The sequence below is a fragment of the Vanellus vanellus genome, assembly GCF_965231255.1.
Source record: "Vanellus vanellus genome assembly, chromosome: 2".
Lineage (NCBI taxonomy): Eukaryota > Metazoa > Chordata > Aves > Charadriiformes > Charadriidae > Vanellus > Vanellus vanellus.
Window position 1 is genome coordinate 157,373,611 of NC_138906.1, and position 63,683 is coordinate 157,437,293.

At 44.7% G+C, this 63,683-nt stretch overlaps 2 protein-coding genes across 3 annotated transcripts; both read right to left on the reverse strand.

Moving 5' to 3' along the window:
• Window positions 1–16,534: 16,534 nt before the first annotated feature.
• Window positions 16,535–24,026, reverse strand: KLHL38 (kelch like family member 38). Of its 2 annotated transcripts, XM_082499451.1 has the most exons (4): window positions 23,856–24,026; window positions 21,828–23,303; window positions 20,305–20,410; window positions 16,535–18,308 (listed from the first exon to the last, which is right to left on the reverse strand). In XM_082499451.1, the coding sequence occupies exons 2-4, from the start codon at window positions 23,175–23,177 to the stop codon at window positions 18,022–18,024; spliced, it is 1,743 nt and encodes a 580-aa protein (XP_082355577.1). In that variant the 5' UTR covers window positions 23,178–23,303; window positions 23,856–24,026; the 3' UTR covers window positions 16,535–18,021. The 2 variants fall into 2 exon arrangements, with proteins under 2 accessions (XP_082355577.1, XP_082355578.1); XM_082499452.1 differs by lacking the exon at window positions 23,856–24,026 and having other exon boundaries at window positions 21,828–23,457.
• Window positions 24,027–31,102: 7,076 nt separating this feature from the next.
• ANXA13 (annexin A13) lies at window positions 31,103–56,917 on the reverse strand (the record flags this gene model as incomplete). The annotated part of the gene is made up of 12 exons (XM_082479947.1): window positions 31,103–31,337; window positions 32,547–32,659; window positions 33,498–33,573; window positions 35,504–35,605; window positions 35,825–35,893; window positions 37,623–37,702; window positions 37,784–37,817; window positions 38,801–38,971; window positions 40,860–40,954; window positions 43,236–43,314; window positions 55,122–55,196; window positions 56,903–56,917. The coding sequence occupies 12 exons, from the start codon at window positions 56,915–56,917 to the stop codon at window positions 31,218–31,220; spliced, it is 1,029 nt and encodes a 342-aa protein (XP_082336073.1). The 3' UTR covers window positions 31,103–31,217.
• Between the last annotated feature and the right edge of the window lie 6,766 nt (window positions 56,918–63,683).

The window sequence follows — 63,683 nt, forward strand, 5'->3', positions numbered from 1 at the left end:
TGATCCTCCTTCACTGGGGTGCAAGGGGTCTGGATGGATCTTCTCGAGGGGGCCTTGGGTAAAGATTTGAGGATTTAGATTATTTCAACTATGCCATGAATTCATGCACCGTTGCACACTGTCAAAAACCCCACAGTTCCCTCTAGAAAGAGGAACCTATTTTCTCTCCCTCCAGGGGCTGAAGTACGGAGAGCAGAGCATTACTGCACTGATCTGACTAAGCTGACATAATAGGCTTCAAATAAATAAGTCCAAGGCAGACAGTAATTGCAGTAACATGGGCTTAGTGGGGAAAATGCAGTCACCACAGGTATGCCCCTCCTGTGAAGGAGGGCATTGTCTCTTCCTTTGCTCCTCGCCACGTAGGACTCCATTTTATAATTTACAATTACAGCTTCATTGGCACTCCAGACCAGAACCAACAGATGAAACGAAACCTGATAGCCCCTCCCTGCTATTTAAAATAATATTCCAAAAATATCCCCCTGCTCCCCAGGCATGGCTAGCACAAAGGGCAGAAGAGGACATCGGCTCCCAAATTCTCCCTCCGTCTCTTTCCCCCAGCTGTAGCCCGGTCGTGTCCTGACTGTCCATACAATGTGCCTAAATATTTCTATCATTAACAAAAGAAAGGAAAAAGGAAAAGGGGCATCCTCTATCAGCCGGCAAAATGTCTGGCTGCAGTATTTCCTGCAGGAAAAGGTTAAATTCAACTTTATGATGTTTTTCATGCAGAGTCTGCTTTCCAGGGAAACTCTGAGTTTAGAAACGTTAAGAGTTCACTGCTGTGGTGATAGTACCTCAGTGTGCCCCAGGAGGCAGGGCTGTCCTTCTCAGCCACAGAAGGTCTTCTGTGGTGCACCGGCATCAATGGCTCTCATGATGTACCATTTTCCTTCTCCAGGATGACAGAGTTCAGTGCCTCCTGGGGGTTTTGGACTTTACCAGTCTTCACATGTAAACTTAATTTTCTGACCAACAACATGCATGGTTTTAATTTATTTATCCTGTACAAGCTATCATCAGCAGTCAGTCTGGTAGCAAGCTGTTGGTTTTTTCGCCTAGAAAAAGCATCACAGAGATGATGTACAGGGTCAGGGATGGGACAAACTAACCTGGTGTAAAGGACATTTAAAACAACACAAAACTGAGCCTGCATATAAAAGTTTTAAGTGGTGCAATGTGATTCCTGCAATTAAAATGTATCAGTCAGGCCATTGATCTGGTTTGCTGAACTAACAGAGGAGGATAAAAACTCAAGTTGGCAGATACTAGAGTTTCGTCCCAGAATTTAGTTCTTGGACTAAATTCCAAGACTAAAGTACAGCTCTGAAGGCAGGCGCTCATCCAGTAACTGGTTGATTCCCTCTGCTGGGAAGTGATAAAAGGCATCGTTTTTACCAATGAACCAGATGGACTGCTCGTCTCAGAAAACACAGTTGTGAATTTCAGAGGCATTGTGTTATGTACAGTGTTCATCTCCTGGGGATGTTGGGTGAAAATACTTTACCCATAATAACGATAAGGTAATTGGCTGTAATTTAGCATATTAAGCAATCCGTCCTCAAAAGTCATGAGAGTGCATGGGAGGATTTAGCCCCCAGTACAGGCAATCACGGCATGTGTTTTAGTGGTGCAGGTAGTACTAGAACTGCCTCCTCTCAAACAAAATACAACATTATCCTGAGCACACAAGCCGCATGGATCCACTGAGACCAGTATTTGGAGCACTGAAGAATCCCTCCAGTTCTCCGTCACCTGTTCCAGCAAGCTTCCTTCTTCCCCACCCAGATAAAATGCCTTGCAGATCTAATGGTAGAATTTGGCTCTCAACGCTAGAAAGCTCCAACTGTAGCCAAAGTAATATCCTAAAATAGAAAGAAAAATGAGAAACCAGAAATGTTTTCCTCTTTCAAAAGTTTCAGCAGGAAGCTAGCAGTGCGAAACCGCTGAAATGGCTCTCTCCCAATTACCTCTCCTGATCTGGTCATTGCCTGAAATGCTCAAAAGATCCCTCATCCTAAGGTCCAAAGGGACCTTGATTTCATGCCTGTGGCTCCGGTATCACTGGAAACCACCTTAAGGTAATTGAGCTCAGGATTTGGTCTTTCTGTATGAATCAGTCTTAGGGAAGCTGACAGCTACAAATCCCTGTGTTTTTGTTCTGATGAAAACAGCCTGAAGATCTAAATTTAACAGTTGATTTCACAATGCTCATTTTTGACTGTAAGTAAAATCACCCTTGAAAAAAAGCTTATAATAGGAAGAGCTATATTCTCCGGATGCTGGGAAAGCAAACCAAAAAAGCAAACAGGATAAATTTATCCTCATTCACAATTTAGACCACTTCTGATGGAAGCTTTCAACTCTCTGCTTGGGATCTTTGGATGAATAGTGTGAATAAAAATAATGTTAGTTACAGAAGAGATTCATAATTCCTGACCCCATTTCAGAGGAAGATACAGCTCATATCTGCAGTGTTCGGGTGAAGGGAAACGATGCCTGCACATCAAATTTGTGATGTGAATGTTTTTTTCACATGTGGAAACCAGACAGGATATTTTTCCTAGATGAAAAATGCTCTTCTTCATGCACACAGTTATTCTGATGAATTTCTCCTTGTAGACGAGTTATCACTATCACTTACCCCGCAGTCACATTACTACACTTTAACAATGTAAAGAGGCCACAGAGTGGATGTAAATATAATTTATAGTTGAAGAATGACATAAATCACCTGCACATTATGAGGCGATTTATTGTAAATGAGAGTGGGGCCTCTACAGTGAAAATCTGCTCCCAAGAGTGACAAATGGCATCTTCCACTCAGCGCTTTGTATTTGAAACAAGGTCTGCTTTCAAATAAGCCAGGATGAATACCAGAGAATGACCTGCGTCCTGCTCCTCGTGCCTTGTCAGCAGTTCACCGGGTTCCAGCCATGCAAATTCATGGAAGAGAGGGAGATGTGCATGTGTCCTTGGAAACATGATTTTTATTTGGGAACATCCTGAACCTCGATGCCAGCGGCATTTGTCAGTCCAGCACTTAGGAAAAAAGTCATTGCGCTTATAAACTGAAGGCAGCAGAGACCAGCTACTGCAAGATGTTACACAGAGGGTTTTAGAATATAGTGTACCAAGTCAAAGCTCCCCCAAAATAGGAGACATTCACCCACTATGGTTCAGGGCCTGCCTTTGGTCATGTCCTACTGATCCAAGGGGTGACAGAGGTGTCCCCTCTGCCTGTGCAGGTGCACATCTGCATGGACACCTCTGAGGAACCAGTTGGGGAAGGGGTGCCAGGGGCACAGGTATGGCCCAGGCTGCCCCCCTGGGCCAAGTCCTGGGCCTCCCCTGTCCTGGGTTCCTCAGGGTGTCTCCCAGGCTGGTAGGACGCTCGAGCATGCAGGGAGACCTGAGGCATCCTCACCTTGCACTTCCATGGAGGTGGTTGTCCCCAAAGCCTTCTGCCCATTCTGGTGTGTGTGGGGGGGTGACACCTGTGGTCCACCACCACTGTGAGCACCTCCTTTCTTGGAAAAGCTTCTCCTGTATAATCCAGGAGAGCTGCCGGCGGGAGGGTTGGCACTGCAACACCTGGTGTCGACATGGCAGGCAGCTGGGTGCGGCTGGACGAGCCACACTCATGGCAGAAGAATGTGACGTGCCTCCCTGGGCTGCAAGGCAGCCTGCGGGCAGGCCCAGTGCTGCGTTGGCTGCATGGCTGGTGCATTGCTCTGTCTGCTGCGTGACAGATGAGCAGGCGGTGTGGCATGCTTCTGCTCTTCAGCTATTGGTGGGGCCCATCCGGAGAGACACCAATATGGTGGGCTGGTGTCAAGCATGGTGTGTGGTCAGATGTCTAGCTGGGTGGACCATGAAGCTCTACCTGGGCTATCAGCTCTGCTCCCTGACTGTAACTAGCTCCTTAGGAGAGGCGGAGCTTGATAAGCTTCACCAAGAGGACCTGAAGTGGGGCTGATGTTTGCCCCATGATTAGTTCTATGTAGCAGTCCCACCATCAGTCCCACTCCCTGTAGCTGTGCTCCATCTTGCTCCTTTACCTGCCACTTCTACTTCAGGTAAAAGTCTCGTCCTCAAGACATAAACAGGAATAAAACCATCTCTTTTTATATTGCTCCTTGACCTCAAACATGCCAGTCCCCTGGACCGTTGATTCAGAGCATACCGCAGCTTCTCTAATCTGCCTGATGGCTGCCTTGACTTCACTGACAACCTCCTAATCCTGCCAGGGCTCAAACCGGGCCCTGCTCTTTTGGCTTCACTCTGCCTTGACCTATTCATGCTTACCTGAGAGGAAAAGGTCTTTCTCTGTGGAGTCCCCTCGCCTTCCTTGGAGGACAAATTCTTCCTGCTCTGATGGACTTGGTGTCTTCCTTGGAGAACCCATGGGCTGAGTTCTGAGCTCCAGACACCAGCAGTCCCAGGCTGCCATTGGCTGCCTCTTTAGGGCCTGGGAGTCTGGAGACACTTGACAGTGAAACTGTTGGTTTGGGTATTTCTCAGCCTGTGTTGTCTACTCCTTGTTGCTAAAGCTACAGTTTAATTTCTCTGAAGAGTCTGAGGTGAGGTTGTTAATGAAAATTTTAAAACATAATACCCCATGAGAGACCCCTCACGGTACAAGGACTGGTTTTGTTGACAAAGGCCAGCTCATCGGCTGGAGTTAATCAGTTCAGCATCAGTTTAGCGTCAGTGAGGCTTTGTTGATTTGCACACACAGAAGATTTGGCCTCAGCATCCAGTCCATATTATTTTACAGCAGATAATGAATGAAGCATGTCATGCTTGCTTTTCCTACCCTTCTCTGAAGCTGCGATGTTGCTGACCTGAAAACATTTTCCCACTATTAAACTTTCAATCAGGACATAAGTCCTTTTTAAGATTCTGAATGCCACACGATGCCTTCTCCTTGTGTGGGAACAGCTCTGCTGTACTAAGAGGAGGTGTGATCTTGACTTTATGGGATAGAGATTCCTTGTGGCACTGACTCATACGCTGTACGTTTGCGCTCATTTTCACATCTTCCTCCTGATCCTGTTTTAGGCTGCGTTTCCATTACTCCTCCACCCTGGGGGAGGAATCCTCAGCCAACACAGCTCTAACCCGGAAACCACAGAGGATGAAAAGACCTTTCATAGCAGTAATGATGCCATGTTCCTCTCCTCTGCAGCTGCATTTTGAAAACAAAAGACCAGGAGGCACAGTCACCACCCACAAGCAGAACTTGCAGCTTGGCAGCCGTCGGGGACTGGTGCAAATGGGCCTAATGCAGATGCCAGAGAACATACTTCCTATTGACACCGGGGAACAACAAGAACTGAAACTATAACCTAATCTAGGGAGAGAACAATGTTTATTTTTGCATATTTAACAAGGATAGGCTCGGGTCATGAGCTGAGAATTAGCTTTGCCCACACCCTAAAATCTTCACGTGTTTGTAATCAGCTGTTTGGGTAAATCTATAAAGACTATGGAAAGTCTTTAAAATAAGGTGGTGGAGGCACTTCCATGCACCACCTCAGTAGATACCCATGCCTATGCACATGTTCCAGCTCCAGTGTCCGTGAAAGATTCTCCATAAAATAGGTAGGAAAACACATGGAAGCACATCCAGTAGTTTGGTGAGTCTGTTGGTTAACACAAAGTGTAAAAGAACAGGTTGAAAGCCGTGCACTGATGACCTCATTTTACTACAGTGTATTGCTAGGCCAGGTTTAGCTGTGCACTTCTGGGCTGAAGTGCTCCTTGACTCTTGCTTTTCCAGCATGGATAGCACTTTTGAACTGGCAAAGGGTAGGTGATTGACATTGGACAGAAGGCCCGATTTCATCAAAGCTTTTTGTGCCACTTGCTGGAAAATCTATTCCGATAAGTGCCATTCATTGTTATTAAATGTGGCACGGAAAGGTAAACTAAGTTCCTGCCAAGGAACTGCCACTCTGGACTTGTTTGCTCTCTGCTCGTACAGGCAGACCTGTTGTTAGTCATCGATGGGAAAAGGTCAGTGGGACTAGGAAGGGTCTGGCCGCATCTGGCTTTAACTTCTGAAAGACCCAGCCACATAGCAGCAGTGTGATCCTGTAAGCTTAGTATGTAAAAATCTAGCTCTTCCTTCTCTTGGACAGGCTCAAGAGCATGAACTGGAGGTAAACGATGACAAAGCTGAATGGTATTTCACGTGCACTTTATGTGCCGGTGCCCACATGAGGGGTAGGATGGTGGAGAATCAAGCTCAGTGTCCCTGTGAGACACTGAAATGTCTATGGGAAGTCTTTCTGAGCTTTCCCAGAGACTGTATTTCAAACCTGGTGCTAATTGTTTTCTTCTTGACCTGCTGTGAGTTCACTCCTGTAGCTGCCTGGGGCTTGATAGTCTTCTCCAGATCGCAGTGCTCTGCTTGTATTTCTGTCACTGCTTCTGTGTGACCTGTCTTCTGCTGGCCAGAAACCTGCAGGGTCACACAAGGTGCCCACGCTGAGCTGGAAACAAGGGAATAGGTTATTTCTTCTGAGTCGAGTGGGCCCCTAAAATAAAGACCTCATTTCAAATAGCATTTGGCACACCAGAACGCATTTCTCTTCTCCAATGTGAGAGGTAGGGAAGAGCTATTTTCTCCCCGGCATGGAAAGGAAACAGGAGAACTGAGACACCAACGCCCACGTCGATGAAGGTATTTAAGCACTCGCTGGGATCTGCACATCATGGCCAAGTAGTTTGTTGATAGTCACACGAAGTCTAGGACAGCAGGTGCCTAAACCCCGTGTTTCCAAAGTCCTAAGGTACAGCCCTGATTGCAGGATCGGGTTTCTCGAAAGCTCCTTGCAGGACCAATCCTAGGAAAGGGCTGATGCTGCGAATGCCAGTTCCTCTGTTTATTTCCATGGTGCCCCATCCCTGCAGACACTTTTCCACCCCATGCCGTGCAGGCGTCTCGGCAGAGGTTGCTCTCAGCGCCCAGCTCTGCTCGTCCCTCGCGGGTGCTGCGGAGGAACCACCTGTTGCTCTAAATCTGGCAGCGTTTCCTCGTCTCCCCTGCATCCCTGTTTCAACTCCTGTAACTACATCTGTGACCTGTTCTCTCCTGCTATGTAGAAACTTGGGCAGTAACATGGGGACATATGGGGTCACTTGCACTCCTCTGACCCTGTAAATGTAGAAGGGTCAGTTTATTTCCAGAAAGTATGGTTTACATATGGTTTTCCTTTCATTATTTTAGATGTCAGCTAGAAGGGCTCTGCTTGCTCCCTTCAGCAACAGCAAGTAAATACCTGACCTGTTTAGAAAAACTTAACACTAGAGACCTGGAGAAATCTTTGGATGCAAGATGCATGCTGAACTGCGTGTGACCTTCTGAAGAGAAACATTAGCTTAAAATATTAGTAAATGTTTTTTAGTGGAGATAAAAGAATATTAGAGAAAATATACAAAGCTTGAGGTCAAAGGTCCCTGTGCAGTCCACTTCCCATTGAAATCAAATGGCCAAAACGAACAGGTCAGCAGAAGTTTGCTTGAATTCGGATTGAGGAAAACAAGGAAAGCTCTTTGCTCGCTCCACGCAGTGCTGTTATCAAGATGGTCTCATCATAACAGACTGAGGCCAGGATTTTCAAAAGCAGTTAATTGGTTGGCTTGCCTCGCTTGAAGCACACCAAGCGGAGCTGCTTTTGGGAGGGTGTGGGAAATGGTGGAGCACCAAGGAGCCTCGTGCCAGTCCTGGGAGACTTAACCAACGCCCTGAGGCTGCTTTAAGGCATTTGACCCATCTACCATCGGATCAAACTCCAGGGGATAAATTAGACGATTTTGACTTTGACAAACGTAGATGAAGCATACGTTGTTGAGTCTCCGGGGTTGCCAGCTTGGGCATCTCTGTGCTGTATCCCCTTTAGCACCGAGGCAGGCATGCAGAGACCAAAGAATGAAGATGCCTCATGTTAGCGTTAAGATTTCAGCTTACCAAGACAGGTGGTGAGTGCAGGGACCTAGGGAGTCATGCTTAGAAGAGAAGGTTGAGGGACTCCTGCAGTTCACAAATACTACTTGGGAACCGGATAGTCAAGTACTGCCAGTTCCTAGGATCAGCTTAAAGTTAATAGAGTGATGGCGGGTGCCCAAACATCCTTGCAATCCTAGATTTGCAGGCAGTTTTCATCAGAAAACAGACAAAATAAAGTAGTTTTTAAAAAACAACACACCCTGCAGGTCTCTGTCCTTGCCACTGGGTATACAAAATTTAAACTACAAAAAAAAACCAACCCCACAAAAAAAACCCTAACAAGAAAAGGGAAAGGATTCATATAAATAACGTAATTGGAGAATCTTGAAAGTAGCTGGAATGTGTGAGACTGATGCATTTTTATCCTTTTAAAATAAAACAGATGCTGAGGGGAGGTTGTAAGAAGGCGTCTCAGAAAGGCTGGCGCAAAAACATTGAAAGAATTGAAAAACATGCTTTTTCCGAGGGAACAAGCAAGGACCTGGTCCTACAGACCTTGGATGTGGAAATGCATGTTACGGAAATGCCATGTGTTGGCATGATCTGAAATTGCAGACTTGGGAATGAAATGGAGTGCTTGGAAATGATGCATGGAGTGCTCCATACATCATTACTCTGAATTTGAAAAAAAGTTTCAGATGAACTCAAGGGGATGATTTTGATATCTTTGAGCTTACTTGTGAGATTGCCTCCAAGCAGAAGAGCCCTTGCTTAAGTAAAAGCATTAGTAGTCCATGGGCACAACACACCTGCAAACCCTGAAAGTGTTTATATCCTTTTCATAAGGTCCATTCTCCCATTGGGTCTATAACTCTATATTCAATCCATCCTTGATTTCTATGGAAAGCAGTGTACAAAAACATATTGTAGGAAAAGGAGGTGTGAGGTAACTGCAGCCCTATTATTTATAAAAGGCTTTTCTTAATGCTGGTAGTCTTTAAATGAGCATTTGGGTTTCTTTTTTTGGGGGGTGTGTGTGTCAAAATCAAAAAGCCTCAGTCAAAATCAGACCCATATTAATTTTATAAGTCCTTGTACTTATCCAGCTGATTACCAGTTCATTTAAGATCATCGCTATATTAATTTAATTACACTATTTCTATAGGTGTGGTTACTTCCTAAAAAGCAAGTAGCTGCAGTGGGATTGTGCAACAGCAGTGTTTGGCAATTCACAAAAGACAGCATTTTTCAGGCTTTAGTAGATTCATTCACAATACCCTTGTGGGGTTGGTATCATCCTTATTCTAATGATGTGGTGATGGAGACTTAAAAGAAATAATGTTTTACCCCAATCCCTCAGCATGTCCCTTCCTTTTTCACTTGACTGAGGATGTTACGTAACTCTGCTGCTGATACACGCTGGCAAACTAACTCTCATGTCCACCATTAATGATAATGAAGAGTAAAGTATGAAGAAGTAAGACAACAAATGATGAACACAAGTCCCCTGTAAAGAAGGGACTTGTTTTCCCATGGGTGCACATCCGATTTGTCCCTCACAGTTTCCCCCATCAAATGCACTTGCGTGGGTGCCAGGGGAGTCCCACGTGTGCGACAGGCAGGGAGATCAAGGTCTGGCTCCACAGGGATGCTTTTTACTGTCCTGAAAGCATAACTTAATCCTGCAAGTAGATACAAAGCAAAGCAGTGAGGATAATGCACTCTTGAGTTTCTGGCGCCTTCGACTCCATCCCTGTCTTAGACAAACTTCCTCTCATCTCCGAGGAGTTAACTGAGTACAGATCTCCGCATTCTCCTCCCTAGAGTTTATTATGAATTTATTAAAAAAAAAATATCTAATCCCTTCAGCTATGAAAATTACCCTCATTTGTCTATAAATAGGCTTAACCTCTTAAACTGTGTCAGATGCTGCTGATTCACCAATCTGATCTAGATCTTCGGATGTTCTCTGCTCCTACAGCTCCAGGGCAAATGACTCACGCTGTTTGCAAGTGCCATATCCCACTGAGCCTGGCAGTTCCACGATTCTGCTAGCAGTGTGTCTGCAGATTTCTACTAAAACCTGGGCAAAGGATTTTCTCCTGGTCAAGCTGAGCTCACCAACATCCTGCAGTCACAAAGCAGTATGTTGTATTTACATGAAAATCCACGTATTTGTGTTAGTCCAGCCACAGATCAGCAGAGCAAAAATGTATTCTACAATCAAAGAAATATGATAAAGGCAAAACCCAAATGATCCATGTAATTATTTCCCCAGCTGCGTTTCCCTTCCCTGGTGACAGTCCTAGGAAGGTCGGTCTGCACTACCCATCACCTTATCTTTGAAATTGTTTTGGAAATATGAAAGGGAAATGCCAAAGTATTTTCAGTCTACCTAAATGGCTTTTATAGTTTGTTCCTTGAAATCAAAGAGCCCTGAGCTGTCTGCATGCTCTCTCCTCACTCTATAAAGCATTTGTTTTTAAAAGCAGAAGGGATCTACTTTCTCAGTTGTGTGCCCATTCCTAGAGTTGTCTGAAACCTTCTGATACATTTCCTCGGGAAGGGGACAATCTAAATGCTGAAAACCAGGGAAAAAACCTCTTCTCCTAGGTGTGTTTTAGGGTGATGGCGCCCTTCTGTCTATGGGGCACCTGGGGACAGAAGAGGTTGGTGTTAGACAGTTAATGCCCATCCTCCACGTTGCCTGAGTTTCCAGCAAGCCCTGGGCCTTGGCCTTGTTTGTGTGCTGATCGGTGGGGTGGGCTGTGGAGCAGAGAGCTACAGGGAAGAGCTGATTTTTTTTTTTTGAGGTGTACTTCTGTTATTTGGGTTATGGCATAAGGTGTTGCTCTTGCCTAATGAATGAGCTGGATGCTTTGAAACTCCAGCTGATGATGCTCTGAGGGTCAACTCTGTCATCTTCTCTGTATCTCTCATAAGCTCTTTGGAGTACGGACTGTGTATTTTATGCTGCCATCACAAATAACAGACTCTCGGCTTGAAATCTGTGATTGACTGTGCATGTCGCGTTTCATGCCATTAAAAACATAAACTCAAGCTTGGAAGGGTGAACATGCTTTTGGCTTCTCTGCCATTTGTATTTCAATCTGCAGGCACCACTTCTTTCACTGCGTGCTGCTGTTTTTCTCTTGAGAAAATTTCCAGAGCCCCCTATGCCTGGAGAAGAAACAGGTTCTATTTACTGACATTTGTTCCAAGTTACAATGAGCAGAAAGACAACTCTTATAGGCTCTAAACAGGATCTCTCATCTAGAAGCCTTCAGGGCTTCAGCTACCACCTCCCAAGCCCAAAGACTGCCTTCTTTTAAAAAGGTCTGAATTATCCATTAAATATCACAGCGTCTTGAAGAATGTCCACAGGACCTCTCTGCTTTCCTTCTTGGTCAAGGCCTGAGCTGGCGCCCAGTTAAGCTGCTGGGAGTCTTCTTAGGGTGCCATGGCTATGTGTGCATGGCTTGCACAAGCATGGGTTGTTTCATGCCGTGGGTAGGGAGAATTTGGCATTAATTGCTACTTCAGATGCAAACTCCGCTGCAAGGGAGACCCAGGACTGAAGCATGGCCTGAAGCATACGGTGGCACCGTTGACAGCCTGGGTGACGAGGAGCTTTTCCATGCTTTTGCACAGGATGAACCCCAGGTCAACACCTTGCCCTTGGCTTCCTATGTGGGAACCTCAGTGCACGGCAGGGGAGCCTCCTCCAGTGGCTCATCCCTTTGCCTGTCTCAAAGGGATGCCAGGTGGCAGCGGGCAATAGCCGTGCACGCCCTGACCCCCTGGGCTGGTTTCCCATGTCACACTTGCTAACGGTCCTCATGCCAGAGGCGAAGATTTCTTGTTGGGGACCATATTCTGCAGTGTTCAGGCTGTCTCTAAGCGTAAGAGCCCTACCCAGGGAACAGATAAACAGAACAATGTTTGAGCCTCTGGTACTCTTTAATGTCATTTTCAGGGAAATATATGTGTCATAACAACATAAAGCAGGCATAGTTCCCTTGCTTTCAATCTGCCTGGTGCCAGGGTCCACGTCATTTCAACATCAAAACAGATCCAGCAATTTCGTGGTAACTTTGGTCTCCCAAGAGCTGCCTCTTTTGCCCCTTTGGTTTGTACTTGTCTGTTGTCTTCCAGCAGCCTTCCTCACCCCTGTCAGGGAATGTCACGTACTGTTATGGTTAACATCTAATTTTCACTGGAAGCCCTTGGGAATTGGGCCCTTATCTCCACATACCATGCACATCAAAACGGTTTAATCAACCCTATTAATTCCAGGGCTTGCTGCTGATCTGGATAAAACACTGCACTTTCCCAGCACTGAAGCTTTGTAGCCAAGTTTCATGTTGCAGCACCCTCCATGCAGTTTGCTCTGTGCTCCTCAGGGCTGGACACATTCCCCTGCAGTCCCCCAGCTCTCACAGAAAGGTGTCAGGGCTCTGCTCTAAGGCTCAGATTGGTTTTGGCTGATTTTCCAGACTGGGAGCATCCCATCAACTTGAAAATTTGGACTTTAGAGTCCTTGGTGTCACTTCCTGGTGCTCTGGGCAGTCGTTGCCACCTCCAAACATGGGTGCAGGGCACCTGCAGAGCACATCTGCCCAGTTGTTTGGCCTGAAAAGGTGTCCAAGAGCAGGAAGAAACCTCAGCAATGGACCAAGACCAATGGAAAACTCAGGGGATGTCATTACAGCTGTGGCACTGGGAGACCCGAGGAAGGGGACGTACCTTTGCCCTTGTCCCAGCATGTCTGCTTTAGGGAGGGGTCGAGGGACGCGGCTTATTCATCAGAATACACAGCCTGATCAAGAAACAAACTTCAGAGGACCAGACATGGGAGGATTAGATATAGGGGGATGGTTTGTAGAGATCTTCCTGGCCAGATGAAGAAGTGGACCAGATTCTGCCACTTTTTTCCACCTCCAGCAGTATTTTACCCCACGGTTGACCCCCCAGCCTAAAGCCAAATGTCTCCAACAGCTGTGGGGATGCCTCGTGTTTAAAGCACCCACAAGGCATCCACCTAACAGCCTGGGGCTGCTCGAGACGTGCTGCTCCTTGCTTTTCTCAGAAAGGGTTCTTGCAACATGAAAGAAGTGCAGGCAAACAAAGAGCCCCGGGGAGAGAAGTGACAAGTGGCAGCTGGAGCCGGCGGGTGACTTGCCGAGTGACAGAGCAGTTGGGCTCCTCGCTACTCTGCTACTATTTTGGAAACTTCAATAAACAGAAGAGGCCAGATCAATCTCTCAGTGCTCCAGCACAAACCCTGAGGAGCCCTGTTGACTTTGGTGGCAACGGCAGCTTGAGACACCGCTTTCTCCCTACGCACTGTGCTTCGTTTGGACTCCAGGCAAATGCATCAGAAATAGCCACTGAAAACATTATTAGGAGTCCGCTAATTAGCAGGTCTCAGCTCCTTTGCTGGTGTAGGCTTGCACCAAGGAATTCATGCTCATTTGTGCCATGGAGAATATGACTGTTTAACTTCTGTGTGGGAGCTTTCAAGCAACTGGAAAAAAAGTATGGATGTTTATATTTTTAAAAAGGGATTGTTTTTGCCGCTGTCAATTATTAATGGCTCTCAGGTCAGGCTAAGGAACAATGCCAGGGATAAATTACCCTGTACGCTATTCATATATGCTCTCCCCAATTGTTTCCTTCTCGACTAGAAGATTCACCTCGCAGTGAACTCCTTGGCGTTTGGAAAAAAAGGACTGACGAAGCGATGAACTCAGAGTGCCCGTTTATTTATCCATTGACATCTTTCCTACTTTTTTCAGGTGTGTTTAATCAAAAAGTAGCAGGAAATGCATTATAATTATAAACATATTACTGCACAAGAAAAAGGCTGCCCTTGGAAAGGATTGTATTGTTTGATAAATGGTTAGAGTGAAGAAACACAGGCTTAACCTACGAAGCTCTTTGCTAAGATCAAAGCAAAGCTGCCTGCCACCACAGGCTGCCTGTGCTGCAGGATTCAGCAAGGGAAGTGGAAGAAAGTTAAAAAGAAAATGCAATCTCCTCCCTCCCTTCCTTTTTTTTTTCCCCCCTGAAACTTTTCCCCTAGTATAAAAAATGACTCAAACATTAAATATTTGCTGTTAAAATTAATAGAATTAGTGATGAACCCAGCTGAGAACACAATAATTAGGGCCCGGTCCAAAGCCCCTTGCTGAAGCCCGTGGAGAGACTTATTGTTTTCAATGGGATCTGGCTTGGGATCCTGGTGAGCCAAAGCGAAGATGGAGTTACGGCATAACCCTGGCAGATCCTGGATCTCCTGCACTCTTTCCATGTGACTTTGCCCAAACTTGTAAGCATTCCTTAATCCTGAGCACAGCCGAACCCGAGTCAGTAATCTGCTGCTGCGGCAAAAAGCAAAAGTCCTTCTGGGCTGGGAGACCGGGAGTGCTGTAGGTAAGACGCAGAAGGAGTTTATTGCCCTTCTCAGCCCTGCGAGGCTGAGCCATGGCCATGCACTTAAATAAATAAAAAAAAAAAATAGACAAATTGGAAATTGTCCAGAGGAGAGCAACAAAAATGATCAGAGGTCTAGAAAACATGACTTATGAGGAAAGATTGAAAGGGCTGGGTTTGTTTAGTCTACAGAATTTGAAACATCCTAATAAACTTTAAAGATCTATAAAAAAAATATCAACAAGGGTAATCGATTATCCTTTATCTCTGTGAGGATAGCAGAAGGTACAGCAAAGAAGATTTAGGATAGATAGTATTGAAAACTGTGAGGTTAATAATGCACTCAAGTGTGTCACTTAGGGAGGGAGCAAAGTGTCTCTCATGGGAGAATTTCAATGCATTGGACAAGAACCTGCCATGAGGGACTGGGTAACTCACTGTACTGTGGAGCAGGCTGCTTTCAGCCACATGGTCCTACGGTTTCCATGATCTAGTGACCACCTCAGGACACACAAGAATGAGACCTTGGAGGTGATGAACCTTCACAGCCCTCTCTGATTTGAAAAAAAGCAGCAGGTGTTCAGCCCTTCCAAAAGTTGACCCCCAAACCAATGACCATTTCTAAACCACCTCTTTCCCTTGGCTTCCATGCTTATTTAATAAAGAGCAACGAATTCCCACCTCTGCATGGGGCCATGATCGTATTTGTGAAGTACTTTGCTGCTCTCCCATGGGGTATTCCCATCTAAATGACCGCTTAAATGCTTGAATACTAGGATGATGAGACCTCTGGAAAAGCATGTGGTGACTCAGAAAGTGTTCTGGGTAGCGGTGGCCAGGAGATCCTGCTCGGGAAAGTCCCCTCCTGACAGTGGAGAAAGTGGTGCCTTGGTTGACCCTTGCTAGAAGTGCTTTTACCCATAGAACCACTGGGTATGACAACTGCAAAGCACTCGGGATGTACCAGGTATTGCTCTAGGTTGGCCAGGTGGTGGCCAGCACCTGATTAGAAAGGCAGCATCCCTTCTCCTCATAGCATCTTCCCCGGGGCTGTGTATCCCCTGCCCTGAAGCTGCATGTGCTGCTGCCTCCCTGTGACTGAGTGACTCTTCTGGCCCTCATCTGCCTTGGGAAGGCTCAACACTGTTCTCTGGTTTCAACCCTTTTTTGCAAAGGGCCCCAAAAGCTTTGGTCAGAGTTTTCATCAAAGTCAATTGACCACAAGACAGAAGTCTATCAGAAACTGGGCTTTGTATTTAGTGCCCAGCAAACCCAAATTCCATGAATTATGGGTGTGAGGTGAGAAGGTTGTGAAGGGAAGGAGCACAGGGCTGCAGCCAGAGCAGAGCTGGCCATAGCCCTTAGCAACTCCAAGGACTTGGGGGTGATGTGAGGGCTCCCAAAGGGCCAGGGGAAGGATGCTGTGCTCAGCGTTGCCGCAACTAAGCCTCTTCTTTGCACTCCCCTTTCCTGCCCAGCTACAGCTGTGCGAGGTACTATTTTGTCCCCGCATGAATGCTGAGGAAATCACTAGTTATATGATACGGGAATTAAGAAAATCGGTTTGCTTCCAAGCGTAAACCAATGACTGTGGCAATGGTTTGCAAACATGGGGTTATGGCCCCAAGTCAGCTTTTTTTCCTCGGTTCTGGGTACAGTCACGAGCCTGGCATGAATCTGTGTCAGCTAAAATGCATGGCAGCAACTCCCAGAGTCTTGGAGCTGAGTGGGGTCGCAACAGGAAGGAGTTTGGGAAGGCGGCACTGCGGGGTTAGGAATAAACATCTCCCCAGGGCAGACTTTCCATAATTGGCCATGACAAGGCTTCTTTCTCCAGAGAGCTGGAGCTGGCCTGTGGGGAAGCAGAATGAATCACTGCTCCGGTCCAATTTGGCAAGTGGTGTGATTTAGCCTTGCTTTGCACAGGGAGGAGAAGATGATATAGACTGAAAGACAGAGGAGAAACGTAGCCAAAGGCTTCTGAGCTGGGAGATGAGTTTGGGTTCCCACTCATTTTTTGCAGGTTTACTCAGATCCTTAGAAGGAAACCCTGGCAAAAACCGCTGGTACAAAAACAATTCCCTTTATCAACAATGCAGAGGGAACAATGGGGACTCCTGAACACAAAGCTCATACAAACAATAATAACCGTTTTATTTCGCATTGTTAAAACAGCAGTTGATGTGCAATTCTTATTTCCAGCCCTCTGCTTTGTTAACTATTTCTGTCTCCTGCTGCTCCCAGATACAGAATTATGGGAGGGGATCTCAGCAGTTGGAATTGGTGTCCTGCAACGTGGTGGTGACCACATGGCTGTGCAGCCTTCTGTGAAGAGCAGGGTTGAGCATGATTTCCTCATGCCACCCATGGAAAAGTTCCACTTTCTTTCAAATATAAGGAAAAGGGGTGTTGTTTCTGCCATCTTTTCTCTGGATGGTGGTCATCAGTGCTATCTTTAAAGCTCCTTGCTATCTCAGCAATCTTACCAAGCCTGGTGACCTGACACCAGTTCACAGCCTGTTCAGTATCTGACGATTAATCCCCTCCCTTTAAAAATATGCACTTAGTGGCAGAACCCCACAAAAATATTGGTGGAGCCAGAGCTGCTTTGCCAAGTGGCAGACTTAGACTTGCTCTTCTTGGAAAACTGGTTTCCTGTCACTGCCTTTCTCTCATTGCTGTTTTCCAGTGGTTTGGAGAGGGGAGAAAGGGAAAAAAAGTTGTTCCTCCCAAATGCCTCTTCTCTTTTACATCCCTTTTCCTCCATATGTCCCCTCTGCTATTCCAGATTTCAGGAATTCCGTCAGCCAAAGAGCTTCCTGCTATCGCTGATGCAAAGGGAGGAGCAAAGTCCCTGTAAAACAAAATCCCTCAAAAAAGAAGACACAGACAAACTTCATTTCCATTCCTCCTTCTCCTGCTCCATTGGAGAGCAGACAGATGGAACAAAAATCTTCCCTGCCCTGTGAAAGAGAGGTAGCTTAGAGAAGTCAAATCTGCACCTTGTTGTAAGAGTTCAGATCGAAGCATCAGCCCTTTGCTAATTTCCAATTTGATGTTAGGAACCTGAACATTTTATTTCTTATGACTACCATAGTTAATGCAGGCATTTGCTGCTGGGCTGGTTACAGGACTAGAGCTTGGGGCTTCCTATTCTGAACGCTCCCGCCACTTGAAATGGAAAGCTTGGTCAGCAGCGAGTAGCAAAGGATCATGGCACACAGCTGAGTTTGCATGCTAACACAAATCCAGGTTGCCCAGATCTTATTTTCCCTGGAGACACCAGCATCCCTATTCACCTTTCACTTTAAAGTCTGTACAGGGCCAAATCCTGCACCAGGTTCTTACCCAGTATTTTTTTCCCTATTTTCTGCTGAGACTCTGGGTCGGGCCTCCGGGCTGGACTTAGCAGCACCACATGCAATACCGGTCAGGTGAATATGGCACGAGCACAAAGCTCATGACCTTTCTGGCAGAGCGTTTGGGTAATGACTAACACTGCTGGTGCCTTCAAGGTCAGGACTTTGTGGGATTCCATGAGGATTCCCCGTGTGCTCTCTGCAGAGCAAGGTGGGTCCTTTCTGTGAAGGGAAGCACAAAACGTCCTGGGAAGTACTAAAGGTTGTTTAGAGAAGGTTAGAACAGGGGACACACTGGAGTGTAAGGCACCCATGGTCAAAGAGTTTGTGTGGCAATTTTCCCTTTGGTGTCCACGTGTTGGTCTCTGGGTCGTAGCAGTCCAAGGAATCCAAGTCCTTGATGACATTGTCCGTGGTGAGACATCGTCCTCCTGTGACATACAGCTTGTTTTTGATGACAGTGGCCCCGTGATGCATTCGTCTGTCCTTCATGTCTGCACATTTAACAAACTTGTTGCCTTTTGTATCATAAGCGATTATTCTCCGGGTATACCCTAAATGTGAAGCCAGAGGTGGAAGAGACAGATGGGAATTAGAGTTTATGGCCAGCAGAAGGAATAATAATAATAATATATTCCGTGTTAGTTTTCAACGAAACCTATTATAAAGGTACATAATTTGGCAGAATTAAGATATCTCAGCTGGGAAGTGATGATGTGTCACAAGAACGCCTATCTGTCTATCTTCCATTCCTGTTTGTCCTCATCCTGTCCCATACCACCTTGGCAGCCAAGGCTCAATGAGCACTATAAACCCCGTCACATCAGGCAAGCAACCTGTCAAACACAGCTGGAGCTTGCAGTTTTCTGTATGCACCTTCAAAAGTCCTGAAGTATTTCTTTTCACCTGACAGACTCCTAGAGCTTCACTCAGAAGTACGGAAGTACAGAAGTACAGAATAGCACGTGGGGAGGGAGCAGCAATGCCTTGTTGGGTTGGAGTCATAGCTGTCTACTGAATGGAGCTGGGTACTCAACAGCCCCATGTCACCAGTGCTCGCTCTACTCCCAAAGCCCTTGGTGCCACGTCTGTGCTGGCCACCATGCCAGTCACCCAATGGACAGCTCTTCCACTGAGGGGTGATGTAACCTCACATGGGCTGGGAGGTAAGGGCTGGTACCAGGGCCATTGCTCTGGAGCAATGGAGGTGTGGGAGCTTGGTAACCAGTGATAGCTTCCCCATGTGTCCCCGTAGATAATGAAGAGTGGCCATGGCAAACAAACTGCTTTGGGACATGTTTTGCAGGCCTTGAACCACTTTCCCTAACAAAAATCAAGGCCTGTCTTGTTTAGGCCAACCCACTCCCCTTTTTTATGATGTGACCAGTCATGCAAAGAGGACCTGAAATGTGATGAAAGCTTTTAAGAAAAAATGTTATTTTTGTGGGTTTTACTGTTGTTGATAAACTAAGAGTGTTTGGCCAATGTTTTGGCATCGAAGCTGGTAAATGAAACCAGACCATGGTGAATCTCTCTGCTTTCAAGCAAAATGAAAGATGTTTAAATTTAACATGAATTTCTGTGGCTTTTGTTAGATAAATAAAAAAATAAATTGAGAACTTAAGCTGATCATCACCAGTCTTGGGTCAATACAGGCCCTTCAGATTAATGCATTTGAAAATAAAAGAGTTGAAAATACTGTACTTTGGGCACTGTGGTCTGAGGTCAGGGTAATCTGCCACACAGGAGACTGATAGTCTTGGACCTTTTGACTCAGCTGTCCCCTGTTCCCACTTGAAAGGGTAGCAAGTGGCCTCTTGCTGACAGATAACACTACATTTGAGTCCTGTGTGATTGAGTCCTCTGCTCTGCTAAAGCTTCCCTATGTCTCATTTTCTCTTAAATAATCTAACACATTCTTCCTCGTGCCAGCCTGTGGTCAGGGGAGCTGCATTAAGGACAGTAGAGCACCAAACTACCAATGAGGTGTGATCCATCAAAGTGCCATGGGCAGAGCCTGATCCTCAGGTTGAAAAAGACATTGAGAAGTTTCCCCTCTCAGAGTTTCTCGCCCCTCTCAGGACATTATACAGTTACCTCCAGGAGGCAGCTACAGGACTGTTTGACCCCTCATATCCCTGCAGCCCACCCATCCCAACAAGCCGTCCATGGCCTTGTGGTAACCATGCTCTCCACCTTTCCAAGAAGAGCAGTCAGGGAGGGCCAGGCTGTCAGTCAGCAGGGGAGGAGCAGGACCCCCATGCCCTTGGCTTCCTCCCTCCTTCTATAGAGCAGTAACTTGCATTGGCTTTTCCCCAGTTTCCCCCACTCAGGTCCTGCTACTTGGAGTAAGAGGTGCCTTGTGGAGAAGCTGTCCCCACTTCCATGGCCATGAGACCCCATGAGAGATGTGTATGGAGGGCGGACATTCCTCCTTTCCTTCCCAAGCTTCATGTTCATTTTGAGGGAGCACCCCAAGCAGGAAGCCTGCGAAATCCTGCAGGAGCTGGGCAAGGGGAGGCGGGAAGGAAGGTGAAACAGAGCCCTTACCACCTACGATGATAATCTGGTCTCCAATCAAGACAGCTGGTGCACAGACATTCTTCACCACTCTGGTCTCCATCCGAAACCACATATTCCTGGAGACATGGTAAACCTGACAAATAAATAAAGACACACACACAGCTGTTTATGTTGCATTTTAAGTAGAAGTTGTAATTGCAGAGGAACTTATGGTTTTTATTTTGTCCTAATGAATACAATCCTCTGGCTTGAACTGCGGGAAATCTGATAATTTACCCACTTTTTTTCCTAATAAGTCCCCTTGGAAAGCGTTCCAGTTCTCCAGGCTTGTCTGCTCCGGAGATGCTAGCACATGCGCTAAGGCAGAGTGTACCTGCCATATGCAAGCTGCTCAGCTGTAAATCTTTGTATGGCCATTAAATCGCTAACTCTTGGATAATGCTCTCCCAAAGTGCAAGCCGTTTCATTTCATATTCCAGTTATTCTGCGTATTCCTGCCTTAGCCTTAGCAATTTCCTGGGCAAACAAACCTCAACTTCACCCAGCTCTGCTGGCAGCCACCGTGTTTGCCCAGCTGCTATATTTGTGCTGGTGGCTGGTATGCACTCAGATTGGCAAAGGGACTTGCTGATGGGACTTAGAGTCGTATCTAAGTCATCAATTTATGTGAGAAAAAGAGCTGTTGCCAGATGATGATCATTCAGTCATCTGTATCTGGGTGACACAAACTTTTATGTCACGTCATCCACTTCTTAATATAGCAAATATCTCCAGGACATCTCCCCACTAACTGATAAACACATTTCCTTCCCCCTGATAATCAAGTAGCGTTATCATCGTAGAGAAGTATTGCTCATGTGCTGGCTGTCGTCTTAGCCTTTAATGATCCTACTAAGTTAAAACACCTAAACCAGTGAAAAACACTCATGAGGAAAGTAACACTACAATGTTGCTAAAGCATCAAATCAGATAAGAAAGGATTTCATGTATTTTTTTCTCCTAATAAAGTGTAACCGCTGAAAGCAGGCAGAGAGCCAGCAACATGTGGCAGGAGCCACATTTTTAACACAACTGTTTATACGAAATAACTGTCAGTTTAAGTCCTGGCTGTTTGATGAGTGAGAAACTAATCGCGCTAATGATTGCGAATCTCTGCTTTTGCTGTGAGCGAGCAGGTGCACAGCCGAGACCCCAGCTCGGCCACCGAGAGGAAAACACTGATTTCAGTGAGATTGGCTACAGGCATGAAGCCAGGCAAGGGGGTTGGCCACTGCCTGCCATAGTATCACCTGCAGCAGCCTTGGCCCAGAGCTGACTGACACCCAAAGAAGTACTTTGGGGCTTGTGCCTGAAAAACCCTCAAAGGGAAAAATGAAAGAGTTGCAATGCTCCTTGCAGACAAGACTGCCCTGAAGCCATGTGTCAACTCATCCTGCCTCTTGCTGCAACTCACAATCAAGATTTTTGGGGGGTTCGATTTCCTCAGGAGGGTGATGAACTGCTGAATACCCTAGATGAAACTGCCTACAACAAGCAGGACTGACCATTACCTGGATCAGCCGGACAGGGTTTTGCATAATGTCTTCTCCCCCAAAAAGGTAGACCCTCTGATCTTTGGCAGCAACAGCAGGGTGAAGGACGGCAACAGGCATCTTTGCCATGCTTTCACAGGTGTTGTAGACGCTATCGTATCTTTCCACAGAATTAAGGATTTCCTGGTTTTCACCAATTCCACCAAATGATAAAATATAATTTTTATATGCCAAGCTTCTGTGGGAGTAACGTGGAACTAACATGTGCTCAACCAACCTCCACTGATTGAGTTTGAGGGAGTAAATGTAAATATTATCACTGACGGGGCTTTTCTTATTGCTAACAGGCATCCCTCCAAGCACATAAATATTGCTGTGTAAGCTCACTGCAGAGGCTTTGTACAGGCGCATGGGAAGTTTGGCCAGGCTTAGCCATTGGTTCGTCTTGTCATCATAGAGCAGGACATCCCTCGTTGTCTGCTGGCTGTCCTTTCTGCCACCAATGATGATGAGGAACTCTTGGTTGGAGTACCTGCGAGGAACATGCAGCATGGGCTTGATGTCAGGTGCGTTGGTGCTGTACAAGGAAAACATATGTCTCCGGGCTGACTCAAGGATGCTCCTACAAGTGGGCGAGGACTGAACAAGGGAGTCATTGGCAATGAAGTGGAAGAGGAAAGTTGGATGGACGTACTGAAGCCGGACCTTCTTGAACAACTCTTGGATGTAGCGCTGTCTTGCCTGGAGGTCGTGCCGGATCCAGACCATCAGCGTCTCAAAGACCTGCTCCTCCTCCCCGCAGAGCTCATCGTCCCCAAGGTAATCGATGAGCTCCAAGGGACAAAGGTCCTTCAGGTCCTCAGAAGAGGCCACCTCAGGAAAGCACTTCAAAGCCATAGCCTTGGCTTTCTTATTCAGGCTTTGGCAGTTCAAGACTTTTGCCAGTCTGATCATGCTCAGACAGTTGTCAGGAGTCAGCTTGTCTTGGAGGTAGGCAGAGCAGGCCTCAAACAGCTTAGTGTACTGCAGCATGGAGGCCGTCTCCAATAGACGCGGGACATTCTCAGTGGATATAAGAATCTCCCCTGTGTAAACGTAGAGGATAATCTGATCCAAAATCTCGGCGTCGATGCCCTTCAGGGTGACTTTAGCCTGATGACTCTCTCTGAAGTCGTTACAGAACATGGCCTTGAAGTATGGGCTGCTGGAAGCCAGCACGTTTCGGTGGCAGGGAATTTCGAAGCCCCCAGAGCAGAGGGTAACATCAGTCAGCATCCCGCTCTGCCGCAGAGCATTCAGCTGCCTCAGCAGTTCGGAGGAGAAGTCCTGGTCTTTGAAGAGAAACTCCTCAGTGGATCCCATCTCCATAGCAAAATAGGAGAGAGATGAATTCTGAACTTGGCAGAAAAAACCAAATTCTTAGCAGCTTTTATTAAAATATCCAGCTCCAAGGGAACAAATCGGGACTTTGATGTTGATCTAAATATCCGTTCACTGTTATGCATAAAAATGGAACGTGGGTTAAGCACAGTGGGAAAATAATAAAGAAGCTAAAAGGTCGCTAAGACCCTTTAAAATTTTCATAAAGTTATCAGATAGGTTGCAGCTCTGAGGTCAGCACTGCCTGTGTCCCTGGCAAGAAGCAAAAGCACTGAAGTTATCTCACTGATTCAGGATGAAAGCTGGATGGCTGAAGCAATTGGCTTGTTCATTTTAATCACATCGAATAAATGTGCTCGGACATTTATTCACTATTTTAAAGTATTAGCAGTTTAGTAGCTTGCGCCTCTTTCCCCTAGAGTTAGTCACTCCCAAAGAATGTAAATCTGGCAGAGCTGAACTCTGCAGCAGGGCAAACGAAACGCTAGAGACTGGGAATCTGCATTAAAACGGTTATTTTTTAACTCTGCTTAGCTGTGCTTTTTTTTAAAAGTTAATCAGACACACAATGACTAAATTAAGTGCCAGGCAGAACAAGATGATGAGTATCTATTGTCATGGCTAACTGCTCAACCTGCAGTGAAACGGTAGGGTAGAAACGTTTACCTTCTGTTGTCCTTCACTGCATGCACTTACTCTCTGTCGTTTATTCTCTGCTGAGATTTTCCATAGCTAGAGCCTGGATAAAAACCTATAAACCCACAGGATGTTTCTTTCAGTAGGTAAGTGATTCATAGAGGGTGATTTCTGGACGTGTTTATTCTGAAGTCACTTTTGCCGCTTTGGGGAGCGGTGCGCAGGAGCGGCGAGGCGGTGGGGCATTGTATACATTCCAGCGCTAAGAATAGGCGCACACGGGCTTCTCGCTGTTATCACATGTGACGCCGCTGTTGCCTTTTGCAATGACCTGGCCACGACTGAGCATGCCCGGGTGGTGTTTTTCTGGCAAATGTTTACATATAATAAATAGACACGGAGAGGAAAGTTCACTTATAAAAGTCCTGGCCGTCCATTTGGAAACAGCGGCAGGACCCTGTCCTAAAGTGCCTGGGAACTCTAGAAGCCTGTAAACAGTCTGCAACGCTAGGTAATGCACTGTCACCGTACTTCCATGGAGAAAAAGGGAGAGAGAAGGGCTTCTGGGGACCCCGGTGGGACGGACCGTGTCTCCACCTTATGGAGAGACCTGGGGAGAGTCAGCCCATTGCTGTCTGGTGGGAGATGCTGATGCAGAGGGACCCCTGTGCCCAGGGCTGCCCCAAGGTGGGCAGGGAGAGCCCAGCTACCTCTGCCAAGCAGAGGTGAAGTGCACTCTTGGAGCTGTTTATCTTTATGATGCTGCTTGATATTCCATATGGAAAATATCAGGTTGTGGCCTTTTGTGTAAGGACCTCAGCTCTCTGGAACCCTTAGCAAAGAACGTCTCAAGCAGGTGGCTTGAGGAAGCTCGGCGTTATGGGTGGGAGGACTTGAGCAAGTTGCTGAAGTGAGTGCAGCAAGCTGGAAACCAGGGTCCCAGGGTGGCACTGAGCTCCTCAGGGCAGACACCTCAATGGGGTTCCTGACTGCAGATGGTGCACATGAACAAGGTGTTTGAGTTCCTTTTGCAGCCAGTGAGGTGTAGTCAATATAACTGAGTCTGCTGAGTTATTCAGGTCACCAGTAAGTACCACCTATATTTGGGCAGGTGAAGAGTCCTCCAGGCATTGCTAAGTCTCCATGGGTGCTCAGCTGCCTCAATCACATGTAGGTGTCCACATTTAACACTGCCATGTAGGTATCTGTGATGATGAGCCCAAATCCATACCCACGGCTGGGATCAGTCAAGTGCCTTGTGCCAGTGGAGGATCCTCCACAACCCCAGCCGGCCCCTGACCGGGGTCTCCAGCAGGTCCAGCATGATGTGTCCCAGCCCTGTGGCAATTTCCCAGGTGTTTCAAGAAAAGTGGCATTGGCTGCCCATGTCTGGGTGACTGGATTGGGCCTGTTCTGTGCTGAAATTCCTCCCTTTGTTCTGGGATGGGCTTGAATCCAGAATGTCATTTCTAAGCATCGTTACCACAGGGAAACACAAGGTTAAAGCATAACTCCTTCTCATGTTTTCAAAGCCAAAGCTCACGGGTGAGTCATGTCTGCATCTAGTCGCAGCGGGGCAGATGAGCGAAAATCGTTGGGAGCCACAGCGCCCTTAGGTCAGCTCCCGTGCCGCGCTGGTGTTTGCAGTCCTCCATATGTTCCTGCCCCCGCGTCCACGGCCCAGCAGACCGCAGGGATGGGGGCAGCCTGTTCCTCTAAAAACAGCAGCTTTGCATCACGGGTCATGCCGTACGTGGCCTTTCCCAGAGACTTTTCAATGCAGCATAACAACATGGTAAAATGCCTGAAGACTAGACAAAACCCTGAAGGCCCAGACTCGTGTTAAAGACAGGGTGGAGTTGGGCTGGCGTAGCTTTTTTGGATGCTGTGGCATCTTCCCTTCCCGCACAATCTGTGTATCTGTGTGTGCACACCACGCATGTGTGAACGGCCGGGAGAGGTGAGGGAGGGGAAGGGCAGGAGCCACTGGACTGGACTCCTGCAGATGAGTCACAGTGAGGGTAAACATGGCAACGTGCAGCTTTTCCTTGAGAAAAGAGACGACTCGGAGGATGATGTTGGGGTGCTGGGGAAAATGAGCCCTCCCCTCCCTACTCCCCACCACCGCTGCCTCACCAGCTGGTCATGATCTTGCTATAAATATTTAGAGTGGCATTAAAAACCCAAAGGAGAATTTCTCTCTCCTCGTCCAGAGAACATTAGCTACCCAAACAAAACGCCCTCTCGCTTTCTTTCTTGCTCTGTATGTATATGCTCTTGTTGCGGTCCGTTTTGATGATTGATTTAGCTTTATATCTCCGTTCTGGCTCTAACTCTGTGCTGCCTCTTTAGTTCTGCCTCTTCCTGGCAGTGGCCGTGGATTATTTTTTTAACCCTTAAAGAAACAAATGATGCTGTCTGACTTCACTAATGACTCTGTTTTATGGGGTCGGGGAAGGGTAGATGGGATGTTCTTCTGCTTTAGATACTGATAAATGTGGCATTTATTTAGAAGATCTCAGGCTGGAGAGCTTTGCATGGTTATGCAAACTCCTGCTAACCCAGAGTACAGCGTGTGCTGTTTAAATAGCTTATTGCTCTCGGGGGGGTTGCTGCTCCCTGCCGAGTCCCCACACAGGTCCCTGCCAATTTGGGGCCAAGGCTCCCGAGCAACGAAGCTCCTGCTGCCTGCTTTACAACTCGCTCTTCTTTCTTTCCCGGAGATTATGGTTTCAGACACATTTCCAACCAAGTGGGTACATCAGCACTGCTTAGTTAGGATTTCCTTTATAAATAAACTAGAAATCATTTTTCACAGCATATCCTAGAACAGTATGTCCTATATGGCCCTTACTGCTGCAGCATCACCCCTGGTGAGAGGGAAGAGCTGTTTCTTCTGTGGGACAGTGTAACTTGTCTGAGAAAGTCTGTTTCTGAATGAGTTCTTGAGGCAGGTTTCCTAGGTTGGCGTGCTATTGACCGAACCAGCCTGAGCGGTCTTTTTTGGGAGGACAGGATACTGCATTAACCACGGGAGGGGGATGTTGCATGGGTAACAGGCTGCTCTGAACACCATGTGCAAGTGGGAAAGTGGGCTTGTTTGCAGGTTATGTGACCCACCAGCACTGTGGGACGTGATGCTGCAGGTCCCCCACAGCCCTTGAAGGAGGCTGGAGCCATTGGGGGCTGTTAAAAGCAGCGACCCTCTGCAACTGCTGCTGTATGAACTCTATCGGTGGCCAGTTTCTAGAAAATGGAGATGTCTACCAAAGAACCATCACTCTGCCGCAATGCTGTAAACTCACCCTGCTCCTTCTGCTCTCTCTCCTGAAGTGTTTGGGATTGCTCAGTTTTGGAATTAGGGTGGATGAACCTTTGATCTGACCCAGGGAGCTCTTCTTATGTTTTAATGTAATGGAATGATGAAATGTCTATTATCACACACTAAGCAACAGAGTGGAAAAAAGCTGTAATCCAATCAGCCAGCAGACAGGTGCACAGAGAAGACTGGTGATGTCAGACAACTTCTAAAACTCATACACTGATCCTATTACAATTCAGGTGAAAATGAGCAAATATGGATAAGGAAAAAGGACTGTTCGAGGCAGAGACTTCAGTGACCTTATTCAGTGTTATGTGCGCTGCCTCGATGACTACCAGCCCCCACAGTTATCAAGAGAGAGATCATCCCTTCCCAAAATTTGCAGTCTAAATAGACAGGGGGACAAGAAAAAATATTCCTTATTATGGTCTTTATAAAACTGGGAGAGGGAACAAACCCCAGGATTAACATTCCTTGTTGTAAAAAGAGACAATTACAGGGATCATAATTAATCAGATGCCATGTGTTGGAGAGGATGGGAAGATGCCGCAAGCAGCAGTGGTGGCTGGCTGGGGTGACAGCCTTCAGCCCCGGCTGGGAGAGCAGCCAGCACTGCCTGGGATGCTGCGTGCCCTGGCAGCGTGGGGCTTGGTCGGTGGGCCCTGACCAGGGTAAGATGGGCACTGGACACCATTTTGCTTATTATACGCTGGAGGGGAGAGAAATATGGGAGCAGAAAGGAAGACTAATAATGGGTTGGGACATTATAAGATTTATGTATCGCACACTTACACACGCATGTAAACATATATAATGAATATGCTCATTGAAAGAGCACAGATATGTCTATACTAGCAAATTACTATCAAGAAATAGCATGGATAGGGACCTTCCTATTCAACACGTACGTCTGTATCTCATCCAGCAGATAACACCACCAGGGCACCTAACTCCACATGCGATGTCTGGGCCAGACCTGTGAAGGAAATGTTTTCCTACACCCAGCACCCAGTTTTGGACTGACACCGATACTACCCACTGAATCAGCCTCCCTGAGTCCTGAACACGCTCAGCCGGAGCCCAGCGTGGATTTACTATTTGCTTCACTGGATTGGGGAAACAGCCCTTTGACCCTGTCCTTTAGCTCCCTGTGTGACATCTCAGGTTCACTGAAGACAATGAAACTCCCCAAGCTAGCAAGTAGTGGAGAAGACATTGAAAAGTAAACAGAATCCAGCCTGAATATGGGGAACTGATGGACAATGGTATGTGACAATAAGATGAAGTCCTTTGTGTTACTTCAGGCAACAGCAGTACAATGACTATTCCACATGGCACTGCCAGGTGTGGTCTCCTGCTCACAAACTACCTAATTCTCCTAGAGTCATGGGAAGATCGGGCTGGGGAGCCCCTGGGAGCTCACCTAGTGCAACCTCCTGCTCACAGAAGGGCTAACCTCAGAGTTAGATCAGGTTGCTCAGGGACTTGTCCAGTTGAATTCTTGAAATCTTGAAAGATGGAGATTTCACAGCCTCTCTGGACAACCTGCTCCAGTCCTGAACCACTGTCCTGGCGAAGATTTTTTTCTGTATGTCCGATAGGAATTTGCTATGTTGCAACTTGTGAATGCTGCCTCTTCCCCACAGAGAAGTCTGCTAACTTCCTTCTTCTACTAGGAGTTGCCAACTATCTCATCTTCTTCCTATTCTTTAAGTCCAGATACCCTTATGATCCTCCTCTCTCATTCCTCTGTAACTATTGCATTACTCATTTTCTATTTAGCTGCTCAGCAAACATGGTTTCCCTGAGTGCCCTATCACCGCAGCTGTCGTTCACATTGGTATGATATTTAATTCTGAACTAAGGCTTAGTTTAAGACTTGATTGAATCTGGGTTTGGTTCTGATTTTGTAGGCGAGGTGGCAGACTACATCTGCAAATACTGGTCTTGAAATCTGAACTTGAATTTTGAACCTCTGACCTAAACTTTTGTTATAGAGTCATAGGGACAACTTTTACAGCGTTGGAGACACAGAGCAACTTCCCAAGTGTCACTGCCATCACCGCATGTATTGTGTACAGATAGAGAGATACAGCATGTAATTCAATAATGACTTTGGCCCAGTATGTGTGGGTGTGAAGATGTGTGGGCTCCTGGCATGGTTTCAGGCCAATCTCTAATTAAAGAGTGAAAGATTAAGATGAAAGCAATTGTACTCTTCCTTCTTTAGTCAGAATGACCTACTAGCATTAATTAAAACAGTCTTCAGGCAAAAATAAATTTGGCTGCCAAAGTTATGCGCTTCACATTAAATAAGTACATAGCTGGGTTTAAAGTGTGCTGAGCTTCTAGAGGTTTCACAGAAACCACTCATATAGCTTTGGGCACTCCTGTTGGAATATTTTAAAACAAATCCTTTGCCTAAACCAGCTCCTTCATGTGCATTTCAGACACCCGCTGGCTTTTTCTTCAAACTACATCCTTTGAGAATGGGAACCGGCCAGCTTATCTTGGACTGAACATACAGTGTGACCTCTGGAGGATAAAATATCACCAGGAACACTGGACACCTAAGTAGATTATCCATCTATCCTTTCTGTAGACTCTGGTTACAAGAGCCTCATGGCAACAGCAACGTGAAGACACGCAGATGCCGCAACTGCTCCGCTCTTTCTGGGTCTGAAAATTAAAATGCCTTTGATAAAGGCAAATCTGGAATCAGATGGTTCATTTCAGGTTCAGTATCTGCCTCTGATATTTTTAGGTTGCTAGAAATGCTGCCAAAGGAGGATCAGGCCTCTGAAATGCTGGAACATCCTGTTACACCTGTGTGACACACAGATCATCCTTCTTAAAAGCCCTCCATCTTTCCCATCTCCTCTTTATGTTGCCCCATCTTTACAGACTATAACTAGGTGTCCAGATACTAGTGCTGTGCTGTGACATTGACACAAGCTGGGAGAAAGAGGTCCAGTGCTTCAGTAATACTATTTTCGATGGGAATTAGATGCCAGCAGCCATCATACCTCAGAGGATCTAGGTCTGAAAGACCTTTCCCCTTGCAGAGCAGTAGTACACTCAAAAAGGGGAAGGGGCCAGACACAGAGAAATGCTCATAAGCTCATCTCCTTGACCCAGATTCTCCTGTCTTTCTTCTTATTTGTCAGGCCCTGCCATGTTATTTTTCATCTACGTCTTCTGTCATACAATTATAGGATTTTAGGGTAGTTCAGGGAGGAAGGGATGGCCAGCAGTCTCTAGTTCAACCTGCCGCTCAAAGCAGGGTGAGCCATGAGATCAGACCAGGTTGCTCAGAGTTTTAGCCAGCTGGGTCTTGGAAACCTCCAAGGATGGAGACCGTGCAGCTGTCCTGAGGCCCACATCTGCCCCTGTGGGAACTGCATTCCCTACCTGACAGATCCATCTCATGAAGCCCCGTCTCTCCCCCAGCTGTGCTCCTGCACCATATCCCAGGAGGTGGTGCCGATGGGGACCACAAGTCCTTATCTCCTTCAGTGGAGTCACTTAGGAGGTGACTATGCTGAGAGGGCAACTCACTGACAGGGAAATCATTCCAACCTTCCCAGCTGATAGCAGGATTTTAATGAGGGCCTGACTTAAATCATTAATTCGCAGCCCTCAGGCTGTTTAAAGAGCTGTGATAATGGGCTGAGAAGAAATTACTATCCATTTTCTCTTGGCAGGACTGTAACAGCATGACATGGCACCCGTCAAAAAACTGGGGAAAGAACGGGCATAATTTTCAGAATGAGAGAAAGACAGAAAATCTACCCAGAAGAAACAATGACAGAAGATTCCTCCACATATGCAAACACAAAGAGGTCAATTTAGATTTAGTTTTTTTAACATGCCTTTATTGCTTAAGGACATTTGGCGAGATAGCCATAACATAAACCTCACGTCCAGCATTACTTGGCAATGCATTTCCCAGCTGGAAAGAAAATAAATTGGATTTTTTTCTTTGTGCTAATGCCACATTTTTTGGATGCTATTTTGGAAACTAATCAAGAGGTGGCTGCTCAGCATGCCTCTTCTTTCTTGATGGCTTTTTAGTGCAAAAGAGCCAGCAGCAACTTTCTGAAGTCCCCAGAGGTATCAGATCGGACAGCTTCGGCTAACGACTCCTTGTACATTTGCTGGAACTTCTCCTTTATTGCTGGCAGGTCACTCTGAGGAGACACCAAAAGCCTCTTTAGAAAAGTGGGATGTGCTTTGAGTATATGCCCTGCTCATACCAGGACCCCTGGGGTCTGATCCAAGGTCCACCAAACCCAGTGGGAGGAGGAGGGGAGAAAGCAGGAGACCTAAAAACCTTGGAGGACTTGCAGCTTAATGTTTGGATTTAAGGTAAGCTCCTGTCAGATGGTGCGGTGAGGGGGTGCTAGCTGCGAGGAGGGCCTGTGTGGAGAGCCGTGCTGGGGCAGCCAGGGGCATCTCTGCCCAGTGCTCAGTGGTTCCACGCAGGCGCAGCCTTGGTACTGGACAAACTCGCACAGGTCGCTGCAAGCTCCTGAGGCCACTCGTGGTGACAAGCAGGGAAAGAGGCACTTCCGGCAGTATGGCTAAAAGCGAGTTTTGTTCCACCCACAAGAGTAGTTTTCTGGTTACCACGGATCGGGGCGGGGGGAGAGAATTAAATGCCTTGCTTTGAGCTTTCCTGTGAAAAGGCACCCATGGCACGGTTCTGATCTTTATCACTGGGATTTTAAATGTTATCATGATTGGACTGTGTCTTAACAGAGAGACTACCCTGGGGACTAATTTCTCACACTGCCGATCATTGAGAAATATGCTCTCCTTGTCCCTGTGAACGACTTCTCCTCTATGTCAAGGCTGAAACAGCCCTGCTGTTGCAGCCTACACAGCTTACAAGGAAGGAAGACTTAAAGACTGTGTTTAAGATCTCAACTGCCTTGCGCAGCTTTGTGCTTTTTAAAATGACAATTATCTCCTTTGGCTCTTTATTTTTCTTCCCTCCTCCCCATCTGTTTTTCCCAGCTGGAATCAGAGAGAATTGGCAACATATGTTTATAAGCAATTCTCAATTTGGGAACTGCTGCTTTATCATTACTTAACGAGGAATTTACTTTTAACATCCTACTGGGGCCAGACCTCCCTGTGGGCTAGTTTTAACCAGGTACAGTTGACTTCACTTGAAATTGCCTGCATGCTTTCTGGTTCAGTTCTTTTGAAAACAGAAATAGATGCAACATCAAAATTAGATTTGCCCAGGTACAAAAGCAGAGTGTGACCACTGATGTCATTGGGCTGAAATGGGTTGATTGAGCACATGACCTAGCAGGACTCACTCCATACCCCCTACATTTGTATTTCTCCCAGAGCTGATTTGAGGTATTACAGGTCACAGGGTACCTTACCTCTGCCCTGGTCACAAGGATGCGAATCAAGGTCTCTTCATCAGTCCCAGCTCCTTTCATTGACTTGTGCAGAAGTGAAGCGAAGTAACCTGGGCAGTCTTTGGCACAGCTGACTAGAGGAAACAGTAAGAGGCTTTGTTATACTTGTATATTTGTACTTCGTGATGTGTCTTCAATGAGCAGGAAAGAAATAAAGGAAGCTCTCTAGGGTTTATGCTCAGACAGACATATGAGCTGGTAGGGCTCTCATTCTGTGACTGGTCCCCTATCAGTATTCAAGGAAAAGTCTCGGAGTCTGAATGGGGATGTACGTTGCTCCATGGGGAAAGCATGTTACACAGTGAAATGAGCAGCACTGAGTACTCTGCCATTCCACAGTGAAAATGAAATGAGTGAGAACAAGCATGTGCCCTTCTGGAGTTCCTCTGGCCTATCCATTCTTGGGGTAGCTGCTCACATTGCAACTCACAGGGACAAGATTTGGGAGAGCCCAGATCCAGACAGATAACAGCAATACCAGTAAGCAAACCAGAGCCAGGGCACAGGCTGAAACGCTGGTCACAGTCATCCCCAGTCCTAAATTGCTGTCAAGGGCCCTGTACATTTCTGTGGTGGCTGGCTAGCGCGCTTCCAACAATGTCCAGGCATTCGCTGGACATTATCAACAGCCATGGCCTTAGTGGCAGCTTGGAGGTGGCCACCCTGTGTTAGAAGGCAAATAATTTAGCTGTGTGGAGTGCAGCTGTGTCTAGCAAGTTTTATTTCTAAAATCAAGGGGTCCAAATCACTGGTGAAAACTGGCTCTTCTTTTCCTGGCAGATATGTTCACTCAGTTTAGGGCACTATCTCAATGTCTGTCACCAGGCTGTACACAGATCCCCAACAACCAATGTCAGATGACGGCAAGAACTAGAAAAGAAAGCTCTTGACTTTTTTTTTTTTTTTTTTTACCAAGAGTGAGATAAGCCTTCTCCAGATCTCCAGATGTTTCACTTTTAATGGATTCTTCTATGTCTTTCCCACACACCTACAAGGACAACAAAAAAAGAGCCATCAGAGCAGCGGTCTGTACATGTCATCCTACTGCCATAAAACCAGCATCAGATTTAGGATCCAATGGCAAAAGGCCAATTCAAATCCTTTAGAGCCTTTCCAGGGGAGTAATTCAAGGGTAAATGAAGTAATTCCCTGGTGTAAGTGCTCACAGATCCACTGGTACGTAGCAAAGAAGGTCGATGCAGCTAGGTAAGGCACAACAGTTAAGAGATTGACAACCTAAATCAAGCAGTTGCACAAATCTGAGGGCTTCTAGAACAAAGAAGCTGTAGCTTCTTCTTGAGTGACCCCTAGTCAGAAGAAACTGTTTGAGCTTCCTCTAACCCCTCCATCAAAGGCTCTGGATGGCTCCCACACAAATAAGATAATTTTTGGAGCTCTACCAGCTCTATGAAGTTTTGTTACTTATTGTCTTTGGCTTCCCAGGGAAAATTTACAAGCACAGCAGTTATTCCTAAGTTTTTGTATTATTCTGTAAGAAAGGGGAGAAACAGGCTACCACTTCAAAACAGAGTTTATCCTGACTTTTGTGAACTTCATGAACCTCAAAGCCTTTATTTTGCTCTGTTTTGCCTATCAGGATGGCCCTGCATGATTCGAGACTCTAGTGGACTTTTAGGTCGGAGCTGGGAGACCATGGGTACAAGGCAGGAAGGGATACCTTCTGAGGATTTGGGTTTAATTTCTGCAAACCCTCAACCTGGTTTAGATCTGGGCCTATTTATCTTTCCAAATGCAGAGAAGGACTGGCGTTTGCGTGGGTCTAATCTTGGCCCACTTCTACTTCAAACGCAGCCAGGCAGGATGTGGTGGATTGGTTTGGGCAACCTGATCTGCTTGGCTTTAGGAATCAAAAAGCCAAGGTAGCTTGGCTATCGGAGCGTTTAACTGAACCCCCAGGGTTTCGGCCACTCCAAGAGAGTATCAGTTAGTGACTGGTTTTGTTCTCCTGCCAGCAACAAACCAAAACTTGGATTAAGCTGCAAACATTTTTGCAACTATGGGTTCCTTATTATGCTGACACTGAAATAGGGCCTTGACTGGCTTTTTTTTTCATCTTCAGTGCCTAAATTTACAGTTTTCTGATGAACTCAGAGTCATCCTAGGGGAGTTCAGGACTACGAGCCAGAGGCTGGAGGGGGGACCCTCTCCTGAGAGTAAGTGTCTCTGCTGAGCTTCCACCTCGCTGCCAGGAGAAGGACCTTGGATTTCCCATTGCTTTGTCTGTCTCAGGTCATTCCCAGGTGAGAAGTCTCAGTGATGTTAGCTCCAGGCCCAGGCATGAGTAAAATGTCTCTGGTAGGTGACACAGGGGGAAGTACCAGACAGCCGGGATTCTGCTGCCTACTTTGTCTTATGCTTGGAGACAGAGGAGAGTGAAGCAAAGTACCCGCACAGCCTGTCTGCCTAGCGTGGGCAGAGAGGAAGAGGCTGGAGATGTGCCTCCACCCAGCCAATGTGAGCGTGTGAAGAAGGGAGATCAGGAGAAGAGATCTCGCCAGGCTCTGCTTTGGAGAAGAAGAGGAAAAGAGCAGAAAAGCAAAACCTTGCTTCAGGACAGGAGTTTGTGAGCCCATCCCTTTGCTGGTCCTCCTGCAAGAGTGCGGACACCCACCATTGTGCAGATGTTGGAAGGAAATGACATTGTGATATTTATTGGGCTGGATGTTGTGTAGGTTATGAAGGGGAATAGGTTCTTCACTGGCAGAAGATACGGCTTTTATTCCCTATTTCCAAAAGATCAGGATCCAGTTGTACAGAAATATTTCCCAAGATTCTTAAAGCATTCAAGAAGTTTTAAAATGGCAAAAAAAGGACTGCCTGCTCTCCATGTCATTGTAGGGTCTGCTGACTACATGCTGGGCCCTACGCAAATCACATCACAGAAGAGAGTAACTCACCTTTTCGTAGGCTTGAAAAGTAGCTCTCAGCTGACTATAGCTTCTCTTTGCTAAGACCACATTGAAAGCCAGCTCCTCTGTTCCCCACTGGCCTTCTCCTGCCTTAAAGATTACATGTTATTTTTTTGAAGTACTTGTTTATTCACAATAGAGACAAAAAGTCAGCCAGAGCCCTCGATCCACCAAGCTCCAGCCTGTTCCTCCCTCGCTTCATGTCTTTACGCTGCCATTGCCCCCATACTTGGTGTGTTTAGTCACCCCCGAGGCAGCCCTTGTTGTGCAGCACAGGGGAAATGGGGATTTTCCCACAATTGCACTTACTTTATACAGATCTGTGGCATCTTGCTCAGCGAGCTCTGCATTGACCTGTTGGGTCTCGTCTCGGCTTGCCTACAGGAAAGGACATGACAGTAAAAAAACCAGTGCCGGTGACATTTCGTAGTGGAAGGGAAGCTTGTCAGCTCGAGGGCCTCACAAATATTTTGGTTATAGTTTTGCTGCCATCTGCTGACAAATGCCTAGTAACGGGGCACGGTGGCACTTGGTGGTACAGCTTTGAACGGTCTGTTCATGTTAACCACAGTCCCTGGTTTTCCTGACTTTAGAGATAAAGCCTACTAGGACTTAAATCCAGTTTTATTTACTGTGTGCTGGGACCCTAACAAGATTGCAACTCTGATGCCTCTGGAGCAAGAAGGGGCTTGGTAGCTGCACAGCAGTAGACTGTACTCTGTGGATGCTCCCCTGTGGGTTGTCCCCCTTGTCCCCAGTGTCCTTGCCATGCCATGGGTACTCCTGCTGCCTCCCCCAGCCACCACATGTCCAGAGGAGAAAACAAAATCAGAAGAAAACCTGGTGTGGGTTTAGAGATAGCTTTGCTTTGAGGAGGGCCAGAGCAGAAGAGCACCAGAGGTCCCCTCCCACCTGAGTCGTTCTTTTGTTCTGGTTTGTGCTGGGTTTTGTGGGTATTTTTCCACTGGTGGGAAGTGGTAGCAGGTGTGGGCAGGCATTGGGGTGGTAATGGGGCTGAGATGCACAGACAGAGCTGGGACAGGACTGCCCCAGCACAGCGTTTGGTTTCACTCTCAGAGGGCTGAGGTGCTGGGTACGTACAGCACCCTGGGCTCAGACCACGAGGTTTCTTAGCAAAGCAGCTGGTGTATCCATCATCCAGCTACTGCAAAAAGGTTCCCAGTACCTGCAGTGAAGTGCTGATGTGGTGTGGTGCTGGATATGCCCTGATAACTGCAAAACATTTTCCTGACTAACCCATATACTCTGAGCATTCACTAACACTGTAATTCCTGGTAGAAATTATGAAGGACTAATCTATGAAAAAGATCTATGAAAAATTATGAAAAATGATTTTCACTCCTGAAAATATACCCCAAGAGGTTGAACAGAGCTGTATGAATGCTTTCCAGAATGGGAACTGTGGTGTATTTAGCGATGTGACTGTTAGATCTTTAAAGCTGCTTCTATTTATTGAATCTTGTCATTTCTCAGGGCTGTCTGATCAGACTGGCCACCACGTTGCATTTCTAGGTGTGATCCTACTCTTTTTAGTTATACCGTGTCTTTATAGAGATACTAATATTTTTCTTTATTTCATGTAGGTGGTTTAAAATAAAGTGTGTTCTAATGGAAAGTATGCTTTTTTGGTGAATGGAAAACCAACATAATGGCAATCTCTTTCTTACTTGTTCTGTATCCATCTGAATTGCAAATTCCTCAGCTCAGACGGAAATCAGATTTTGCTGGTTTGGTGCAGAATTCAGCATAATGTAGCCATGACCTTGAATGGGTATTCTAGCCATTACCATGGTATAAATAATAATAAAACAGTGCCGTTGTTTTCAAAGTATCAGAATTCATAAAATATTACTTCTGATTTTATATAACCCCTTTAGTTATATCTAAAAGCTGTAGATGTAGGCGGTTCTTGTCCTGAAAAATGCCTTTTGCTTACTATAATCACCTCGTTATTATATTATATATAATTACGTTATTATAAATACCAGCTAATACTTGTTACGATTATCCAGGGTAGATAGGATAGAGAAAAGGAAGTATTTCTATCAATCAGGTATATGCATAAGAGGAAAGTCCCCAGCCTTACCTCTAGCACAGTGACTAATATCTTCCGTAGGGAGCCACTTGTGTCACTTTTAACATCAGACTCTAGATCCCTATCAAAGACTGTGGAGAAAAAAAATCTCTGAGTGGTCACCCAGTGATAATGGCTTTAAATGAACGTGTTTGAAAGACAATAGTACTTACGCCGTTTGTATGCCTCCTTTATGTTTACAATTTCCTAGGCAAATAAATCAAATAAATAAATAAGCAAATTAATAAATACAGAAAAGCATTTATAAATAAATAAAAATAAACAAATGTAAATATTTAATTAATAAATAAGCAAACAAACCCAGTACCATGCCTGTGTTGCTTGAAGCATAGCAGGCATAGAGGCAGGAGAAGCTGAATTCCCACTCTCCACTCAGGGCACAGAGACGCGGCACAAACCCAGCCCGGTTCAGGACACATCTCGATGGAAGCCCAACTCATGCAAGCATCCCTCTGGTTTCACTTGCATTTAGGTGTAAATATCTGTCTCATAAATCTCTAAAGGGCCAGTGTCAAGAGGATGGGGCCAGACTCTTTTCAGTGGAGCCCAGCGACAGGAAAAGGGACAATGGGCCCAAACTGCAACACAGGAAATCCCATCTGAACATGAGGAAAAACTTCTTTACTCTGAGGGCAACAGAGCACTGGAACAGGCTGCCCAGAAAAGCTGTGGAGAAACCTGCTTGGATGCATTCCTGTCCAACCTGCTCTAGGTGAACCTGCTTCAGCAGGGGGGTTGGACTAGATGATCTCCAAAGGTCCCTTCTAACTGCTATCATTCTGTGATTCGGTGATTCTGTAAGCTGAAGGACTTTCTGAAGAGGATTACATTCCCGTACCTGGCAGGACCACCTCTGAACGGTCAGAGTGGTGCCAAAGCTGCCTTTGAACAGGCACCTGGGGCTTTCTCTATCATCGGTATTGCTTCTGTGCTATCCCCAGGAGACATGAGTAGGACCAAGGACTGAATTTGAATCACACTGCGATTAACTCCTGCAAGAATTTCAGTCTCAGTATGGCACCCATATGGCTACAGCCACTGGCAACAGGCATTTCATTCATGGAAGCTGGTCTGATCCCTCCTCCCCCTCCTGGGGGGATGTTTTCGGAGAGCTCTTTGCCCCGCTACCTAGGGAAGGTCACGCATAAAAACGACCAGGGTGTCCCAACCTTATTGTTTCGTGTGCAGAGAATCTCAATCAGCAGCGACTCATCCGTCCCAGCACCCTTCATTGCCTTCTGAAGCTCCCGGGCCTCATACTCGCAGGGCAGGTCCAGCAGAGCCAGCACAGCCTTCTCAAAATTCCCGCTCAGGTCTCCCTTCAGGTCCTCTTCCAAATCCTGCAGGGATAGTCAGAAGGGTTAGTGCAAATGTTTCAGGGAATTTCATGATTTCAAAGCTGCTTCTGTACAAAAAAACGGACAAAAACATAAAAAAGGCTTTAAATACATGGACTTTTTATTGCAAAACAAATTCCCTAAAAATTTTTGTTTCACATTGAGTGAAATGATCGTCCTATCTTCAAATACCAGCCAGTATCAGTCCAGTTTTGACTCTTGTTTAAATAACTACTGAGTTGTTTAAAAACACTAGACTCCACAGTCTAGTGTTTTTAAAAGCTTGACAGGAGAGTTTACTCTGAAACACAGTGCAGAAACTTTCTGCTTCAAAAGAGCTGCAACAGACGGGATCAGACTTACTAAACTTCTCTTCCCGTTTTGGTTCAAATTGACTTATTGGAAAAAGCAACAAATTTCTACAAAGTGCTTTGGTGCCGACCAATCAGCATTTTTTCCGCCAAAAATAAAAAAAAAATAAATTCAACCTTCTACTAATGAGCTACTTAATTCAAAATTTCACAAGACCCCAGAGACCTAGCTAGTGGACGCACGCTGAGCAGGACGCCTACCGATGATTTATTTGAAGCTCTATCTGCAGCTGACATTTCCCGTAGTACAGGAAGTACTTGACAAATTCAGAACAACAAACGAGGAGCCCAGCTCTAAGTCTATTGTTCTTAAATACCCTCTTACACAATCGCAAGTCAATGGATTCAAGTCAGAGGCTGACATCGGCGTTGCACCTCGTTTCCTCCACTGGCAGGAGAGAGAAATGGTACAACGTGCGGCTCCTTCCCGAGAGATTCAGGCTGCCCAGGCAGGTGAGAAGGGTTGCTACGTGCTGATGTGACCGGCATTTCTTATGGCATTTGCTCATTTCTAATGCTTATTTTTATTAATCCTCATTATAGAACTAAATCTATAGAATTTATGTAACCAAAAACCTTTATCATGCTTGCTGTAACTGTTACAGAGTGAGGATGCTGAAACACTGGCACAGGTCACCCAGAGAGGTGGTAGATGACCCATTCCTGGAAATGTTCAGGGTTGGACGGGGCTCTGAGCAACCTGATCTCATTGAATGTGTCCCTGCTCATTGCAGGGGGTTGGATTAGATGGCCTTTAAAGGTCCCTTCCAACCCAAACTATTATCTGATTCTATGAATCTATGACTCTATATAGAAGGCTTTCAGGTTCAGTGCTGCCTGTCTTAGTAATACTGATTAATGACTAATGAGCAAGCAGACCTTAGGAAAATACCATTATAATAATAAGCTCTGCAGGATTCAGCTGTTTACCTAAATAATGTATTCGAAGCTTTACTTTTCTCATTGGAAACTTTATTTTTCTCACATACAAAATCATTAAGGCAGTCTACCTTTCCTCCTCCAGAGATCAAGTGCCCAATGAGACTTCTCAGTTTTACAATGTGTATTCTACTTCATCACTGGAAGAAATCAAGACTACATCTATTAAACTCAACAAAAATGTAATGATCTAAGATCAAATAGTTCCTCTGAATTTGCGTCTGGTCTGAGATGGATTCTGACTTAAAATTTCCCTTTTACATTTATTCCTTTTCCTGAATGTGCTGAAGATGACCACAAGCTGAAATACTTTTTATTTCAGTTATGAAATATTTTCTAGCTCTCCCAACTTTGATTAAAATGCTGTGAACTGGCTAAGGCTGATTTCAAGAAGACTCTGAGGCTTAAGATTAGAAAGATAATTGATATTTTAGGAGATAAAATAAATTGCTGAATCGAAAACTAACTAGTGTCCTCCTTAAATCCACTGTGCCCTTGATAGTTTCAAAAGCAGAGGCCTGTAGGCTATATTTCTAGCAGGCATGTAGTATGAAACAGGGGGGGCATTTATTTCAAAATACCTTGCTGTACAGGGCCTTGTACTTCTGTTTTATTTGTTGTCTCTGCTCCGACGTTCGACTCGACAAGACTTCAATAATTTTCTTTTCATCAGTTCCTGAAAAAGAAGTTGCGCATAGGAATTATTTAATCAGGAATCTAATGCAGAGGAAAGAAAACGTGGTCTCTAGACATAAAAGAAGCACTATACATATATCCTCATTGGTGCCAACTTTAGGATTTCACAGAATCACAGAATCATCAGAGTTGGAAGGGACCTCTAGAGATCATCTAGTCCAGCTCCCCTGCTCAAGCAGGATTGCCTAGAGCACATTACTCAGGACTGCATCCAGGCGGGTCTTGAAAATCTCCAGGGAAGGGGACTTTGTAGCAGCTAAGATTATTTTGAGTTTATATTTAGCTGTAGTCAGCTACAACGTTCAGACCATAAAATAAAATTTCACCGTCTTGTGCTGCTCATATTTTATCAGGGAAATTGAGTCTTCTGTTTAAGAAGGTCAGACACTGCTCCTAAAATCTGGGTTATGCCAGTGCGTGTACACCGACATACATGTTTCTGATGGCAATGCTTGTTTGAGTAGTCCTGAGGGATCAGCCACCAGATCCAGTTCATTAAGCGCGCAAATGCTTGTGCCGGCACAACAGAATGGGTTGTGCTTTGCACTAAATGGAGTCAGGAAGAGAACCAGCCTTCGTGGTCTGAGTCTCTGCTGACGTTGTTTTGCTTGGCAAGAGCAAGTGAGAGTGAAGCGGGAGCATGGCGTGCTCCGGTGATGGCCATCTCCTGGGAACCCACGGGGGAACAGAACACGCAATGTCCCTCCAGCAAAAGCCCCGGGGCAGCTTTGAGCTGTAAGTTATGCAATGGATGGAAGCAGCTTAAGAAAGGCAATGACCTTGTTCTTGTACTTTTCTTGCCCTCAGCCATATAAACAGATGTTTGCACTAAACAAAGCTGCTGGAAGGCACTCGTTATGTATGTGGCTAAAGGGACAGGACTGCAGTGATGTTAGTTGGATGCCCAGAAGACACAATAGAGTAGCTATTGCATTAACACACATGTCCTGGAGCACTTCCACCTCAGGGCCAGCAGCCTGCCTCAGGCATTATTTCTTCAAGACAAGTATTGAAATGGAGAATGTGTATCAGGAGAGACCTATGACTCTGCATGTGATGGGCACTGCCAAAATACCCGTAACATATAAAGGATTTAGATGGGAGATCAAAAGCATCAAGCCATACGCCAGGTCTGCTGATGCATGCACATCACACTGGTGGACACTGCCCCACGCTCTCCTTGTGCTCTTCCATCTGTTGCATCCATCTACTGGGCTTTGGGCTGTGCTTCATCTCAAGCTCTCGGGAGCAGGGATGAACAAGAGTTTCCAAGGAGCTACCAGTATAAAGGATAAAAATACAAATGATCTTGGCATTCAGCAGCAGCTGGTGCATTTTCATCCCTGCATATGACCATCAGGTACATACAGGACAAGTTTAGGGCACCTTGTCTAGTTCTTCCTCTTTAGAACCGAGGCAGAAGGCAGGGGCCAATTTTAGAAGGAAAAGCACTCCTATCTGACAATGTGGGGTTAAACTCTCCGTCCTCTGGGGAACTGTCTTGAGGGGGCTCAGTTGATACCACAGGAACAATTCCTAAAATTCAGCACTTAACTAGTTGATTCTGAATGTCAGTGCTATACCAGGAAGAAATGTTTAAATACGTGTTTACTGTGCAAATGCCTGGAGTGAATGAATAACTTATTGCTCTGGTGTGCTTCCTGGCTGTTCTTCCTCTGCTGCACATCGTCACCTCCACAGACCTGAGGATCCCATGAACACTGTGCATTCCTCATTCACACCAGTGCACAGTCAGCCAGCTTACTTCAAACTACCTTGGAAGATGGTGGGAGGCAGTATTTTCAATTAAAAATCACCAGTGCAGACCGAGAGCACCATATATTCCTTTCGGGTGATGGAGCTACAGTGGGCTCTGATGGACATATGGAGGTGGTGATGTTTTTTACTGGTCCTTGAAGGCCTGGGGAAGGACATATAACCATGACCTTAATCCAACCTGACTAGCTGGACCGCACTTCATGTTCCTATCACAGGGACCAAATATCATGTTTATTCCAATTCTCTGGAGCCAAGCAATTAACAAACTAGATCTTACCAGTCTTTGAGAAACAAGCTGGCTTCCTTCCCATTTATCTTAATCATATAAAAATTCATGGGTGCGCTTGATCTTTGAGTCAGTAAGAGACAGAAAGCATAAAGATTACCTGAAACCGGTTGGAACCGTTGTTTTGCCCTAAGTTTATATATATGCTCTTTATAAATTGAATTGCCCTTTGCAAAGAAAACAAGAGCTTTCTTACCCGCTCCTTTGCAGGCGCTATGTATTTTCTTGGCATCTCGGTCTGCATCAAACCCATGATGATGGCGTTTATTGGTTGACTAGGAAAACAGAGGCACAACAGATACGTGGGAAACAATTTTGCATTAGTCTCTCTGAATGACAGCAGTTTGGGCCAGGTTCTTGCCCGATCTTTGTTCACACCATCTAAACCATGAAGTTCAGGCTGGGCTTTGCTGAAATACTGTATCTACCACTAGGGCTCCTAGAATGGATCCATGAATAGCTGCCACCATGTGACACACGGTGCTGATCCTGTTTAACTTTGTTCTGCCAGTTCAGGCTAACTCAAATATTTTAAAAGTAATAACTCCATACTAGGCATTTTCATGCCAGATCAAATATTATTTGTTTGTACCACTGTAACAATAGGCCAACATAAACGCCTTATCAGATGTACATAGAACCAGACCCCATCTATGCAGTATGTTTGTAAGTACTAGTTTACGATCCCAATCAGCTGAGTAAAAACTGGTCCTGCAAACCTTTCTTGCATTGATGCATTCATGCAAACAAGATAATTGGAGACATATAATGTGATAAAGCTGTTTTTTTTTTTTTTTTATTTTGGCAAAATAGTACCTGTGGTTACCTTGAGCTAAATCTATCGGGGAAAAGTCCACAGCCACAGCAGCAGTTTACAGCCTGTCATATCAATGTAAACAGAAAACCATGCCTGTTCCTGCTAATCTGACAAGCTGGGAATCACAAGGGCTGAAATGCTGGTACACCCTCTATTCTGCTCTTTCTCAGACAGGGGTAGAAGTGTGCGAGACCGGGAGGGCAGCAACATTTTCAACCCGTGTAGTATCACAAATTGGCCATTTTAAATGCATAAACTCTAAAATAATACTGGAAAATAGGTTCTGGGCTCCTAAATCAAGTAGAACTATATGCACACCACGGACTCAGGGGGTATAAGTGGGCACTGCAAGTGCTTTGGCATTCCCATCCAAATAGCAACATGTGGATCAGGCTACTTGCTTTGCAGGGCTGCCACGGACTGGCACCACCACTGTTAATTAAGGGTTATGACACCCCAGGGCACGGCAGCCTGCTTTTAAGCCCTTCTGAAAATGCCACCATCCTGCTGAAGAGCAGAATAGGCTAAATGGCTGATTAGCCTCCTTGTCTTTGGGGACAGCACAGGGAAGAGGTGATTCCTGAAGGACATTAGGCACAAGATTCTGCTTGTGGGATAAACAGAATGGAGCCATATGGCTGTGGGCCATGCTCTGCAACGTACCCGCCTGGGCAGAGAATGACCTGTTTTATTTACAAGTATAGATATAGCGTGGAAGCGTGTTTGTTGGTATTCTTCAAAAGTTTCATCCTGTGATCTACCAGCACTGGAAGAAGAGCTTCAGCTCTGGATAAAGGAGCCCTCTATCAAATGACAAAGGGTTTTATCTCAAGGAGAAACCCCCAATCCAGTCCCTATCCTGTTTTACCAATGCACCTTTGTGACAGACCCAAGACCATTTAGGTACCTGGCTTTTCTAATGCAGTGAGCAGCTAGGATTCTATTTACTGCTAATAGTAGCTGCTGCAGTGCAGTCATCTTGCTGAAATCAAGTTATTTTTACAACAGTAGCAATTATTAAGGTACAATAACAATGCGATAATTTTTCTCAGTCTCTGCAGCACAAGCTAACACTTTCATTGCCACATCATTATCACAAATGTTGCTTGTAAAAGTGTACCCTACTGTATGCTCTGACACACACACGTGCTTCTCTGAACCTTTCAAATAAAGTGGAAATAGATGCATATAAGTAACTAATATTTTCTAGAGGGAGATTTTATTTAACGGTCTTCAAATTTCTCAGGAATTTTGTCAAAAATAAAAGAGAAAAGCACAAAGTTAGAAAACTGATACACTTACTGTCTTTATCCAAAATAAATTGCATTCACATCATGATAGGGTGCACGTGCTTCTCCTTTGATGGAATCATGTACAAAAAATATCTTTTTACACAACATGCTTGAAAACTAAGCAGTTCTAATTTCTTTCTTTCTCTTCTGATTACTACACCCTCATTTCCATTCTTGTGAGAATACAATTAACCTTTGTTCTCTATAATACCAAACCAAACAACAGCTAACCAGACTCAGCGGGGGATGGATCTGGGGGAACAGAATGATGGGATCCCACAATACGACCCAAGCCTATTCTGGATATACAGCCCCGGGATGCGAATGCTGCACACACAATGGGCCTCTTTGCTGGAGAGTCGTACAGGCACGGTGTTGATGCAAGGAGTGTGGTCCGGGTGCTCCTCAACACACGGTGGAGTCAATGAGCATCATGGCGGAGCCTTCAGGAGGATGCTGTGCTGCCCGTTTGATTGAGTGTGCCCCACACACTGCACCGCGCGGTGCCAGTACAGTTTTCCCCTCTCCATAATACCAAGTTTAACATGCAAAGTGTCTTGAACACTTCAGTCCAAACTTTAGCATATGATAGTTAGTATCGTTGGATAATGCATTCCTAATTACTTCTTGCATCTGTATCATGCACCCAATGGACACTGTAAGCTGGACAGACAGCATCCCTGCCCTTCTGCTGCACCATGTGGAAAGCAGCTGTTTGTAGGAACAGGGTACAATATCTGAATGGAGTCAATGACGGTGACACTAAGATGTTATTTTGGCTCTGTAGTGTTAACACGCTTTCCAGATGATGTTCATGCCACTCATACGGTTGATCCCACAGTCTGTGTTAGGCAGCCAGTACTGAAGTTATTCTAAGGTTGTTTGCAAAGCATTTCTTTGTGAGGGCAAGGACCAGAGAAGCAGCTGAAAAATCAGCAAAAAAGGGACAATTCTGGAGCACAAAATACAGAGAAAAGTGCTAATGTATCAAATGCATAGATCTGACTACTTTGTAGTATCCAAGTGCTATTCTAATTCATAGACCCCCAAATTCACTCCAGCAGTATTTGAGAACTGTTGCACCACATTTACTTCTTCCTGACCTTGGGACAGAAGATGCACTGGTGAGAAGTGAGAGGAAAAAGGCTTTGCCGGGCATTCCCTCCCAGTTTTCAGTCATTCAGCCTGGATGGAAACACTTCCACAAACCCCAAAGGCAAGGAGCTGGTTTGTAGTTTGCTTTGTGTTACCCACCAGCCGTGCTGGGCTGTGCGTATCGCCCTTGTCACGCCAATGCTGCCGCCTCCACAGTTCCCACTGCCCCAGACCTATCACAGGTGTAGCTGGTCCTGGTAACGGTATTACAGGACTTTGGGAGAGTGGTTTGCTCTCTTACGCCTTGATGGCTGGTCAGTTATGCTCAGGTTTTAGCAAGTCCCTAACTTCTATGTGCAACTTGTCATTGTAGCTGTTGTGTGTAGCACAGTTGTAACAGGTAGCAAAATGGTAGCACCAGCAACTGTAATAACTTTGTGCCTTCATGAGGATTCATAAAGACATAAATAAAGAAACATACTTCTTTTCAATGCAGAAGGGAAGGAATGCCTGTTTCTTAGTGATGTTCAGGACACGTTTGTTTTAAAGCACCAGAGGAATCTATTGAGTCAGCTCTGCTAAAGCCTCAATCTTCAAATAAATCATTGTAAAACATTAAATGATGCACCGGGGATATATCATTCTTATAGTACTGTGTGTAACACTAGTATCAGCTTTATAGATAGGAAATCTGGGTGACTGTCAAGGCCAGCCCCTGAGTCATCTAGAAAGCCCTGGTTAAAATTCACTACCTGCCTGGTCCCAGCCTTGTTCTTGCCCACTGACACAGCCCTCCCATGCAGGAGAGGGAGAGCTGTTTCAGAACTGTACTGCTTCCTACCCTGTAGATTCTGACTGGTAGGTTTTCCTGCAAAGAATAAATGGCAAAAGAAATTGATGTTTAATACCATTTGTAACTTGTAGGTGTTCTTTCAAAAATAAGGGCAGAGTCACTTTAATACAGTTCTTGGTTTAGAGTTAAGATCTTAGATTAGATTTGAGTACTTGATGACTTACAAGCGTCATAGCAATTTTGGTGATAGCATGATGTGGAGTCTGAAATGTCAGGTGGATAGATTGCATACAAATTTTGCAGCTGGACATAGCATGTAAATGAACTTGCTCTCATAGATTGGCCCAGCTCCATCTACTCAGTTACTTATTTTTTTTTTTCTACATTTCTCTTCAATACCTCTATATTCATTAACGTAACCAGAGTTCTGGTTGTAAGAAATCCTCTTTTCACTTCCAGCCTAGCTGTATTCATGGCCTACGTCCATTTGTTTTTTCTTCCAACAGTGTTCCTTAGCTTGAACAGTTTTTGCCTCACTCATGCATATTTTTAGACAACACTAATTTTCCCTTGCAGCTTTGGCTAAAATTGTCACAAATTTATTTCTGGTAAACTGGATGAATTATAACTAATCTAAAACTAACACTTCTACCCTGCTGTAAAGCACATCAAGTAGTTTTTCCTACTGTCAATTACATTTGACTTTAAGGAGATGTAAGATGAGTTTATAGTTGAAGATGGTCTGCAATGCTTAGAGAAGCATTTGGAAACTGTTCTTTGATATATCAACACGTGGAGCCCTTATGGCGCACAAATAAACAGTTTAACAAAAAGGTCAGCAAAAACAAGGCAGACATGGGGGCAGGGGGAAATAAGAGCTCTGATGGATTCAAGGCATCAGCAGTTAGGACTGGTGGGATGCTGCAATACATTGCAGGTGTTTGTGAAGACAAAATCTAATATCTTCCTTTAGCTAAAGACAATTAAGCTTGTAGTAGATACAAAGTGCTCATCTGTCAGTAGACAAGAACAGAAGAAACACTACCATGAGCACAGAATCATAGAATCATAGCATCATTTAGGTTGGAAAAGACCTTTAAGATCATCGAGTCCAACTATAAACTTAACACCGCCAATTCCACCACTAAACCACGTCCCTAAGCGCCAGGTAGCTTCCTGTATTGCAAATGAGAGACAGCGTACCTACCTGAGCAATCACAGCTATTTTTTTCATTTTCATAATCTGAAGCACATGCCACAACCATGCTCGGGAACAGAGGTTTATGGAGGAGTAATGTTAAAACCACTGAAAGGTTATCTGCTCGGGGTGCTGCTGACAGTGCTACCCTCTGCAGCTCTAACACAGATCGATGCTGATAATATGCATGGAAAAATGCAGACACAGACCCTTACAAGCAAATTGCTAGGAAGAGCCAGCAGGAATGTAGCTGCTGACCAGAGCAGTCGAGAAGCAGGTCTAGTAGTGACGGGCAGAGCTCTAAAAAGGGCTGGATTGATCCAGGGATGTTGAGTGCCTACCCCAGTCTTCATTTTTGCCAGGTCCATTTTATGTGTTTTATTTAGTGGATATCTAAGTTCAAGCTTCTCTTTGGTCAATGTTTTCATTTTTCTTTGGCTTAACAGAAATAAAAATTAAATCTCAAAATGGTAGCACATAGAAAGGGCAGACTGACCCAGCCATGCTCTTTACAGCATTGACACCTGCACATGAGTGGGGTCTGGAATAAAATTTAGGGCACTATTCAGTTATCTAAATGTAGGTACCTGGTGCCGTTAGAGGTGCACCAGGGTAAGCTGCCCGCTGCCTGTCAGAAATGAGTGGTCTCCTGTGGGACCTGTATCTGTTAACCTGGTGCAGAGGTCTCGCGTACCTGAGGGCATCACCAACGGTTACTGGAGGTGGGCAACAGAATCATACCACACATCTTTCACCAGTTTTCTTTTTCTTCACATAATTTTAATTATGTTCACCAAAATGCATTGGAGAAAACCGAGGTTTAAAAAAAAATGACATAAACCAGTTCCATGTGCAACAATCTGAGCTTACCTTTCTACCAAGCAGGTGAGCTCATGCCTCACTCTTTTATTCAGAGGATTTCTAATACAGTCTCTCTTTTCTCAATATTTTCAAGAAACCTACCAGGCACCTAATAATTTTGAGACTAACAACCTGCTGGTAAATTCCTCTAAAAATTGTCCAACGGGTTCAAATATTTTTAGCTAGGGTAACAGATATATACACACCGCAGTGTCATGCATCCTTTTTCTTCAGGAAGCCAACCCCCAAACAATCCATAATGTCCCAAAGGTGAGCACAGGAATGCCAGAAAAGCAAACAGACAAGCCAAAACAACTGAAAACCCATCACAGATCGGAAACTGTGGAACCTGTTGCGATTTCTCAGTTCTCACCGTGCACAGTCACAGAGTCACCAGTTCAAAGACCTTTGGGTAGCCTGGTCTCCAACTAACAAACCAGTTCTCTTCCAGCTCAGCACTGCCAGAGCTGTCAGGACTGGTTTGGGCAGAGCTGATCTTGCTGTAGGCAACGGGTAAGTGAGCTGACACCTCAAGGTGCCTTCCAATTCTATGATTTTCTGAACGCCTCTTTTGTGTGGAGAGAAGAATTTATTTTCTTTGTCTACCAAGAAACATCCCAAACCATCTAATCACCTTGTTAGGATAATAAACAACAGGACTGGGGTGTTCATCTCATTAGTTAAATTGTATCTAATATACTATGATCATGGAAGACAGCTTTTGGCAAATCAGCGCCTACGTGATTAATTTTTTATCAACACACATACACTCAAGATTAATTATTTATCCTGGCAGAAGCCTTTAATAAGCTATAATGCAACCGGAATCCGAGGTTAACTAGACTAACAGTACTGGACCGAGGAAAAAAAAGGGCATGTTGTCTTGATCTTGTGGCTTTAGTCTTCTACATCACACGTTGTCAGGATAACATCCTGTTAGCAGAGCAAACTCTGAGCTCTTACTCAAAGGGATAGTCTCAGTGACAAACAGCCCAAATCTCATCACTCATTTCCAAGCATTTCTGTGTGTTAAGAATAAAACACAAGAACAAAAATGGGAGTAGGCTGTGGTATTTTGGTTCTGATCTACTTCCAAACGCAGACTGAAAACACGATGCTATATTTGTACTTCACCAATAGTCTGATTTACTAGAACAGACATTTCCAGTCATAAATATTTTTTTCACCCTGTTGTAATGCTACATTAGGGCCCTTTGAACTGGGTCAATTTTTGGATCACAGCAGACGGTATGAGCATAACAGGAATAGTCAAAGCCTTCTACCCCTATATAAGGTATATCATTCTTTTATAATATCATCCCCTTATTTTAAACCTATGTGTTCCTAATAGAAAATATATCTGCCTGCTTGTGTCAGTTAAAAATGCAGTTGAGGCTGGAATGAACATCAAATGAGAAGAGGAAAAGCCATTTCAGCGGTAGCGTCCAACCTGCCTGACAAGCAACATACCTCCCTCACCCATGGCAAAGAGCCTGGAGACACGTATCACACATCTCAGAGATGTGGGTGGGAGAGCTCTCAGAGCCAGCAGGCAGAGGATCGCCTCTCCAACGGGAGCCTCTGGCTTTGCTGTGGGATGTATGAGGGCCCTGGGCAAGGTGGCAATGGGGCCCAGAGATCTGTTGCTCTTTTCAGTGGCAGCGAGGCCCCAGGACACCATCACAGTGTCAGCCAGCTTGGCACGGGGCTGCAAATATTCCTGGGGGATAAAAGAGTGACTTGCTCAGAAAGCTCCAATCAGAAAGGGCAGAATAGCAGCTAAAGCCCATTTCATTTCAGTGCGTATGTACTTCCATAAGAAAAACTTTTAAATCTTAGAGCTCTTTAATATAGTGGAGAAGCAAAAGAAACAAAGATCGATTACTGGTAGGCAAGGTCGGGTCTCATTTAGCTAGGAAAGCCTGTTAGGCATGAGGATATCTGATCGTTAGCGGATGGTGGGTTCCTCATCTCCTACCACCTTTGCATCAAAGAAAGATGTTCTTCTGCAAGCTTTTCCTCAGTAAAATTCAAATAATTGGGCTCAATTATTCAGGCAGGAATTTATGTGAAATGTAAAGGCTTTTAGCACACAGTTCAGAGTAGATGGGCGCTAACATTTAAAAACAAATAGAAGCAAACAGCTGCAGCACGTTGTAGTGGGGCAGTATCAGCCAAGCACCAGGGCTTGTGCTATGGCAGTAAAAGGTGGGGTTGAGAAACACTTTTTTGATGTATGTTAATTGGCAAGTGCTACCTTAAGGATTACGTGTCCTTTTGACCATGAGGTTTCTTCCTCTGCTGTTTTGTAAAACGTACCTGTCATTTTTGTTTGAGTAATTTACTCAGTCAACCACAATATGTAACTGGAAAATTGCCATCTGCCTCCTTAACTGCTCAGAGAATGGTATCGGTGTCTCCGAATGCCATCCACCATCTGCCAGGCAGGCTGTCACTCTCCCAAATCCTTACAGCTGTTTTAGGTCTAACAGCTGTATGACAGCAACACGCACTGTCAGGCTCACTCGTTGGTGACAGTTTGTTCCTATCAGGAACAAAGCAATTTCTATATGAAGTATAACACAGTGGATAATACGACGTATGTAAGTCATGTCGACTAGACTTCATTACTTAACAGCCTTTGCAATGATTCAGTGACTCCTTCCAAATCAAGACGTGCAAATAACCTTATTTGCTACATCTAAGACTAAAACTACAGTGACAACAAGATCCTAATAAAATTAGTGGCATTTACTTTTTCCTATTACAAACAAGTGGTAACAATGAAGGTAATTGCTCTGGCAGTTATTTAAACTGCAAAATGAAAACCATCTATCTACTACAACGTCCCTCCTGTTTCTAAATAGCTGTTAATATATCATCTCATAATAGCTTATGGCTAATTTTTTTACCCACTCAATTTATTCACACTCATCACTATGATAGAGAAGTCCACAATTAAGAGAAAAAAAAGTTTGGGGGGGTTCTCTGAATTTTATAATGTCCAGTTTTAATGTGTCCATACCTTCTTGTGGCTGCTCCTTAATGCAGATTACTTTTAAAATCAGAGTTAGCTACTAGGGTACCATGCAGTGGGAATGCCAAAGTTTCAAAACCGCAGCTTTTATTTCTAGAGGGCTCAATTAATCTGCTTAAATACATACAACTTTGGGACGTGTCAGAGCACCCGCATTTGCGTGGGGCTGGCAGAAGTGACACAGGGCTGACAGGGACCTGACTGCCCTGGTGTGGCAGCTGAAGCTGAGGCAGGGAAGGATTCTAGAAATCACCAGAGACACCATCCCTGTGTTTAGTCACGAGTCATGCCTCACATCACTTCCTTTTAATACTTATGTTGCAAATGGAAGCCACAAAAAAAATGGCAAACAAATGGCTTTATTCACCTAGGACAAATCTAGAATTCCAAGTCTGGAATAATTCTCTGTTACACTGGGCGAGGACTTGTCTACTTTTATTTTATTGACCTTAATGCCTGGTTGGAAAACACTTTGTTTGCTGGGCCAGTAGGAATAATGATAACTAAAATGACTGGTATCTGGCATATCCTGCCTCTTTTTCAGCTGAGATATCCAATCTCTGACTTGCATGCTGATAAAGAGATAGCTCAAGTGTTCTTATGTCTTATCAAAAATTTTACACTCATCACCTCAACTAAGATTTGTGATGAGTTTTGGTAAGTTAACATTGATGGAACTGGAGTAAATTCTTGGGTATGCCAGCATGAAAGCTAACATGACTTAAGTATACTTACATAGGGCTGAAATACATGGACACAATCTTTGGGAACACCATGCTGACTCTTTCATGTATTCTAAAGCTGAATTATGTAAAAGGAGAAGAACTGGAAGGATGTTGCAACCCATCAGGGAAGCCCCAAGATGACATGCTTCTCCCCTTAGTCCCTTCATTGTTTTTAAACATTCCTCTGCAAGATGCATTATCTGGACACCATCATAGACATGTAGAAGGGCTGTTACTAGACAGACATTGCATGTTTAATGTCTGACAAACCAACTGTGTCTACTGAACTTGGAGGTTTCTGTGCCTAACTCCTTTCCACCTCACAGGATGGAGGAAATCTTAAGATACTCCCAGGTCAGCTGAGTCACCCAGAGCGGCAATAATCAGTCCATTACTTCAGTCAGTAGTCACAGTTAACAATAAAGGCAGAGTAATTTTTCTGGATAGTAACAACAGAACTTGGCAGAATATACTAAAACTGTTGTATACAAAGAAGAGCATCAGAGTCCAGATATTTTGGAATTTTTTATGTTTTTGTAAAACATAATTGTTTGACCTGTTCACGTGATGTAACACATAATGACCCTTTGATACTTCAGATGGGTTCTTTCTTTTTGCCATAAACTTGTAATAAATTTTTCATGGGTAGATGCTTGTTAACACCTACCACAGTTACACTCACAGGACAGCCTCAGACCTAAAATGAACAGCAAATATCCTGGATAAAAGGAGAACATGGAAACAAAAAGAATCTGCCACAGCTCTTCCCCAGTGTTGGGTGGCTGAACAGGAAGATATATTTGTCTTCTGCTGACTGTGGGCTTATGGCCAGGGACTGAACAAGAATCGACTGTCACTGAATATTGGTCTGCCAGGGGAAGGAACAACTAGCAATTGTTGAGCTTTGTGATGAGATAATAAAATCATGCTATGGTAAGTAATACTTGTACTAAGGAAACATTTCTACAAGGATAGAAATGTCCATAGGCAACACAGAGGACCTTGTGATGCTTGTGAGTTTATCTCCAAGAGGACCCCTCAGACAGATGTGCTCTCCAGGTTATACTTATTTTTACCTTCAAGTTCTCAAACCATCTGGCCCATGACAACCTGCCACCCCATTCTTACATTATAGTCCTCCCTGGTAGAAGGTTTGGGCTGCATTACAATGAGAAGATGAAACTTAAGGGAGCCCCAGAGAATGTCAAAAAGTGGTTTAAATTTAAAACAAAGAACTCTCACACACCCCAAATTAATTCAAGTCACAAACATCATGGAGAACAACAGAACAATGCATAAAAAGTCTTCTTGGATTCTTGAGAGAATGTTAAAATACAATTACACAATTTCACAAAAGTCAAAATCCATCAAACTTTTTAAACCATATCACCAAAACTATTGCTGCTATTCCCAAAATGTCCCCAAAGCACCTTGCTTACAGCAGAGCAGCTACCCAGATTTTCAGGTGGATTGATTCTATTTGTGGTAGTTTTGAAGACAGCAGAAGTACAGATAAGCTTGATGCAAGACTGCAAATAGAGTAAATAATTAGAGACTAAATCTCTCAGGATGTGCAGTCAAAAAATTTGTTTGATTGTAGAAAAAGGGACCAGATCGAATTCAGAGAGCAAAAAGCATGTGGAAATATGCAGATTTGGAGCTGTAATGTTGCATCAGGTGCAGCTCTTAATCGAGAGCTCAGTTTCTAAGAGAAAGGTACACTTTAGAGCTGGTTAGAAATTTTTTGTTGAAAGCATTTTTTTCAGTAAAATTTGTTACTTTTGCTCAAATTAACATTTTCAGGAAGATATTAATTTTGATGAAAGCTCCATTTTAAAATGAGATATTTTGATATAGCTGAAAAGTTCCATCTTAACATCCACATAATGGAACCTTTTATTTGAACAATGCTTAGCTTTCAGTGAAAACTTCATTTAATAATGATGTTTTTCAAAAAAGTTTTAAAGCCTAAATCCATTTAACCAAATAAAATACCTCATTTGACACAGTTCATTAATTTGCTATTTCTCTCAGCAGAATTTGGTCTATTAAAAAAGATTTCACTCACAAAATTTCAAAGCAGACAAAATTTTGGAAAGATGCAGTACCCAACAGAATGAAACAAGACAGTTTTACCCAGCTTTCCAGTGTCAGTCTTGCCCATGAAACAGGAGTTGCCTTTGTGCACTGCAGTGCTTCCCAAAGCCACCATAAACTACAGCAACATGTGCTGCAACACCACAGTTCATAAAAAAAGTGCTTACTAGCTCATCTGCTGACAAACTGGTAGTCCCTATGGTTGGTTTCTGTATATCCGCTGTGAGTTTGTAAGACTTGCTCTGGAGGTTTAAAAAACACAATACATAAGACACTCATGAACCTATGGTTGCAAAACATGAGGAGAAAGAACAAACTGCAGCTGAAAAGTTCTGTTAAGAATTTAATATTTTCAGGCTGTTCCAGAAGCGGTTCTCTGATGCAGATGCAGGCATTTCTCCAAGGTTACCTGTAATTTCTAAGGACAAACACAGAATGATGCAATTCCCAGATGACTCGTGGGTTGAATCATGGGATTCTATTCCAACATGGGCTCACACTTCTTCCCACTGGACCCTACAGCACAACTCCGGCGTACTGCACCTACATCCAGGCTACCTAGTCCACCATGGAGTTCACACAACTACTAAACCTGCCTGAGATGCTGTGCTGAGACCTCTCTTGCCATAGATAGATCTCAAATGGCTAGTTTAAATCTAAATTGAATATGCTTGCTCTATGCTGCATTCAGTGCAGTGTCCACTGAAAGGCTCTCCAGGGTCAGGACCCTCAGGAGATGCCTGCCAACAACACTACGAAGTGTGCTTACATGGACACATGGGGCTGTGCAGCGGGAGCTTTCTTGGCCTTGTTTCCTATGCAAAGATAGGTTGCCAAACTGCTCGCTTCTCTCCCCTTACACAAGCAGCCAGGCTACAAAAGGATGGTGTGGAGATGGGACCATGTACCCTTTCACAGGGAAACATAAAGCTCCTTGGCTTAGTAGCTGGAGCTTTGCGCAAGTGGTATGGGCTCTCTTGCTCACTCTGGCAAAGAAAATGTCCTGGAGAGGTGGTCCAAAAGCAGCAGGTGCTCGGCATCTCTCAAGGCCTTGCTGAATTTGAATTAAAAAAATAGCCACATAGTAAAGTAATATAAATCTTAGAGAAATTAATGTAACATTAGCCTGTATCAGCAAGCAGGCTGTCGTCTAAAAAACTGCACGTTTTCAGACAGCATTCAATGAGAAAATGCGCTGCTGAATAAATATTGCCTTTTGTCCATTAGTTTTAAAATTGGAGCTAAAACCCACCAACTTCTTCAGCACAAGCTACTTAACTTTCAGAAGCACCAATCATTCGCAACTACCACACAAGCTTTTGACAATCAGGTTGTTTTGAGGTTAAATATCTTTATGCAGATTTAGATATTTATTATTAAACACCCAACTGTTAGCAAAAATTGTCTCAGTCAAAACTCATACAGTAATTTGATGTATTAAATCCTGACACCTGGATTTTAATCAGGCCCTTCTGTGAGCACCACACTTTGAGACTACTCCTGTCCCTACTATTCAGTGATAAAGTTGGCCAAATTTTGAAAGTGTTCCCTGGCCTTTGGGACAGGAAATTTTTCATACATCTTTAGGGAATTATTTTAGTGTTCAGAATGTTCCAACATAAATTTGCTAAACTAACTAAAATGAGTTTTCCCATGACATCCTACACATAATTTCTTTTTCTCAAACTTAAAGTGCTGCCCTTTTTAACTAAGCCACAATGAGTGTTAAAACATCCAGAATCTGTGTTATAGTAATAGTTTCATTATTCATGTACTGCAAGTAAGGGATGTTACCTGCTATATACAAGTTTCCCAACCACACTTAAAGCAGATTTTGAGGTTAAAGCATCATTTGCAGCTGTATTAATGTCATTTAAAGTGAAAAAGGACAAAAATAAAACCAGGAAGTTGTTGCATTCTTGAAAATCCAAACTAAATAACTACTTACATGTGAACTGCCCATTTTTGCTAAGCCTGAGTGTGGAAGATGATACAACTCTTCTGCTCTTCAATAAAACACGCATTCAGATGGAATAGTCAACTTTTACTAGAGCAGCTATATCCTACCCAACCCTGGGTTAATCAGTAACTTCTGTCATTATTTAAATTCTAGTCATTTCAAGGTGGGGCGTATTCATCATTACACGGTGACTTTATTGTCCCTACTATCTAATATCACATCCTGTTGGGTTATGGAGCTGGCTGGTTTCTCCAAAAAGAAAATCAGGATTTCACAATATAACCCTTGAGATTATACATACTCATTTATCTTATTGTTATTACAATGATTTAAAACATATAGCTATGGTAGTACCCACCATGAGCTTTCCAAATATTTTAGAAGGAAAGATGCCTCCTCTGAAGACTTTATATTAGATCTGGGATTTAGTGGTATTTAATATGTCATTGAGGACCCTCACCTCCTACAAATATTTTGAACAGAATCTCACTGCTTTTACTGGGTTTACATGGCAAGGTTTTGGTAGTGGGGGGTTGCAGGGGTTGCCCCCATGCTGGACAGAGACAGTGCCAGCTGACTCCAAAACGGATCCACTGATGGACACAGCTGAGCCCCATCAGCAACGCTGGTGGTGCCTCTGTAATAACATTTAAGAAAGGGTAAAAAATGCTGCACAGCAGCTGTGAGAGGAATAAGAAAAATTTGAGAGAAACAGCCCTGCAGACTCCAAGGTCAGTGAGGAAGGAGGTGGAGGAGGTGCTCCAGGCACTACAACAGAGATTTACAGCCTGTGGAGAAGACCATGGAGAAGCAGGTTGCTCCCCTGCAGCCCATGGAGGACCCCATGCTGGAGCAGGCTCCTGGCAGGTGACCCGTGGACAGGAGCCCCTACAGGAGCAGGTTTTCTGGCAGGACCTATGAACCTGTGGGGGACCCACGCTGGAGCGGGGAAGAACACGAGGAGGAAGGAGCAGCAGAGGAAAAGTGTTATGGACTAACTGCAACCCTCTTTCCCCATCTCCCTGCGCTGCTCGTGGGGAGGAGTTAGAAAAGTTGGGAATGAAGGAGTGAAGTTGAGCCTGGGAAGAAGGAGGGGGAGGAAGGTGGTTTTAGTTTTGTCTTTGTTCATCACTACCCTACTCTATTTTCAATTGGCAATAATGTGAATTAATTTCCCTAAGTCAAGCCTGTTTTGCCCATGACAGTAACTGGTGAACAATCTCCCTGTCTTTATCTCAACCCATGAGCTTTTTAATCTTATTTTCTCCTCACTGTCCTTTTGAGGAGGGAGGGTGAGAGAGCAGCTTGATGGGCACATGGAAACCAGCCAAGGTCCTGTTTTAGACCTCAGGTAGGACACCCAGAGAAAACTAAGAAAAGAAAACAAGTGCACTTGAATTTATAGCAGTTCAAGGGAAAACAAAAATATCTATGTGATTATCTAAACACTAAGCAAAATAAAATCACCGTGTTACTTAAAGTGCAGCAGTAATTCTAGGTTTTAAGTGGTTTGACAGACAGTACTTTCTTGCAAAGACCACACTACTATTCAAACACACTTAAAAATAAATGATCAGCTTTGATCATGGTGTTTCAACAATCAAATGTGAGTATGAAGAATTTTATCCAGAATTCAATGTTTTGTGGTAACATACTGTCTCAAAGGCATCTTCAAAGCCTTTACTGAGCTGGGAACTACCCACTTCTTTCATAATATTTTTGGCAATAAAGCTGTCCCAACTGACATTAAAGGAAATACTGAAGTTGGAGACAGAGAAACTGCAGGGTTTCTCTGGAATCAGTCAGGTTGGAGGGCATTTATAAGCTCAAATACAGACTGGTAATCCTACTGCTTTTACTGGTTGTGAGCAGCCCAGAAGGTGCAACTCATTACGGACTTAATACAGCAGATTGAGTCACACTATATCGTGCTGTGCATGCAAATGGTCTATCTAAACATGCAAATAGGGTACCAGTAGGAAAACTATGTCCTGCTCCCACTGATCAATTTGGTTGACTTAGCTTATCTACTGGGAGTTTAAAATTCATATAGTTAACAAAAAAATGACGATTGTATGGTACTTTTCAGCTTTGTAAATAACAGGACTGACTCTCTGCAGAAGACTTGAGGATATACCCCAGGCAATGAGATAGGGGCATCTCTTGGTATCTAGTGAATGGAATCTGCCTCCACCTACTTCTTACTTCTTTTGCCAGCAGGATGGAAAACTGAGGGACAGGTATTATGCCATGGCAAGATCAAGCAGGCTGGATGCAGAGGACAAGAAGGTACTATGGGCTTATCAAAAGGGTGCCTCTAAACAGTCTCCTCTGAAAGGTGGAGTGAGAATTCAAAAAGGTGAAAAGGAGCACACTACAGTGCATAACTGTTGACTGACAACACTGCTAGTCAAGATTACTGCTGGCAACCACCAAGCGAGTGTTTACTCTAAAGATAACCACAGAATTGGTTAAAGCTGATGGGCCTTAACTGAGGCTAAATAGAAGAGGCAATTAAAATCTTCAGTCTAGCGAAGTCAAATAATGAAGGACCAGGGTGGTAACAGGTGACTAAGTGAAGCTGAGCTTTGCACTTTTTGCAGAAGATATTTGTGGTAGCAGTATGCTCACATTGCTGGGCAGCGGGATGGTGCTTTGTCTGTCTGTAGGAAGAGGCAGAACTTTTGTTGGAGAAACAGGCACCTGCATTTCTGTGTGACAGAGAAACACGGTTTGTGGATTATATCAGAGTCAACAGAATTAATGCCTTCACCAACCTTGACTGCAGCATTGGTATGAGCCATGAAACGGCTCTTACAGTGGTGGCAGTGCCTGGCATTCCTGTTCAACTCTGCTGATCCCTGGTAAACATGTGTGAGACAGAGAATTTGCAGACAGTAAAGACAACCACAAGAATTCAGGACAGTATTCGGAGATTTACCCAGACAGTGCAGTGGGTAAAAAGAGCAGTGGGTTGACCGGAGACTGATCAGTCACTATCAGGGACCAGAAGATTTTCAGACAGGTTTACCATGACATTCACTAACAGGGATAAGCTGCAGGAAGGACTTAAGGTTTCAAATGTCCATATTGGAGAGGAATTTAAGGGGCTGAAAACTGGAGTGGAAGTCCTAAATAAACAATTCATCCTGCCAACAAACTCGGCTAAAACCAGGCATTTACAATGAATTTGTCTCCAGTTGGAAGTCAGTGTCCTTGAAGGAAGACACTGTCCCATTCCTGGATGTGCAAACCCCATTATTTGTGAGGAAAAACTTCCCTGGGAACTATTTTGTCTTGAGATCTGATCAACAGCTGTCAATTTGAATAAGCAGTTCGAGGGTACTGCACAAATCACTTCTGAAAAAGAGACAAGAGTCATCTTGGGGAGTAGATATTTTTCACATGTTGGTGAAGGTGGCATGCAGCTGATCAGGCCAGCCAGGATGAGAAAGAACAAGAATAAGAGATCTCATTGCAACTTCTCAGTGCAAGTGCTCAGTTCAGAGGAGAGCTGCACTGATTCAGCTTAGCTCGCTCTTTCAGACCACTATATTTTACTGTGTAGAAATGCCTCAGCTACCTGTCAGTGGGAAAAGCAAACTGGCAGGCTTCCATCAGTGCATCAGGCTTATTAAGAACACTGGAATCAGCTTCTGTCTCAGGAAACACAGGAAATCGCTAGAGGAAACCAAGCTGCTACTTCTGATTTTCACAGTCATACAATGGTTTGGGTTGGAAGGGACCTTAAAGATCACCTAGTTCCAACCCCCCTGCTGTGGGCAAGGACACCTTCTATTAGACCAGGTTACTTAAAGCCCCATCCAACCTGGCCTGGAACACTTCCAGGAATGGGACATCCACAGCTTCACTGGGCAACCTGCTCCAGTGCCTCACCACATTTTATACAAGGAGGAACTGGTTGAAAATCCAGAAGGCAAAGGTACTTTGTTTGAAAGTGGTAAAGACACATGGAGTTAGCTTATGTGCAAGGGAAAAGCACAAAAGACTTGGAGTAAGGAAAAAAGCAGAATTTTGAAGTCAGTGAACCGAAAGGTAATGTCTTTTGAGAAGGTGATCTCAAGAATGAAGGCTGCTGAGAATAAATGGAAGAGAATATATTAAAACCTAAGAGGCAAATTTTCTCTATAGGAAGGAAAGATAGGAAGCATAGTAAGAAAAATGCATAGCAATAAGTTTGCAACAAGTGCTCTTTAAGAAAATGAAACTCCAAAAGACAATTAAGCATAACTGAGGCTGCAAGTAGATACAGAGAACAAGAACACAGGAACCAATTTAGAAGACCAAATGGACAGAATGAGTTATGAACAGCAAGAGACATCAAAGGCAAAAAGAAGATGGTCTAAAAGAAGTAAGGGATAACAAAAGTAAGTGGAGATTTATTACAGAATGTGGAAGGAGAGCAGCTAATGGATGATGCACACCGGGCCAAAGTGTTCAATCTTTGTTTTGCTTATCCTCACAAAGGAAGATTATTCCTGCCAGAAATTAATGCATTTAAGCAAGTAGTCATGTGTACCAACCAGAATAGAATAAATAAATAAATAAATAAAATTAATGACTATTCATTCTATATAGTCAGTGGCACAGGCCTACTGAGCATCAAACTAGGAATAGCAATCTCTGAACCAGGGTTGATTACCTGTGAGCAGGTCTAGGAAAGTCATAAAGGACTGGAGAAGGCTACACATAATGCCCGTGTTCCAAGGTAGATACGTTCATTGCTGCAACTGCCTGAAGGGTCAGCTGGAGAAACTCTAAACTGTGCAACATCCTACACCTACATATCCACCCTGAGGGGCAGAACTGTGAGGGAGTGGATGTGGTTTTAATGATATCCTACGTTTTGGCAAAAAAGGATCAGTAGCACGATCCTCAGTGCTCACTGTATTTCACATACATGATTTACACCAATGGGATTATGACTTCAGAGACCAATGACCTCAACTGAAGGTGCAGAAGTTCAGTGTTTTATCTATGACTTTCATGTAGAAAGTGAATTTGAATCAGCTGTCTGCAAATTCCCAAACTCACTGATAAACACAAAACAATTTTGTTGTATGGTGTCCTTTCTGGTAATAAATTAAAATTGTGTTAAAAATCAAGTACATCCACTGTTGCCTTTTAATCACAGCTCTGATGAGTTATTCTGCCTCTCTGAAGATCTACCCTACATCAATAGTATCTAATTGCCTTGTTTTATTTGCCTTTTGTCATTGCTGTCACTGAAAAGACTGAGACAGACGATAGCTTGGGGGCTTCCATTATATTTCTATCAAATAAGGTGTTTTTTTACTGCACACATTACTGTTATTCCGATCACCTGACTTTTTAGCTTGTAGATTCTCACATCTGTGCCTCACCAAAAATATTATTCAGCTGCTGGTGCCACTAACAAGGTAATTTACCTCAGAACCATCTGAGAAAAAAATTGTCCTGCCCTATTGAGAGGTGTGTCTAATTTCTGATATCAAAAGCAAACAGACAGTACCAGCCAAAAGCATGTACCATCTGGTTTATGTGGCAATGGGCAAGGCAAAAAGGGTTTCTTATTAATGTCTTTTCATAGCTTATTTATAAACCAATGTAGGGTGTGACAGAGGAAGGTTCATAAGAAACCTGACAACTGGGGTTAAAAGAATGAAGGTTGGCAGGCTGTGACTGTGTTCCTGGACTGAATCCTGCCTGTGATATGAGCAGGCAGGCTTTATCTGAGGGTCTGGAGATTGTGTGATCTGCTCACCATCTCTTCAGCTGCAGCAATCTCTGTGTGTTGGCGTCATGGGCCACAGCCACTGGCTGAGGCTTTGTGTCTGCAGTTACGCAGAACTGGGATCCTGAAGACACCAGTGACGCCGAAGAACTGGGCCTGTAGTTCTCGGGGGACCTACTCGAAGATAAAAGAGCACTAAGTTTCTTTCTATTGCTGTTGGTCCCCTTTCAGCTCTGTCACCACTGCTCCAAGGTTATGTTGTGGTTTGGGCCAGGTTATTGCTGAGCACGCAGGATAACTGCCTTAAAAAATAAATGGGACAACTGATCAGGGCCTCACTTGCTTTGTTTATTCTACTTACATATCAAATAATTCACTAAACTTTCGTGAAGTGTTACCAAACATAGAGCCCTTCCCCCACCTGTAATTCCTTGACACTTAAGAAAATGCTTCTGCATGGAAATTTGGCACTGATTTTGACACAGATAAGACTTTAAATGACTCACAAGAACCCAGATCCTAAGATAAGGAGGGGCACCTGCTGCTTTTTATTTGAAGCAGCTTCCCTGATGATATTAATTCACTTGCTTAAGACCCTGTATGAACAGGGCAGGCTGCTGGTGGTATTTAGGTCTGCAAGCTTTCAGTTCCCATGCTATGCAGACCACTCACTGGGAGCACGCTCGGTGGGCATAGTCCAGGCCCTCTGCTAAATGACAGGAGCTCGCTTGTTATTTGTGGTGAAATGCTTATTATGTTCCTGCACCTGCAAGGGCAGCTGCTTGGAGCAGTCACGAGCATTGGTCCAGCTGTTCTGTGAACTGCCATTAGGACACTAATGTTAAACCTAACCAAGCAGGTAACCGAGGCATTTTAAGCTCGGATCCGTTCCCACTCTGTCAGCCCACGGACAGTTGCGTTGGGGTACGGGGGAAGCAGCCAAGGTGAGGGACAATCCTCTCAGGGGCCCACCGGCTGCTCCTGGACGTACAGTGCGCACAAGGCCCCGACGCTCCCGCCGCCCGCACCCGCTGC

Bases quoted from the DNA above. Each gene is read 5' to 3' on its own strand.
- KLHL38 (XM_082499451.1), bottom strand. From the start codon at position 23,177: ATGGAGATGGGATCCACTGAGGAGTTTCTCTTCAAAGACCAGGACTTC. The intron at 20,411-21,827 runs GTAATGGTCAGT...TTTATTTGTCAG, and splicing joins ACCCTGTCCGGCTGATCCAG to GTTTACCATGTCTCCAGGAA. The intron at 18,309-20,304 runs GTAAGGGCTCTG...CTTCACATTTAG, and splicing joins CCAGATTATCATCGTAGGTG to GGTATACCCGGAGAATAATC.